Raw genomic sequence first — 72,089 nt, 5'->3', positions numbered from 1 at the left:
CCTACACTGCTTTTGGAATAATGGATATAATGGAAATGTACACGTCTTGCATTTTTAGCTTTTGAAGAGAAGCAGGATTTCTCAAAAAACAGAATTTTTTACCGTCTGGTCTGTTTGAATTTTAATAGACCTTAGCAAAGGGTAATTTTCACATTTCTATAAAATTCAGCAAACAATTCTTCCGATACCTTGTGGCTGGCATATGATAGCCTTAGTTGCTTATGGGCCTTAAAACAACAACCGCAATTTAATTTCATGCTCGAAATTGGAAAAGCAAAGGAAAAAGTGATTTTTTTTCCATTTTTTAATCATTGCATCCTTTCTCACCCAGCACTGCTCTTAGGTGTTAATGCAATTGTAGATATGTCTTGTGTCTTGGTTTTCTTTAAAAAATGTAAATCGTGACCCAGTGTTCTGTCTGAAAGACCTCAGCCATTTCTCATTCCCGAGAAAAATGCTGAGGTTTTTATATGGTTGGTTGGGAGCCTCGAGATCCTTGCCCGGGCAAGGATGGCCGCTGATGTTACCAGAGACATTTAAAAGCTTTTAATAATTACGTACCCATTTATAAATTCTTTTCGTTTATCAAGAGGTAGTTACTTTTTAAGCACTCTGCACCAGAGACGATTTTTCACCACATTTCTATAAAATTATTCAGAACATTTCTCCTGTACCACGAGCTTGGCACATGATGGCCTTAGTTGCCGATGCGCCATAAAAGCAGACACAATGCACAACCCATCCTGCTTTTTCTGTCCCGCTCCTGTCTGCGAGGCGGATACAAAACATTCGCCTTAGACCTGCCCCTCTTTGCATGCTATCCGGCAGAAACAGCGTCCACCAGATGTCTTAGAAGAATGGGTTTTTGGGCCGCACCACCAGATGTTACTGGACTTTCTTTGAAAGTCCAGTGTGTACCTATATTTGTAAATAATACTGTATGCCAGCAGGCACACTGCCGCAATAAAAAAAAGAAAAGCATGCCATGGAAAGCTTATGGAATGCGACTTTGGTGAAGGAACTTTATTTACAGGCTGGACGCATTGGTTTATATTTAATGATTCACTGTGCAAATAGCCCACTTAACATCAGGCCGCATTCAAGACAGCATGCAAAAGCGAGCGTCAAGTCGTTTTTGTAGCGATAGCTAAATTACGGTAGCATTTTGAGCCTTCAGTGTGGCACCGACACCCCATGGCGCCTATGCTGTCACGTGGTGCGGAGCAGCTGCCGGTGGCACGGTGCCGTGGCTGATCACGTGGTTGGTCACGTGACGAGCCATGTGGTGCGCAGCAGCTGCTGCTGCCAGTGGTGCGGGGCGCCGGTGAAACCGAGCTGCCACAGCTGTGTGCATGCACCGTGTCAAGTGGGACGAAGATGAAGAAGGAATGCCCAGCGAAACGGAGCGGCGAAAGACTGACTTTGCAATTCAACTGCGCAAGGTCCACTCGGCCAGGTGTAGCTATCGTGTCACTCTGGGCTTAACCAGAGCTAAACCGCCACCATTTTTTTTGTGGCGCTGTCGGAGCTCTGCTTGTCTATGAGGCTGTTTCATCTAGTGAAAATCAACATTTCTTTCTTGGCGCAACCGAAGCATTCTTTGGGATATGCAAAAATATACATTGGCTTTAGACTGGAGTGGAAGGGCAGTGAAGGTGCCGATGAAATTCTGTGCATGTAGCTCTCAGCTTTCGTCCCAGGCATTCTGTCGTCACCCTTAGCGCAGGCGGACGAATGACCTCAATTGATTGTGGCTTTAGTTTTCCGTCATGCTGAGTACGGAGGTTGTGCAATGTACGAGGCACACACTGCCATACAAACAACTTTGATCATTCAGGCAGGAAGAAAGCATCCGTCACTTACCTTGATAAGTCCATACGTGAGCATAGGCTATCCTGTAAACCCTAACGTGAAGAAAGGAATACAGACTGCAGCAAAACTGAAAACATGATCAATCCACGTTTTCTTTTTCGTGTTTAAGGGCCATCAATAATGTTTCGTCTCTACTGCTGTGGGTTATACGAAGAAAAAGCTGTACGAAGAGCTCATACAGTGGAAGTTGAGTCAGGTCATGGCAGTCAGATTCATGTTATGCTGATCAAAGAGCATGTGCTTTTCTTTATTTGTTCACTTCTTATTGATACTGTTAGTTACAAGGTTGGTTGAAAATGCAAGCGCAATATATACAGCAGGAAGTGCTCATAACCACAACCATAAACAGTAGTAAAAACTAGAATAAATAGCTCAAATGCCGAACTTGTTGCAACTGAGTTGCGTTGTGAAATGTCTTTAGCAAGAGCACAGTGTGAACACAATGATCACCGAATGCAAAACAACAGCGGGCAATCCGATGAAAACAATGCGATAACAGCATCGTGAGGCACGCTTTCTAAACAAGTGCGAAATAACAGTACAGTGAACATTGAAAATGGTGGAAAATGAATTTTTCTGCCAATCCCCGTCTGTCTCCTATTTTTGGCGCATGCAGAACTACACCTTTTAATAAAACAATGAAAACAGTATCAAGCACCACTTCTTAATGGGAACAAACCAACAACAGGACAAGGGCGAACACATTGTGAATATATTTATATGTTGACACGAAGCAAAATAACTACTGCATGGACAGTTTTAAACGAGGACCATGATGGAAAAATAGACACCAAACGTACTGTTACACAGCTCTAGTGAAAGACGAGGTGGATGCAACGAATATTAACACGGCGAAATAAGGCGGCAAGAAATCTACACATGCTCTTAATGGCGTGCATCGTTATGCGTAGAACTGTTCTTTCTGCAAAATGAGCCAAAGTAACGGTCAAGCGTGTTTTCATCGTCACCTGCAGGACTTTTAACGACAGGGTCCGAGTAACAAGCGCAACATTGCCGAAGCGGTCAGTCGATCCACTCCCTGCTGCAACTGAATACCCTCTCAGCGCTGCGTCTGCTGTTATTAGCATTGAATCCATAAACTTCGTAGTGACGCCTCTGTTGCATTTAGCTCAACGCAGTAAATGACACTGCGGAAAACTACTGCGACCGGGTATAATGCAATCAAGATGCCAAGAAAGTGGGCTTCCGTGCAGACAGCGCCACGAAGGACTGCAACCAAGATGACTCTTGGCTTCTTCCCGTAAACAGGCATATGCGCAGTAGCCTTTGTGAAATCGGTCTATTCTTCGCTAACTACTGCTTAGGATGACTGCCTTGGCTTTCCTTTTCTTGTTTGTTTTACACTACTTTCACGTCAGCTCTACGACTGGCATACTCTCTTCCTCGCTTTTACACGGCTTCAACTGCACTGAGTCCCTCACTCATCGCTGGACTGTGGTTGGTCATTCCCAGCAAAGCCGTTGCATGCGCGCACGTGTCTTCTCATATGGGCCATGTCCCAGCACACTCTCCTGCAGTGCGGGCAGTGCAGCTGGTACTGGCAGCCGTGCACCACCCTCTCATGTCTCACTTCACCACCGAGTCGCCTGAACCTCTTGCCGCACTGTGAGCAGGCGTGGGGCCTCTCCTACGTGTGAGTCACAAGGTGCCTGTTGAGGTCTCCCCTCTGAGTGAACCCCTTTCCGCAACGGGGACACAGGTGGCCTCTCCCCATAGTGCATCAGCTGGTGGCGGGTGAGACTTGCTTGCTGAGTGAAGCACTTTTGGCAGACGTGACACATGAAGGGATGCTCGCCCGTGTGGGTCCTCTCGTGTGTGACGTCATTAGCTCTGGATGGAAGCGAACAAAACAAGGAGGGAAGAGCATGTCAGCCTTATTATTTCACGACGCAGAGGTGATAAACTAAGAAGCCCAATGCATGCTACCACACGTGGCCGCGGATCCACCTCCTAGTGTCACTAGTTCGTCCAGGAGGAGAGCCGAAAGAAAAAGCGTATTTTTTCAATGATTCAACTGCATCCTGTTGAAACACTTTCCCCTTGTAGCACCGAGCTATTGCCCCCACCTCTTCCTGCCCTTCTTGAATATGGATATTGGAACAGCATTGTTTTTGTCGCAGGTGTATCTACATATTAACAAAAAAAACAAGGTGTCTTACTTTTCATTGCTCGAAAAGGGGCAGTGGGCGCAGCGGTACCTTCCCTCTGGCCTCTGCGGGTGCTTGCGCCGCCTGTGCTTCTCCAAGCCGTCTTGCACAGAAAACAGCTCGCCGCATGCGTCGCAGGAGAAAACCGGTTTCGGTTTTGCTTCATGATTTCCATTTCCTGAGGGTATAAAAACGGACAATTTGTGGAGAGCTCGGGAACGAATTAGCAGAAGGTTCAGAATTAATCTTCAGTCATCACAAATTCACATCTATACACACGTGTTCAGAAGAGTTACTACCGCTTTGTTATCGTCACCTTGTGCAGTTGCTTGTGCAAAGTACCACGGGCGCAGCTCTGTACTGGCAAGGACAACTGCATGCACGCTGGCCGTTCTTCCGAAGGTGACAAAAGATCGGGGGAAATAGACGTTTATTTATTTATTTATTTATTACAAATACTGCTAATCCCAATTTGGATTGTGGCAGGAGGGCTTAGTAAGGTTAACAGAACGCGGTCAAGCATAATCGGAACATTCAACTGGTCAGCATGTTAAGAAAAACAACAGACGGTAAAACGAAAATACAACTGAGCTGTGACGAAAACAATCAAATAAACATAAAATAAGGCTAATGTCGGTAGTATTATACAAAGAATAACAAAATGTTGAAACATTGCTAGTTGTTATAATACGCAGACAATGAGTAAACAGTAAATATTATAAGTGTACACTGCAAAGGCATTAACATAGTATAGGTGTTTAGTTTATGTAACGCTGCATAGTTTGACAAAAAAAAAGCTTACACATAAAAAAAAAATACATAACCATGGGTATAATAATAACAGAACGCAAGCAACCAGGAATGAATAACTAATAACATGACATACTCTCAACTGCAATATTAAATTTTGTCAATGATGAACAGTTACTAATGGAGGGATCAAGGCTGTTCCATTCTCGAACTGCTAGTGGGAAAAAGGAATTTTTAAAGCAGTTAGTATGGAAATGATACTCACTTAATGTATGTGAATGTTTATGACTCGTTGATCTTGCTTCGGAAAAGGAAATATATTTAGTAGTGTTGAGTTTTAGATGTTGATTTATTAGTTGAAACATGAGTTTTAATCGTGCGACTTTTTCACGGGTCTGCAATGATTTTATTCCTTCAGTTTTCATTAATTCAGTAGGCGAATCGGTTATTTTGTATTTGTTAAATATAAATCTGACTGCTTTTCTTTGAACGGCTTCAAGTTTGGTTATATATTGATTAGTATAAGGAAACCTAACGACTTTAGCATATTCGAGAACAGATCTAACCAAAACATTGTAGGCTAAAAGCTTAGTTTGAAAAGGGGCTAATGTGAGGCGTCGTCTAAGAAAAAAGAGTCGTTTCAAAGCTGTTGAGGTGATTTTGTCCACGTGAGCGTTCCACCTGAGGTCATGGGTTATTAGTACGCCAAGATACTTATGATTAGTCACTACAGTAAGTGGTGTGCCATTTATAGTATACCGAAAGTCGGATTTATGTTTCTTTCTAGAAACTGTCATAACAGCAGATTTAGTAGCGTTGAGTGTCATCTGCCACTCAGTGCGCCATTTTGCTATACAATGTAATGCGTTGTTAAGAGCTTCATGATCCTCTATAGTATTAATTTCACGATAAATTACACAGTCATCGGCGAACAGTCGTATATTAACGTTGAGATTAGTCGTCAGATCATGTATAAAAATCAAGAAAAGAACAGGTGCCAAGACACAACCCTGAGGTACACCAGACACAACATTTACTATGTGGGAGGCTTGATGATTAATTTCTACAAATTGTTTTCTGCCTGATAAGTAGTTGCTAATCCAATTAACTATACAGCCATGACCTAGAGTTGATTCTAGTTTATTAATTAACTTAATGTGTGTAACCCGATCAAATGCCTTTGAAAAATCTAGTAGTATTAGATTGGTTTGCTTTTGTCTGTCTATGCTGTGGGATAAGTTGTGGACTAATTCTAATAACTGTGTTACTGTCGAAAGGCCTTGGCGGAAGCCATGCTGAAGTGGGGAGAGTATGGTTTCATTTTCAAGGAAAACGGTTATGTGTTTTAGTATGATGTGTTCGAGTACTTTAGACACTGAACAGGTGATAGAGATGGGTCTGTAATTAGAAACATCTGTCCTGTTTCCTGATTTGTGTATCGGAATAATTTTGGCTAATTTCCATTCCTTTGGAAGGGTACATAATGAGAGGGATTTATTGAAAAGTAAGCACAAATACTTAGCCATCCATTCGGCATATCTTTTTAGAAAGGAATTTGGGATGTTGTCTGGTCCTGGTCCCTTTTTTGTGTCTAGATTTAACAACAGGTTAAGTACCCCAGTCTCAGTTACAGTTAATGATTCAATGTGTCGTTGTTCGTGAGGTCTGATGAGGGACTATACCATTATCGTTAGAAAAAACTGACGCGAAGTAATCATTCAGTTCGTTTGCTATCTCAAGGCTATCTTCTTTTGAGGCTGGGTTTTCAGTTTGTCTTTTAGGATTAAGGTAGCTCCAAAATTTTGATGGGGACGTTCTTATAAAGTTATTGAGGGTGTTATTAAAGTAATATAATTTAGAAGCCTTTATTCGATGTTTCATGCTTTGTATTGCAAGGTTAAGATTGGTCCTTGTTTTCGTGCAAGGGTTCACCTTGAGGGCTTTTTTACGGCGATTAACTTTGCGCTTAGCGTGTATGACTTCGCGGGTGATCCAGGGGTTACGTCTTTTTATTTGCTTCCTTCTACGTGGGACGAACTTATGGATACAATATGAGACAGTCGTTTTAAAGCTGTGCCATAAGAATTCAATGTCAGAAGAAGCATCGCTTGCAAGTTCTTTGTATGTGTCGAATTCGAAGAAAAGATGATCTAGAATACTATTATCGTCAGCTTTAGTGAAATCATGAACAAAAGTTTGCGGTCGTGGCTGGCGAAGAAAGCGTGATACTGATAGGGACACTGCATAAGATTAGTTTGTGATCGGAGATTCCGTCTAGTATTTCAGCTTTAGTTTTATGGAGTGGAAAGTGGTGACTTAGAAATACTAGATCAAGCGTGTTACTCGAAGAACCTTGTGAAGAACCTTGTAGACGTGTTGGTTGATTTACAATCTGAGTGAGATTAAACTGTAGCATAATATCTAAAAGATAGTCTGAAGAAGCGGAGTGATGTTGCATTGTGAGCCAGTCAATATCCGGGAGGTTAAAGTCGCCAAGCAGGATTAGTCTGGTACCTAGAAGATGACATTGCATATAGCGATGTAATGCAAGCATGAAGTCATGATCACTTGATGGGCTGCGATAAACGCAACCCACCATTATCGAGTAGGAACCAAATGTCAGTTTGGAAAAGACTGCCTCTACGCGTACAGTGACTTGTATTTTTTTGTTCACAAAAATGGCTACGCCGCCACAGCGAGTTTTTCTAACCTTGCGAATTAACGCGTAATTTGGGGGCGTAACCTTGGTGTCCATGATATCGGACGTGAGCCACGTTTCAGTAACGGCCATAAAGTCGGGTTTTATGCCAATAAGTAAGCTTTCCAAAGAATCAAGTTTGTTTAGAATGCTGCGAGCATTTATGTTAGCAAAAGTTATTTCTGTTTCTGCTGGTTGCGGCGTGGCTGTAATGTTTTTGCATCGCTTTGACTGTTTTTTGGGGGACTAGTAGGACTGACTTTGGTTTCCATTGGCATTACACGGTTCTGCTCATCATCCCAATAGAAAAACTCACTGTTAATACGCAGCTTATCAAAGACAAGAGCAACTTTGTCTCCGTTGTCTTTGTGCTCCTTCACAGTCTCCCATAACTTCTTTCGTATGCTACGTACACGGGCCGAGTAATCCTCACTGACTGAGTACTCCGATCCCTTCAGCTTTGTGCAGTTCTTTAGTATTCTAGATTTGTCCCGTGAGTCAAGCAGTTTAAGAATAACAGGTCTGGCCTTTTTCGAATTCGTAGGCCGGCCCAGTCTATGAATTCTTTCGATGGTAACGGGCTCTATTTTTAAGATGTCCTGAACAATTTTGTCGTTGACTGTATTTTCCAGTGTGTCGCTGTCCTCACTTTCATCCTCAGAAATACCATATATTATTAGGTTAGACCTTCGTGAGCGATTCTCCAGATCGTCTATGCTCATTTCAAGGGTCATCACTGTTTTCTTTAGGCTGTCAATCTCATGCAGACACGTTGATATTTTATTGTCCAGTACGGCCAAGTTGTCTAATTTTGTATCGATGGAGACAAGCCTTTCTTCCTTTATTTCTTTTAGGTCATCTGTTATACTTTGTAGCTGTTTCATTAGCTGCGCCATATCAGGCCCGGGGTTGGTCTCTATATCACCGGCGAGCAGTAGAAGCTTTATGGCATACAGTAAATCACAGAACACCGGACAGAGCAGCCCTGGGCACGGCAGCACTACAAGGTAAGGGTCGCTTGAGCGATAGCACTTGCCGTAGCATTTGCTCACCTGTACGAAAAAGAACAGCGGGTTGGTGAACCGCATGCCTGAAGTGCCGCCGTGCCCAAGAAGCCGTCCGGGGTCATCTGTTGCCTTTATGTAGGGTCGTGATCGATCCGCCGCCAGGGAGGCGCTGTCCTCGTCACTGTTCGTTATCGAACCTAGTGTCATCCGGTAGCGTCGGTCGATGCTGACGTCCGCGAGATGAAGCGTATCAGCCTCGTGTCGACCGTGATCGCACACAAGCTGCGTCCCTTCGGGCGTTGACCATCGCGGTTGATCGTGTCGAGCTACTGGCGTCGACAGCACCGTGACGATCACCTGTACGAAAAAGACCAGCGGGTTGGTGAACCGCATGCCTGAAGTGCCGCCGTGCCCAAGAAGTCTATGCATATCAACCTCTAACACATGATTTGAAGGAAGAAAGCACGCAAGCAAAAATTTGGTGTTTATACTCCTTTAATACATGCTAAATACAAAGCTGGTGAACTAAACAGATTAGTTAACTGTTTAATTGTTACTGTTAGGCTTCTGATTTATTGAGAGCCGTGTAGCCCAACATAGGTGATATCCATAATAGTCCTTAGATTTTCGAAAATCTCTTGTCAACGTTAATCAGCTCACCCAACCCATTTGCGGTTGTTCATCGTTGGCGTGAAATGACGAGACCTTCACCTTCCGCGGGCGGCCGCGACCTGAGCGAACGCTGTGCCGTACCAAACAAGGAGCTCCTCTCCGGCGCACACGGCCTTGGGCGTCCAGTAGTATACGTTGCCGGAACGTTTGATGGCCACCAGGCACACCTCCCGCGGACTGGCCGTGCAGTTCACGTAGCGCATCCAGTTGGATCTGTCCCCCCCGGAATATCTCGCCGTCTTTGCGGATCGCCTTGGTGTTCAGTCCTCAGCTTCAGCCTAGGGACACCGTGAAACAATCTCAGTGAAGCTTTTTTTTTTGCCTCTCCATCACAAGCCTGCTGAAAGTTACGATGAAGTAAAGGGCCGTATATTTACATTTTATTTCGGCAATTTCTTTTAGTCCTTTGTCATGGCTTCCCACTGACCGGTGGACGACCCCAAAGACAGAGAACCAAAAGAAATCAGAACGAAACAAAGATCACGAAATGTGGCTCGAGTCGCTTGTATCCTCCAGCCGATGATGGTATTACCTGCTTTGCAGGGGGGTTCCTTTCTGAAAGGTCATGCTCCTGAGCACCACGTTCCATTTCTCGAGTGGCAAGAAATTGACCAGTCTTGCGAACATATTTCTATGAAGTACGCATTGAGAGTCATTGTGCGCCAACAAAAGCTATGAATAATGCTGAAAGATTGAAGAATCCCAGGAACTTTCCGAAAGAATGTATTAAGGGTGGTTTTGGTCAATCTTAGCCTAACGCCAAAGCATAGGAGATAGCAACAATGTCTACACGGATGACTTGTGAAGCTGAATTCAACCAAGGCATGGCACATACCACGCCTTTAAACACAACTGTTTGCTGTGCTTTTTCAGTAAGCCAGATATTTCGCTAAGACAAAGACTTTGAACCTACTACCTTCCGTAATTGAAAGATCTTGCCAAGAGAGCTTCGGGTCGAGCATTTCGATCATACATCTGGCGATATGTACGTTTATCCTGGAAGGTATAGAGTTAGCCTACTCACTGAAAGTTCCTTCACATCATATGTGATGGCAGTATAGCCATTGAGTAAAAATATATTCTTTGATAACCATCAAACAGCTGTCGCAAGGTGCAAAGACAAGTTCTCTAACCACTGCCTCAATAGTTCTAAAGAAGACCTGTGTCTGAAGCGCCTGCCAGTTGTAGCTGTTGCCCTCTCCGTTGTTCTCCACCTTGACGCCCTCATGTGGACCAAAGTAGACCTTCCTGGGCAGTGGTTTCAGCGTGAACACGCCGTGCTGGGCCCCTTTAATGGTAGAGCGGCTGATGGACAGGGCCCACGGGGAGGGTTTTGTTGGCATGAAGCGGGTCGCCGGCCTCCACCTGCGAACAGCGTGCCAGTTTGAGGCCCACTGGCTAACGTTTTTTATGCACTGGAAATGCACAGATTACACTTTTCATATTCTCTGGAGCTGAAGTTCCAGACTCGACAATTGTCTTCATTTACGTTCGCTTGAATGTGGTAGTCTTTGAAATGGGCTGAAAGAATGAAAAGGCGTGCATGTGGTGTATACCAGTGAGGTCAAAAGGAAAGGCGCAGTTAACAGGCTTGCTCAAGTTTGGTGGGAAAGGAACCGCGCCAGTCAGGGCAAAAATGAAACAGGCAGTAAAAGGAGGGAGAGGGAATTTCCATAGTCGAGAGGTCCATTAAGGTGAAGGCGCGCATTTAAGCACCACTGTCTCCGCCGGGCATGTTCGCTGTGGTAGTGTTCATCAGCTCCCTTTACGCCGGCCGCAAACAGGTAGACGTGAACGCGGTTTGAAGACAGCGTTTTATGATTGCCTTCAAAAGTTTACGTGCTTGGCACTCACCTCCACATCCTTGACGTGGGTCAATGGTCCGTGTTCGGGGCAGTCACCAGGGTAGTCGATTCCGCAGTCATCGCAAACTACAAAGTATCCAGGTCGTGGTTTCAGAAAATGATGCGAGGATGCTGACATTTTGTATGCAATGCTCGCTGACTGAAGGGCGCTCAAACTGTGCCTGAAATATGTACGCCTGGGTGACCATGGCTCATTATTCCATGATAAAAATGAAACCTTCAAGGATGCCTTCTCTGCGCTAGACCATTGTAAGAAGTTGTCCAAATGGCCGGTCTTTAGTGTGGAGCATGTAAGTAGCCAAGAGTGCCAGAGATTCTAGACAATCTGCACTGCATTTCCTATGTTCATCACTTACTAGTTCTGCTTAAAGACCCATTTACAACGAAGTCCGCATTTCCCGTCATTGTTTTGCAAGCCAGGAACAGGTTTTCAGACTCGCACAGGTATTCCTCGTCTGAGTTTTCCTCGCATTCCATGTACTTGATCTCTTTTCGCTGCCGTCTCAGGCAGCAGTACCCGCTGGAAGACGTCTCGGACGAGGCTGCATTTGATCACAAGATAGGTGCTCTAAGCATGGCTCGTGGCATAGAATCGAATAGAGCAGCTTTAACGGAACATTACGATTCCGTGCTAAAGAAACAAACAATTAAGCTGCAGCATAATCAAGTGTCTTCTATAACATTCTATGAAAGAAAAAACAGCAATCCTCATCATCGTAAAACATCGCACCGTTTGTTATCCCTAGCTATTAACGTCCGAGAACTTAAGCCCATTCAATTGCCCAAAACTCTGCCGATTCTTAGCTGGATTAGCAAGCCATCTTTATTACTTTTGTTTTATTAGCATATGTCTGCTAACGGGGCTCTGTTCCAGCAAAACTCTGCAGAAGATTAGCTGAAAACTGTGGTATTGCTTCTGTCAGAAACAAGCACTCTCATGTAAAGCCCCTCATGTGAAAAATCCTCACCCAAGGGCCATTGGAGTATCTGTAATAAAAAAGTAAATAAATAAATAAATGAACGTCAAATCATGCCTTTCCAGCTGGAAATGCCCAGTTACAACTAGAACTACAAATCGTGTCCAGCTGGAACATTTCTTGCTCTCAGTCTCCAGCTGTAAAATTTTCAGCCCCAGTAGCTACAGCTCGAGTCTCGTCCATGTACGGCGAGAAAATGTCACCCCAGCTGGAAATTCGGCTAGAAAATTTCTTTTCCAGCGTGAATACCCCTGAGCAAAGTTTACTTAGTCTTCATTTCCTTTTCGGACTGCCTTACTGTGCACATGTCATTATAGGCTCACTTTTAGCAAAGAGCGCAGGCATACATGGTCATGCACCTCAACACTTAATACACCTTTAGTTCCAAAAGAACCCTCAATAATTCGTCGTGTATGCTCCCTGTTTAGACCTAGCTTTTAATGTACTGCCGCCCAGCTCTTTATGGCAATGAATTCCTCACATGCTTTCTGGTCTCACTGAATACCCCTCTCTTGATATCGCTTTCACGAACATGCGAGATGCACAGAGAATAACTAAATAACGGGGCTTCCCCCAGGAACCTCTGCACTCACAGGAGGGCTGGCCGGATGACCCCTGGTCTTCGGCGTCCTCCGCGTAGCTGACTTCCTTGACGGCACGCTTTGGGTAGCGTCTGTGATCAGCTTCAACTGCACCGAGTCAAATAATGTGGGATACGTTAGGTCCCACACGGCATGCGTGTATACGTGTTCTTCGCAAAGGCTGGGAATGAATCGCGCTTTATTTATTTTTTTGTTCGTGTAAAGCAAAGTTACTCCAAAAGCATTCCTTATGACCTCTTCAGTTGAGCGTTGAGAAAAGCTGCACATATGTAAGCTTGTGTAATCATTCATTCACCACAGTACATAGGCTTTAAATTACCACACTGTGCCAACCAAAGGCATTTAACCCAGACAATAGAATGATAACGGAAACCAAAAAAAGGACAGTGTGATTCAGAAGGCGGCAGAGGTAGGCAAAGTAACCTTGTGAAATCCACTAACCTTCTGAGCGAGCTAATGAAAAGACAGTCATTAAATCTTAGGTCGTGAGCAAGCTAATCTGCAGGATTTCTTAGTGAACTTACATCCACCACGGCTGAGAGTATTTTCCTGAAAAGACTTCCAATTTCGAACGTACTGTTTTTAGGAAGTTTTGAAAGTGGTCGCTGAAACACCCGCCATTGTAGCAAATAAACAGATGAAATGCACATATATATATTCTCTAGCAATCCTACCTTGCAAGGGTGAGGAAATTGGTAACTTACGTGTCTTTAAACGTCGATTATCCCCAGAAGGTCCTCTCTTCTCTCTTTCGGCACGATGTCCTTTGACGGGAGGAGCCCCCAGCTGACGGCGCCACGCAGCGGGCTTATGTATCTGGCTTGAGCTCGCGTTCTTTGTCCGATGAGCCTGATAATGACGTGCACAAATGAATCGCAATAAGAAACAGCAAGAAATACTTTTTCTGCGGTGCAATATGTGAAGCGGGAGACAAAGATGACGCTTAAAAAGTAAACAAACACTTTGTCTAAATTATAGGAATAGTATATCCGGTGGATTCGTCTGAGAGGGTGGGTTGAGCTCAGAAAGCATCAGAATGTGCAGCTGGCGGCCTAAGACCTTGCACTAATTAAAAAAAATAGGATTTCTGAGTTAGAACAGCGCTTTTTTCGGCATAGCATGGTCAGCGGTGGAGTATATCAGAATATAAGCTAAGGTGTGATAACTAGCAGACTGGTTAACTAATACTGAATAGCTTGTTTCTAAACATTACTGTTAGGCTCCTTAATTATTTAGAGCACCAGTCAATACTGTACTGCAACGTTTATACAGTCCTGTACAGCACCCCTACAGTACTGCACATTATTACAGTATATCCGTGCTTTCAACACACATCGCTTCTTCTCCTCTGGTCTCAAATCTTACTCACCTTAAAGAGTCCACATAATGTTGGAGGTGAATAAAAAATAACTATTGGCACAAAAGTATTGGCTTAATATGATCGGTCTTGCTCTATATATGGTGGTAAAACGACCAAAAAATTGGCAAAGGCTCTATATATGGTGGTAAAACGACCAAAAAATGGGCAAATTGATCAGTAATTGACAACTGAAATTGACAGAGAAAGTGAGGCTAAACTCGATAGGGGCGACATACATGCTGTGCTCAGACGTCGTCCCCTTGCTGGCAGGTGGCCTACTATTGCCTGCAGTGACGACACTAGATTTCATGAAGACTGAGTGCAATTCAAACATTTTTATTGGGAGGAACTTCAAGCGCACTGAATTTTTTTCATGCCATTAGGGAATAGTACTGTGCTAAAAGGCTTTTACTGTGTCAGTACTGTGGGGTTAACATAATTTTAACGTCCCGTAATTTGCTTAAGAATACTTCCCGCCAGAGGAGTATTCGAGGCTAAACTCACTTCAGCTTCCCAAAACAAAGACAGAAGGATGAGGTGTTACCAGCGTGTATTGGGCCAGTGTTGGCCCAATATAGGTTACAAGCAGAGCGTCGAATAAGGGACCGCCTGCGCAGAACTGAACCCGTGTCCTTGATTCTCTTGCCATAGTTGCCGGTCTGCATTGGTGAAACGAATCAGTGGGGGTGAGTATCATTAAAAACATGGATGCATATATTTTCTTCTCTTTTTTCTGGAAGAATGGGGACTGCGGGGGGAATTTCAGGCGAAGGTTCAAGTTCAAATATACCGATGATGTTTCAGTAAGTATGCAATGAAAACCATAAAAAGGAAAGTGTAACAAGCTCTAAAAAGTATGCATGTGAAAATACCTAAAACCAACAACAACGCGGTCGTGAAACATGCTCCGAGAAAAGTTCTTGAGCTTTGATTGCTCCTTAATAAATTGCTCTCGCTAGACATGCAAGAGAAAAAAGAACGCTGCATTATCCCTTTATAAGGCAATGGGACATATACATCCCACTTTTTACGCCGCCGAAAAGGGCTCTTCAAAGGCATTGGGAAGCATGCATCCCATTTTTTACTGTGCTGCCATCTATCTGCGAATACTGTAATTACTTTTGAAAGTAGTTTTGCTGCTTTCCGACAGGTGGTACTAGGCGTCCGTTGTTTGGAAAATTGTGTCTCCGTTCGGGAAGGCGAAGGAATTTTTTTCTTGTTGTGTCTCCAAACAAGAATAATTCGAGATGTCAGGTGAGCATTTCCGTTTCTCTGCTTCAAAACAAAGCCCACTAGCTTGTATGAATCGCGTTTTTTGAGGAATACAAGCAATATTTAGCCTGAAAATCTTGTATAAATAGGACCACCCTTAGAAAACAGCATGAGTTATGCTAGGACTAACTTCCCGATTTTCGGGGCAATGTGTTGAGGAATACGTTACTCAAACTTTTATATTTTGTTTGTTCTTGAAATGCAGATAATCGATTTCTGACGGCAGCAGAAGCGCTTGAGCTATATTTTAGCCTTCCGGACGACCCCACGTCGAGTGACTCGGATGGGGATACAGACTTCGACTTCGTACCAGAGCTCGCTCCGCCAGACTCTGATGACGAAAGCGGCGACGATGGAGCAGCAGCTTCAACAAGCAGACCTAAAAAGCGCAAGGCTACTTACACGAGAAAGACAAGGAAACGACCGAAAGCGCCTGCAGTTTCTGCTGAAGAAGAAGTCGAAGAGGAGCCTGGAGTCTGGGGTAGCAGCGAACCGGAGCACGCCGTCCGCGACCCGAAAATGAGCTACCTGTGGTTCCGGCTTGTCCTCGGTCGCCAGCTGATAAACGGCCAAACCTTCAAAGGCTCTAACAATCGGCCTTATAAAGCCAACAAAAAAGGCACCAAAAATGGCCAAAAAATGGTAGGAGTTCAGGACGAAGTCCGATTTCTGGGAGATGGACACCACCCTCAGAAAGTCGCGAAAAGGAGGCGATGTCGCTGGTGCTCCAGTGCCAAGAAAGAAGCTCGCACCAATTTTTTGTGCTCTGCATGCAATGTGCCACTTTGCGCAACATGTTTTGGGCTTTTTCATGCTGGTCGAAAGTGAACTGAAAGCCCTTGAGAGGCGATGGGACAAATACGTCCCACTTTCTGAAATTTCATTGAGTGTCAGTGGGACACATCTGTCCCACTTTTTCTGAATAAACTACTTGTTCTTATGGCTTGAAATTTCGTGCAAACTATTTCTGTTGGCTTCATTTAGTCAGATAACACAACATTTTTCTTAGTTCTTGAAAAAAATATACCTTGCCTTACAAAGGGTTATGATTCAGTTCTCAAAAAGTATGGATATCCGTAGCATGCCTCTCATTTAATATTTTACCGCAGAGGTGAACAAAAGTTGTAAACTTTTTCTGTCACACGCTGTACCGCAAATGACCCGTCTTTAAGCAGTCGTAAATGCAGTTTCGTTTTGTGCCGAAGTTTTGCGGAAATTTTCGAGTACAGTAAACTGAAAAATGGTTTATGGTGGTTTAACATCCCACGGAGACTCAGGCTATAAGGAGCGCCGTAGTGGAGGGCTCTGGAAATTTCAACCGCCTGGGGTTCTTCAGCGTGCATCGGCACCGTACATTACACGGGCCTTTAGAATTTAGCCTCCATCGAAATCCAACCACCGTAGCCGGGATCGAACCCGCTTCTTTTGGGGTCAGCAGCCGAGCGCCATAACCACTGAGCCACCACGGCAGTATAACCCGAAAAAATTTATGGGCACACTGTAACGACAGTGATACAATAAGCACCATCGGAAATCGAAGCAACGTTTCCACGGGTTTCCATTAATTATCAATTTTGCCAATAATTTACGCATGACGTATTTAAGACAAGTACAGGTCTGGCGTCTAACCGCGCCGGCAGTCTCCGAATTCAGTTTCTTTTATAGTGACTTGTACTGACGCCAAAAGGGACCGTATAGTTTGCATGTATATATTCACAAAACTTTTGTAACAGTGGCAGCATTTTTTTACTGGAACAGTTTTCTTGGAGGATCGGCAATTTTCACAGACAAAAAGGCCGATCTAAAAAACGTGAACATTCAGTCAAGAGGGCAATGAACGAAGGCATGGTTTTACTCTGTCCAATGGCCGTCTATTTGTATTATTTGTCTGTACTTGTGTGTGTGTGTGTGTGTGTGTCTGTATGCACACATGCACGTGTGTGTGTGCCAATTATTAATGCGAATTTAGGTAGCGTTTTGCAGAAACCACCGAGTGTCTCCATAATGGAATTCTAAGGTTGATAGAGAGGGCCGTGCCGTCATCAGCATCACCAAATTTGAGTCTAAACAATGTCTGAGTAGCTTCAATTGGATTATCATATATGGAACTGCACTGACTACCCAATCATCCACCTTAATCCACCCACTAATCCCAACTAATTCACAAATACGAATTTTTCACTCAATAACCTCCACTACACTGCACTTCAATCCACCCACAAATACACCTTCGAACATTTTCTGGGGTGGGCCTGTAATTGGGGGGGGGGGGCTCGTTTGGAATACTTGGAGGTGACGTCTATATGCTATTGCATTGCAAATGCTATTGCAAGGTTTTTTTAGTCTGCAATTAATAGAGCTGAATTATGAATTAGAGCTGAACTATGTGCGGCATATGTAGCAGCATACCATGGGTTCGGATCCATAAATTTTCTTACTAAAACTTAGGGGGAAAGCTGGCGCCCCATTCCTGGGAGTTAGCATGCAGCTTCATCGAGACCACCTCAGCCACCGTGGACGTTCTAAGGTTCATGGAACGTAGAGCTACCGACTGCAGAACCACAACTTTTGGCCAAAAAATAATGCAAACATAAACGTTGTTCGATATTCAAGAATGCCCTAATATTCAATATCCTGCATATAAATTGCAACAATTGAGCAGGAAGGCATGTAAATGTAAAGTTTGTCCAAAATAAGATACGGCTTGCTCTCAAGTAATCGCACACCCCAGAAACAAAATATTGTGTGCATAACAGGCAGACTTTCATGAATTAATGTTTTTATACTGCTTGAACAACTTAAGAACATTTAATGGGATTTTGGAAAACAGAATTTTTTTATTGGTGTCGTGTGCCATTACGTTCACGCTACTACGGCTTTTCCATACTACGTTCGCGACAGTCGTCTGTGCGCGGGGCGCACAATGGGACATCTTAATAATGCCACTCCCCAGGTATCATAAACTGAGACATAAGACGTATGGAGAGCAATAGGAAACTGTGTTATGTCGTGAAACATTCATTAGATTGTGGGCAGACCAGAAAAAAAATATAAAAATACCTCTGACTGCTTTGTCCATGGCACAGCGACCTAAACCAGTTTAAATTAAATAATGCGGCACAAGCAGATCGTGAACTTTCGCGCCTCCTTGCACAGACTGCGCGGCATATATTGATTGTTCGCTCATCCCACAATAGTTTCTATAAGCAGCAAAGTTATTGACCAATATGCAGCAATTCAAAGAGAGACCAGTTAAGCGAAACGCGTGCAAGGAAATGCGTCGACATTGTTTTGACTCAAATGTTAAATGCATCTTCTGCTTTGCATGCACATATGGCAGCTTCGACTCTGAGAAAAAGTAATGGTGCTTCTGGTACAGCTACAGTGCAGTGTAAATAAATAATATGTTCAAAAATTATTTTCCTCTCTGGATTTGATTCACCGTGCTTGTGTAGTCTCCTCACCTTCGAAGGCGAGAGTACATGAGCACGGTGAATCAATTAGCAAAAGCGAAAGCAGATTCTGTGTACTAACTTGATAAAGTGAATCAAGCCACACCAATGCATGCGAACAAGATAAGAGGAGTACTGTGACAATATTGAGGCAGAAAGACTTACAGTTCTGCTATCATCGAAAACAAGCATAGCTAGGAACTCGAGCTTGGAGAGTGGGATTGTGGAGGGATTACGTGTGTATAAAGACAGAGAGGCAGAGGGGCACGTGGAGCGAGTAGGAGGGAATGTGGTTCCTGAGTTCTAATCCAGGACACATTGGAAAAATGGGCTGAATGTACAGCCGGTACAGGACAGCCCAGCTGGTACAGGTCAATATATGACAGTGGGCGGTGGGACGTCCTGTAGCAGGTAAGTCAATATGACACCCGCAAAAGCAGAGGGGCCTCGAGGCCCACTTCCGGTGGTGTATGCGGTAGTTGGCTGGCCACCTCATCTGCTGCAGTGACCGCAGCTCTCGAAGATATCATAGAATCGCTGCAGCCAATCCAGGAAGCACAATCCACCACTCACTGCCACCAACTTGGCCCAGGTAGCTGCAGAGAAGGAGATGTGAGTGACGAAACGCATGTAGAGGTGGTCACAGCTTCCTGGGGTCGGATGGAAGCACTGGTGAATGGTACACACTCAGAGGCGCGCAGACGAAACACGGTGGAAAGAGAAGAAAAAGACCACCGAAGAACCACTACACAGCGAAGAGGTCTGCACGCTCGATGGTGGCCAGCACCACGCCGGGAGAGATCGAACAGCGACAAAGAGCTGAAAGGATGAGAGCACGTGATATCCACCGTGCAGCGAGGAAACTGCACGAAGGAACCATTGCAACCTTGCTTTAGTATATGTAGGCAGCGACGCGGATAGGGCTGCAGGCACGCAAAGGTCCGCGCGAAGACTGCTGCAGAACGAGTACAGAGCGACGATGGGAGGTCCACAAGGTATTCACGCGTAGCGGTAGCACGGAGAGCAGGGCGAGCCCACGAGGGCACAAGCAATGGCCGCCGCGCAGCGGAGAAACAGGATGAGGGATCTGCTGCTGGGGAAACGTGGCAGAGTTGTGGTAAGGGTTACGTGCGAATACAGGTTCCCCCAAAGTTAGCACGATGATGAGGAACCTTCACATCATATAAATCAGGCTGAACTACGAAGAGAGCGTGTGACGTTCCAGGCATGCACCGTGGAGGCCGCAAAGATGGCGGGGCCGCCGCCACCTGCCAGCTTCGAGACAGGCAACTGCGTGTACTCTTGAGAAAAACACCGAGCCCAAACAGCCCGTCAGAATTAGATGGGCCTTTCTGCTGAAATGCGTGTCGTCTACTATCTATATTAAATAGGGCAGCAATATAACCCGTCTTCAATCCCGTGCACCACAAGCCCGAAAAGCCCGCCAAAATGGAATGTTTTGCCGCCAAAACTTTTGTGGTCTATAAGGCGCCTTAAATAGGGCTGACATAGAACCAGCCGTCTGCCTGGTATCCAAACCGAGGCCAAAATCCCACCAAAATAAGATTCCTTTCTCGCCAAAACTTCTATCGCCTTTAAGATACCTTTGAGAGGGCAGAGATAGGACCCGCCTTCTAAGGGCCTCTTTTAAGCGTATTGTTAGGACAGACTGAATCCTGACGGTAAAAGATCTTTTGAAAGCGTTTACTTTGGTCGAAAATCTCTTTTATCCGTTTTATCTCTAAAATAAACGTCTCGAAGATCTTGAGTGCTCCTGGGTCGTTGTTCGACAAAAAGTCCGGCTTTCCGCACCAGGTGGCAGGGACACTTTATTTTTCGTTCTTTTTATGGCCCCACAAAATTTTTTGTCTTCACCAGGTAGCTCACTGGCCCATGATGCTTTGAGCGTCCATGATGGCTAAAGTGCGGTGCCGCCAGCTTTCCCTCCAGTTGACAGTAAGAAACTCCATGTTCGGATGGTTGTCGTTTTCCTTTATATTTTACCTGCTGCGGAGCCTCAGTGGCTATGTGGCACTCGGCTGCTGAGCCCAATTAAGGATCGACGTGGGATCGAATCCCGACCGAAGCAGCCTCAATTTGAAGGAGGCAAAATGTAATTTTCCCATGTTCTGTACGTGATATGTCACCGTACATAAAAAAAACTGTGGCTAGGCAGTTAGTCTAAATTTATCCCGAGCCCTCCACTACGGCGCCTCTTTAGCCAACATATGTAGCAACATCTGACATACGTATAAAATAACATTTGCATAAGGAACGAAATAGCTCGCAGCACTCGGATCACATCAGCTCGACTCTGCTCAATCTGGAAAGCTACCTGTTTTCTCAGCTGAACAAAATCTTGCTTCAATATGGTTTCCAATTTCTACGCTAAGTCATTGATAACTCTATCTCCGATATCGCTGTGAGGTGAAACTGACTCAGAGGCGTGCACACTGGCCATAAACAACTGAAGAAGGAAAGAAGCCGAAGTAGTAAAATTATAAGAATTAGCTCAGCACTTCATACTTTACACAGTGTGACAGTTCTTTGCTTATACTTACGGGAGCTGGACTTTGTTGGACGTTTAGCAGAAGCCAGTTTTGGTTTCGTAAATTAAGGAAGCAGTGGCCTCAGTAGTGTAAATATGCAGGTAAGAGTGATAACTTTTTTCCTCAATTCTTTTTCTGTTTGTATCTCCTTCTATTTTAGCAATCTGTTTTGGTGGACGACTGAGCCGTTGATTCTGGGCCCGCAATTTTTATAATACCCACAGTTGCTGCATTTTTGTTGAAAACAGCATCATTCTGGTAGCCATATAAAATACATTATTCACAGAAAAATTTTAAAGCAAGACTCATTTTCAAAGAAGGTGCTCCGAAGGAAGGCAGTCAAAAAGAGTTCACTCACCCAGCTTCAGCATCAGCTCGTACTTCTCGCTGATGTTCGTCCGAGAAATAGTGACGAATTTCTGGAAAGTCATCTTCGCTCGCTGTCTCAATCATCGCATGAAAGTCTCAGCAAAGATCTCTCTCAACTTCTGCGCTTTAACTGCCACTTGGAAAGGCTATCTGTGCTTGAGTGCTTAGCGGTTTACGTAATAAGAATACAGTTAGGAACGAAAAAAATCAGTTTATGGTTACATACTATCACGCAACTGGTAATACCTTTCTAAAGGTTTTGCGATGAATATTACTTTACACTCGTCCAGTAATTATATACAAACAAGTGATTAGTGCAAGGGGGGTTTGTGCACAAATAGGTCAGAGGAAAGAGTTCAGGGCGGGCGACACAAAACGGCGAGCATGACGGCGGGCAGCGCCGACGGCCTATCCAAACAAGCGATCTCGTGCAGCGCGGCGGCACTTCATCTTTCATCGGCGCCTCGTCTTCATCAGCGCTTGGTCAATGATCTGCCTATGCGGCATCAGGCGCAGCCGTCATGGTTCGCTACAACTGCCCCGGGAACGAAGAAGAGCCACCCTGGCGACCTACGGCGAGGACAAGAGGAGCAGGTCGTAGTAGGTCTGCAGGCGGCTGACGTGGACGGTTTCTCGGCCGCGATGGCGCAAGTCCAAAGAGGGGTTGAGCGGCTCCACGATGTAATTCACAGGCGACATTTGCTGGACGACGTGATAAGGGCCGTGGTATTCTGTACGGAATTTTGACGACAATCCTGGTGGTGTGCCTGGAACCCAGAGCCAAACTAGGGATCCTATCGGAAAAACGTGTTGCCTGTTATTGTTATCGTGACGATGCTTTTGGCGGCCTTGGAATGCCAAGGTAAAAGAGCGCGCCAACTGGCGGCACTCCTCCGCATGCTTTGCGACTTCGGAGAGGGGCGTCCAATCGGAGGCGTCGGGAGTATATGGCAAGATGGTATCCATCGTGGACGACGGCTCACGCCCATACAGCAGAAAGGGGTGAAACCGGTGGTTCACTGCATGGCGGTGTTGTACCCATACGTCACGAAAGGAAGGATAGCGTCCCAGTTGGTCTGATCCACTGCGGCGTACATCGTGAGCATTTCTCCGAGAGTGCGATCGAAGCGCTCGGTTAGCCCGTTAGTTTGGGGATGGTAGGCAGTGGTGGTCCGATGTACGATGCGACATTCGGTAAGCAGAGGTTCAATGACGTGGGAAAGGAAGACGTGGCCTCCGTCACTTAGGGTCTTGCGGGGCGCGCCGTGGCAAAGAACAAAATCATGCAGCAGGAACATCGCAACTTCACGGGAAGTAGCAGCAGGAAGGGTGGCTGTCTCGGCATACCGGGTGAGGTGGTCAATGCCGACAATAATCCAGCAGTTCTCAGAGACCATACAGGGAAGCGGGCCGTAAAGATCGACGACAACTCGATAGAAAGGATGTGCCGCGCAAGGGAGTGGTTGCAATGGGCCGGTCACACGAGGAGCAGAGGTCTTCAGCCGCTGCAGGCGATGCAAGATCGGAAATATTTCCGAACATAGGCGTACATGCCACGTGAATAGTAACGCCGAGAAAGTCTTTTGAATGTTTTCAGCATGCCAGTGTGTGCACACTGAGGGTCGGTGTGGTAAGAGGCGCAAATATGAGATTGTAACTGGCGGGGAATTGCGAGAAGCCATCGCCTACCATCAGGCATGTAGTTGTGGCGGTATAGACGGCCGTCCCGGAGGGCAAAGTGCGGAGCTCGACGCCATAATATTCTTGAAGGCGCAACGTTTTGTGACGAAGACACGGTGTCTATTAGGTAAGGAAGCCACGGGTCTTTCCGCTGCTCCGCAGGCATATCAACGATGGTAAGAGATGAAAGCACGGGATCTGTCGCCAAGGAGCAGGCAGCGTCGCTGGGAATGTGAGACCGAGACAAAGCATCGGTGCCCATGTGCTTACGGTCGGAACGGTATATGACGCGGTATATGGTATATGTCAGTATTGAAGGCGAAGAGCTCACCGAGCGAGGCGACCAGATGGATCTTTCTTTAATAGACGATAACGATAACCGGCGACCGTACAGATAGGACCGGAATTTCGTTAGTGCCCATACAATAGCTAAAAATTTCTTCTCCGTGACGGAATAGTTGGATTCAGCTTTGGTGAGCGCACGACTCGCATAGGCAACTACGTATTCTTCAAACCCATCTTTTCGCTGAGCCAAGGCAGCTCAGAGGCCAACGCCACTCGCACCCGTATGGACCTCGGTAGGTGCTGTTGGATCATATCATAGTGTCGGAGTATTGGCGGGGAAGTCAAAAGATAGCGCAGCGTAGTGAACGCTTCGTCGCACTCGTCGCACTCCGCCAAGTAGCTTCGTCAGTGGCGCAATGATCGACGCAAAATTGCGTACGAAGCGCCGGAAATAGGAGCACAAACCCATGAAGCTTCGAAGTTGCTTGAGCGACATACGTTTAGGAAATTGTGCCACAGCATGGAGCTTGGTTGGGTCAGGGAGAACGCTCTCCTTGGAGACGATGTGCCCCAATTTGATCAACTTCCGAGCTGCGAAGTGGCACTTTTTGAGATTCAGCTGCAGGCCGGCATCAGTCAGGCAAGTCAAAACCTGTCGTAAGCGTGCGAGGTGCGTGGTGAAATCGGCAGAAAAGACAACAATGTCGTCCAAGTAGCAGAGGCATATCTGCCACTTGAACTTCCGCAAGATGTTGTCCATGATCTTTTCGAATGTGGCGGGCGCGTTGCATAGATCGAGCGGCATCACAATGAACTCGTAGAGGCCATCGGGTGTAACAAATGCTGTCTTTTCTCTGCCAGGTGCGGCCGTCGGTACTTGCCGGTAGCCGGAACGTAGATGAAGGGAAGAAAAGTAGTCAGCGCCTTGGAGGTAATCAAGAGCATCTTCAATGCGGGGAAGAGGGTAATTGTCCTTGTGGGCAATTTTGTTGAAGCGGTGGTAGTCGACAAAAAATCGGATTCGGCCATCCTTCTTCTATACAAGTACCACCGGCGAAGACCAAGGACTGTGAGACGGACGGATGACATCACTGTGTAGCATGTCCTCAACTTGTTCACTAATCACGCGGCACTCTGCTGCTGACACACGATATGGCCGCTGTCGAAAAGGCGGGTGAGAACCGGTCTCTATGCGATGAGCGACGGTGGAAGTCTGGCCTAAAGGAGTGTGGGCGACGTCGAAAGCGGAGCGAAACGTGTGCAGAAGGGCTGAGAGCTGCGTCCGGTGGGCAGAAGGAAGAGCGTCGTCGATCGCGGCTTGGAAAGCGGCGTCGGGCAATAGATCAGGTGCCGAATCGGAATGCAGAGCATTGATGGAGGAACGGCGGGAGGTCACAGGGGCATCCAGGTCAGAGAGAAGGTGGGCACGTTGAATTGAACCAGGAGATTCGCCACGTAGCAGGGTAAGTGGGCAATGAGATGGATTGTTGATAAGCATCTTCGTGAGACCGCCGTGAACATCAAGAACAGCAGACGGCAGTGGCAGGTTATTGCGGCGGGCAAAGGAAGAAGATGGCGTAAATAAAACCGTGATGGCCGGCATGGCAGGACACGAGAGGGATACAAGCGCTGAAGCTTCCAGAGCAATATGGACGTCTTCAGTGACGGTGAGCTTCTGCGGACACACAAAATGGAGGTCGTCGGCCAGTTCGTCTCACAATGCAGAAAATTCTACCTCAGCGCGATCGGAATGCAGAGCATTGATGGAGGAACGGCGGGAGGTCACAGGGGCATCCAGGTCAGAGAGAAGGTGGGCACATTGAATTGAACCAGGAGATTCGCCACGTAGCAGGGTAAGCGGGCAAGGAGATGGATTGTTGATAAGCATCTTCGTGAGACCGCCGTGAACATCAAGAACAGCAGACGGCAGTGGCAGGTTATTGCGGCGGGCAAAGGAAGAAGATGGCGTAAATAAAACCGTGATGGCCGGCATGGCAGGACACGAGAGGGATACAAGCGCTGAAGCTTCCAGAGCGATATGGACGTCTTCAGTGACGGTGAGCTTCTGCGGACACACAAAATGGAGGTCGTCGGCCAGTTCGTCTCACAATGCAGAAAATTCTACCTCAGCGCGATCGGAATGCAGAGCATTGATGGAGGAACGGCGGGAGGTCACAGGGGCATCCAGGTCAGAGAGAAGGTGGGCACATTGAACTGAACCAGGAGATTTGCCACGTAGCAGGGTAAGCGGGCAAGGAGATGGATTGTTGATAAGCATCTTCGTGAGACCGCCGTGAACATCAAGAACAGCTGACGGCAGTGGCAGGTTATTGCGGCGGGCAAAGGAAGAAGATGGCGTAAATAAAACCGTGATGGCCGGCATGGCAGGACACGAGAGGGATACAAGCGCTGAAGCTTCCAGAGCGATATGGACGTCTTCAGTGACGGTGAGCTTCTGCGGACACACAAAATGGAGGTCGTCAGCCAGTTCGTCCCACAATGCAGAAAATTCTACCTCAGCGCGGGCACAGTAGATCATGGCGTTAATTTTTGACAGGAAGTCCCACCCGAGAATCACGTTGTGGGAACAAGACGGCAAGACCAAGATTTAGACACTGTACAAAATGCCATCGATGACAACCCGCGCTGTGCATGTGGCCAAAGGTGCAATCCTCTCTTCGGTTGCAGTGCGAAGCCACAAACCAAAAATGACGCCACTTTCCGACGGCCAGTCCAAACACCAAGTGATCTCGTGCAGTGTTGCGATGCCTCGTCTTCATTGGCGCTTGGTCAGTGATCTGCCTATGCGGCATCACACGCGGCCGTCATGGTTCACTACATTACAAATGATCACACAGCCAGTGCAGAAGTTGGCGAGGTCCGAATGCTCATCTGGCCACATTGATCTATCTATTTTAGTTTATTTTGGTTGATATTGCGGAGCATGGAGGCTGCAGAGGCACGTCGGAGCATGCGTCAGAGGCTCATTTGTCTTCTGCGCTATATTCATGTTGCGTGTATGGAGTCGCGCGAATATGGTGCCAAGACTTGACAGGTCTCGATCATACTTACACAGCATGAAGCATAGCGCGAGTTTCATATATAATTCACCGCGCCGAAGCCATGGCCGAATGAAACAGTTCCTGCGATGAGCCGCCCCATAGCCGCTTGTTCTAACAGCGCGCTCATTTTTATTGCATGCACTTATGTTCCAGTGCTGAGGCGGGCCTTCAAAATATGGGAACATGATTTTGGTAACGTGAAACTTCCTCTTCTGACTCCGCGATTGACCTATTCACCTGATGGACTGTAGCACTGAGGGCAACTACTAAAGGTAGAACTGTAGTTTTCATCCGTGCAAGTTCGTTTATTTCTCGTGCATTTTGATGTCTAGGAAAGTATCGCGAATCATTTCTTTTCATTTATCTTGTAAGGCACATGCTTTAAAAAAAAACATACAAATTCGAGTTGTACTTCCGAGTTTATTGCACAACGGTTGCCTGAATTCGCAACAATTATCTGAGGCGACTGGTTTGAGGGGCAGCTTCTGATGAATCCTCACGAGACCACAAATTAAATTGTGTAGCCGTTTTTCTTTTTACTTTATTTTTGGTCTCAGAACATCACTGAAGTATCCTTTCCTTGGTTTTGAACTTTTTATTCCATGCTAAAAAGCGCCTAATATGAAGAGAGTGATGAAATTTACTGAGCACAGGAGCAGTGTGAACTTTTGTTGTTCAAATATGAGATTATGTCTGTTGGTTGCACTGTCACTAGCCAGGATAAATGCTTGAAAGGCCTTTACCACTTGTTCAAATGCTCACGAACCCGTTTCCCTTTTTCGACTGCTGCTGTAAAATGTTCTCACACCCATTTTACGAACAGCCCGAAGATACAACACAGGATAAGAGATGAGCACATGATAAGGCTGAACTAACTGAAATTTTATTGAAAGAAAGCGGCGAAAGGAGACTTGCAAGGAAATGTGCGTGCAGAAGACCCCAAAGCAGTAAAAGGGTGAAAAATCAATCGACAGTTACTGGCATACTAGTCAATGATGTAAAAAAAAAAATTCCTTCACGGAAGGTTCACACCACACACGTATCCTTAGCCTTGCCAATGCAGTAAGCCTCAACTCTCTCGCAACAGATTTGTTCATCACTTCCATAAACCACTGATGTGTCGCAGAAATCAGGCGCACAAAGAGACGGGTCATTCTCCGATTTGCATTCACATATAACGTCGGATTAGAATTCGTATTCCCACCTATAGACTTAAAGTGGTCAGTCAGGCACCCGTAGCAGTTTCAGCCACGAAGCAGCGGAAGGCAAAAACAGCATCATTTTTGCGTCGCTGCAGTGCCGCAATGGTTATGGCGCTCAGCTGCTGTCCCGAAAGACGCGGGTTCGATCCCAACCGCAGCGGTCGAATTTCGATGGAGGCGAAATTCTAGAGGCCCATGTACTGTGCGATGTCAGTGAACGTTAAAGAACCCCAGGAGGTCGAAATTTCCGCAGCCCTTCACTACGGTGTTTCTCATTGCCCGAGTCGCTTTGGGACGTTAAACTTTCATAAACCAAACCAAAATACAGTGCAGCCTTGCGGGAACTGCAGAGAAATTTAGACCTCCTTCATCGCTACAACCCAACCTTGACTCTCCCACTTTGCTCAACATGCGGGGCAGCCAAGGCCATCATCATGCTCTGCTGTGGGTATGCACCCAACCCATGGCGGTTTCCCTCATAACCAACCCATTTCATTCCTCAAAGGAGGCCGCTCTGCGAGCTGCTCTACCAGCTGGCCAAGCATGTCTAGTGGACAGAGCTCTCTGTAAAGCTCTCCGCCCGTGTACTTACAGGAGCAAATACGGGACGGAGCGACGGAGCCACAGCCGGCGCCGTCTGTGATCTCCTGTTCGCGCCGCGAGTGCAGGAGAACCGCGAGTCAGTCGTTGCGCTGTCCTCCGCTTGCTGCGGAGCACTCTGGAAGTTAGTGCTCAATACAGTTCATTTTGTAGATTTTGCGTGTACATTACGTTTTCTTGTATTTACATAATTATTTCGCGTGAACACGAAGCCCGCTTGGTCTACAAAAGTTTGTTAACCACGGTCATTTGAACCTTGGCAACCATCGGCTAACTGAGGCATAAATAGAATCCACTGGCTACTCCTGGCAAGCCACATACGACTCCGGAGCATCCCAAGCGGTTTCCTGTCTCGATTTGCTTGCCGAAATTCTGGCCTGCTGACCCCGCCCTCTGGCTGGCGCAAAGCAACAGACATTTTGCGAGAGCCCGGATCGCATCGCAGACTTTCAAGTTTCACCAAGTTGTGTCTGTGCTTCCTCCAGAGATTACCGGAGAAATCCGAGACCTCATTCTTTCTCCACGCCAGACAAACCCTTACAACATTTTGACCGCCGCGCTATGTCTGCAGACTCCTTCATAAGTAGCAGTCCACCCTTGAGGACTTTTTGTTCTTTTCTGAAAATAAAGTTGTTCGGCCTCCTCCTCTAGTTTCCTTATCCAACAGGGGAGGGCGTCTCAGTGGCACTAGCGATAGAGGTGGCGTGATTGTTGCGGTCGCAGAGAACCCTCCCACCTCCTCCCTCTTCGCCCTCGGGAACTCTTCGCGACGGTAGGTTTTGGTGCGGCACTCCGCTGTTCGCCAGCGGGGCGAAGATTCGCGGTAACATTCTCAGCGAGCTCGTCCCGTCCGGCAAATTTTGTAGCAAGCAAGGTGTGTTCCTTCTTTGGTGTAAGTGAATTCACAGTTTTGGATATAGCCAGTAATACACTATCAACCAGTTTAAATGGGGAGTACAGCCCAGGGACACAGATGAGAAAGGATTGACACGGACTCGCGTTGCTTCATTCATAGCATTTAGATGGTTGGTGGGCTTTAAAAACAAAAGAGGAGGAAACACACATCTCCATGCCAGTCCCTTTGTCTTGTTTTTCCTTGCGTTGTACTCCACCTGTTTAAAGGCACCAACTAGCCCAACAATCAGCCTTAATACAGTACCAACCATTCTCTGCTGTTTTTTAGCAGTGTTCTATAATGCTGAATATGTCCTTTCATTCTGCATAGACGCTGTTCGCACAGTCTTCTCGACAATGCAAGATGAAATTGAGGGTGTAGTGAAGAAGTGGCTCAGCACGCGCCTTGCGGTCTGAAACAGCTACAAGAAAGGGCTGCTAAGAAAGCCCAGGCAAGCTGATTCCTTTTTTTTGCAAGCATGGAAATGTTTTTCATATAGGGTAATGGCCAAAAGGGTGCATGTATACCCATGACATGGCATTCGCAAAAGTTAGATTGCATGCATTCTGCTATCCACTTTATATTAAGGTGCAAGACACTTTTAGATTTTTTTAACAGTGTGCACAGTACTACAGGTTGTGATGTTGCTCCCTATAGTTTTTACTTTTCTTGCTTTTGGTTCATAATTATAATTTTTTCACCTCCTGAGCTAATCTTCTCAAGCACAAACTGCTTTAACAGACACATTTTTCTGTACAAAGTGCATTATTCAGTTACATTACTATTTTATATTGTGCCCTATTATATTCACAGGGTGCTCGAAACGAAGATGAGCCCTCGTCAGAGTAGTGCTGGACCGACGCGAATAAATGACTTCTGGAAAAATAGCACAAAACACGAGAACAAAGAAAGGAAACAACAGTACCAGTGCTGGTCCTGTTGTGGGCGTTATGTGGACATCCACTATGATCAAAATGAACATCATATGGACATCCAGTGGACATAAAAGTAACTAGAAATTAGGGAGGACCCATCACAGAGCCAAACCAAAGAGGACGAATCCCTTCAGTTAATATGCGGGTACACCTGCGACTTGCGACGAACAATTAATGTGTTGCAGAATTATTTCGTCGCAAGAAAACCAACTAGGACGCCGCTGCGGCAGTTCCAGGAAGAGGCAAGGGAAATAGCTGCGTATTACAGCAGGAATAAGTTAACACTATGGTGTTGCAATATTGGAAAAAAACTTTCTTTCCTCTCTCCTTCCGGACGAAGTAGTGTCGGTGAGAGGTGGATCCGCGGCCCCGTGTGGTAGCATATATACATGCAGCTGTGGGCTTCTAGTTTTCCACCTCTGCGCCATCAGTGAGGCTGACATGCTCACGGTGTCTACGCTTTCCTCCTCCTTTCATTTAATTCCAAACAGAGCGGATGTGACGAGACATGAGTAGACTCAAATGGGCAAGCATCCTATCGTGTACCCCATTGCTAGAAGGGCTTCACTCAGCAAGCACATTTCACCTGCCATCAGCTGGTCCACTCGGGGGAGAGGTTGCACGAGTGCCCCGAGTGAGGACAGCGCTTCAGACTAGCCCATCACATGGCGCTTTGCAGCAGGGTACAACACTGGACGGTGGGGCTGCATCCCACCTGTGTCCCCCGCTGCGGAAAGGGGTTCTCCCAGAGGGGAGACCTCAACAGGCACCTAGTGATGCACACGGGGGAGAGGCCCCACGCCTGCTCAAAGTGCTGCAAGAGGTTCACGCAACCAGGTGACGACGTGAGACATGAGGGGGCAGTGCACCGCCGCCAGTACCAGCTGCACTGCCCACACTGCGAGAGGGTGCTTGGACATGGCATATCTGAGACGGCACGTGCGCGCATGCCACAGCTCTGCTGGAGATGACGTGAAAGAAGTGTAAAACAAACAAGGAAAGTTGAAGCCAAGGCAGTCATCCTTAGCGAGAGCTCTGCGTGCTTTTTCGTGCAATTTTAACATCTGTGAAGAATTAGACAAACTAGAATTTGTTTATGTAGCGGAAAGACACCACACGAAGAAACGAACTTGACAGTACAGAGAGCTAACTAACAACTCGGTTTTCATTGACAGATCGCTTCCTTTAATACAGCAGCTGCTCGTATCAACCAAGTGAAAGAAAAGAACACGCTCCAGTCCTTGACATATGACGGGATCTCATTTGATCTATGTCTATATGTGAATTCTTGCCATCGTGTTGAATAAATGACTCATCACTGTAGCCCTCCGTGTTTCGTTATATTTGCCACTATATGGCATTAAATCTAGCACAGAGCCTGCTGCGTGCCCCCCACGCACCTCAGAACAGATTAGATGAATCTCTAATGAACATCCTCTCAATGTTTCAGAAATGTCACGTGTGGTCATGATGTGGGTGTTATGTGGACATCCACTATGATCAAACTGAACATAATATGGACGTCCAGCGGACAAAAAAGTAACTAGAAATTAGAGAAGACCCATCATGGGAGCCATACCAAAGAGGACGAATCCCTTCAGTTAATATGTGGGTGCACCTGCGACTTGCGACAAACAATTAAAGTGTTCCGATATTATTTGCAAGAAAAGCAACTAGGACGCCGCTGCGGCAGTTCCAGGAAGAGACGAGGGAAATAGCTGGGTGTTACAGCAGGAATATGTTACAACAGGATGGCGTTGCATTATTGGGGAAAAAAACACCCTTTTTCTCTCCTTCCGGACGAAGTAGAGTCACAGAGGTGGATCCGCGGCACCGTGTGGTGGCATATCTGCATGCAGCTGTAGGTTTCTAGTTTTCCACCTCTGTGCCGTCAGTGAGGCTGAGATGCTCACGGTGTCTACTCTTTCTGCCTCCTTTCATTCGCTTCCAAACAGAGCGGATGTGACCACACGAGTGGACCCAAATGGTCGAGCATCCTATCATGTGCCACATCTGCCACAAGGGCTTCACACAGCAAGCACATCTCACCTGCCATCAGCTGGTCCACTCGGGGGAGAGGTTGCACGAGTGCCCCGAGTGAGGACAGCGCTTCAGACTAGCTTATCACCTGGCGCTTTGCAGCAGGGTACAACACTGTGGACGGTGGGGCTGCATCCCACCTGTGTCCCCCCCTGAGGAAAGGGGTTCTCCCAGAGGGGAGACCTCAACAGGCACCAAATGACACACACGGAGGAGAGGCCCCACACCTGCTCTCATTGCAGCAAGAGGTTCACGCGACTGGGTGATGTCGTCAGAGATGAGAGGGCAGTGCATGGCTGCCAGTACCAGCTGCACTGCCCGCACTGCGAGAGAGTGCTTGGACATGGCATATTTGAGACGGCACCTGCGTGCATGCCACGGCTCCGCTGGAGATGACATGAAAGAAGTGTAAAACAAACAAGGAAAGTTGAAGCCAAGGCAGTCACCCTTAGCGATAGCTCTGCGTGTTTTTTCATGCAATTTTAACATCTGTGAAGAATTAGACAAACTAGAATTTGTTTATGCAGCGGAAAGACACCCCATGAAGAAACGAACTTGACAGTACAGAGCGCTAACTAACAACGCGGTTTTCATTGCCAGATCGCTTCCTTTTATACAGCAGCTGCTCGTATCAACCAAGTGAAAGAAAAGAACACACTCCAGTCCTTGAGGTATGACGGGATCTCATTTGATCTGATATGTCCATGTGTGAATTCTTGCCATCGTGTTGAATAAATGACTCATCACTGTAGCCCTCTGTGTTTCGTTGTATTTGCCACTATATGGCATTACATCTAGCACAGAGCCTGCTGCGTGCCCCCCGCACACCTCAGAACAGATTAGATGAATCTCTAATGAACATCCTCTCAATGTTTGAGAAATGTCACGTGTGGTCATGATGTGGGCGTTATGTGGACATCCACTATGATCAAACTGAACATAATATGGACGTCCAGCGTACACAAAAGTAACTAGAAATTAGGGAGGACCCATCATGGGAGCCAAACCAAAGAGGACGAATCCCTTCAGTTAATATGTGGGTGCACCTGCGACTTGCGACAAACAATTAATGTGTTCCGATATTATTTGCAAGAAAAGCAACTAGGACGCCGCTGCGGCAGTTCCAGGAAGAGACGAGGGAAATAGCTGGGTGTTACAGCAGGAATAAGTTACAACACGATGGTGTTGCATTATTGGAAAAAAAAACCTTTCTTTCCTCTCTCCTTCCGGATGAAGTAGTGTCGGTGAGAGGTGGATCCGTGGCCCCATGTGGTAGCATATATACATGCAGCTGTGGGCTTCTAGTTTTCCACCTCTGCGCCATCAGTGAGGCTGACATGCTTACGGTGTCTACTCTTTCCTCCTCCTTTCATTCAATTCCAAACAGAGCGGATGTGACCAGACATGAGTGGACTCAAATGGGCAAGCGTCCTATCGTGTACCCCATTGCTAGAAGGGCTTCACTCAGCAAGCACATTTCACCTGCCATCAGCTGGTCCACTCGGGGGAGAGGTTGCACGAGCGCCCCGAGTGAGGACAGCGCTTCAGACTAGCCCATCACCTGGCGCTTTGCAGCACGGTACAACACTGGACGGTGGGGCTGCATCCAACCTGTGTCCCCCGCTGCGGAAAGTGGTTCTCCCAGAGGGGAGACCTCAACAGGCACCTAGTGATGCACACGGGGGAGAGGCCCCACGCCTGCTCAAAGTGCTGCAAGAGGTTCACGCAACCAGGTGACGACGTGAGACATGAGGGGGCAGTGCACCGCCGCCAGTACCAGCTGCACTGCCCACACTGCGAGAGGGTGCTTGGACATGGCATATCTGAGACGGCACGTGCGCGCATGCCACAGCTCTGCTGGGGATAACGTGAAAGAAGTGTAAAACATACCAGGAAAAAGGGAAGCCAAGGCAGTCATCCTTGCAGTCACAGCTTAGAAGCAAACCCCTTGCAATGTATAAAAGTACAAGGGCTGTACAATGTTATCACTGTTGTGCTAAGCACCTCGTAACACTTGCAAGTTTAAATGAGTTACTTGCTCTTACTAAAGAAGACAGGGAATATTGTCATGTGTGAATGCGGGAGACCACTGATCACAAGAGACTGGAGGTGCTTGCAGGTTGCGTTGAGTTCCAAATGCTTGTGCTTGAGCGGCGTCCCATGTGAAAGGCGTCTGTCCTTGTCAAACGCGTCAGGGGCTCAGCGATTGGAGCGAAATCTTTCACAATGCGACGGTAGTAGGCACATAATCCTAGAAAGCGGCGGACTACCTTTTGGTCCTGCAGTGGAGGAAAATTGGCAATAGCTCTGGTTTTGTCTGGGCCCAGCCGAAATCCCTCGTAACTGACGACGTGACCCAAGAACTTTAGCTCAGTGTAAGCAAAGTGGCATTTCTGATTTTTTAACGTTAGCCCAGAAGAGTTTGTGGCTTGCAGCACAACTTCGAGGCACCGAAGGTCCTCCTCGAACGTTGGTGCGAACACGTCATCAACGTAGACGAGGCATGTCTGCCACTTCAGGTCTGCCAGAAGTGTGCCCATCAGCCACTGGAATGGTGCGGGTGCAGGGCACAAACCAAATGGCATTGCCTTAAACTCATAGGGCCCGTCCGTAGTAATAAATGCGTTTTTTTTTTCTCGATCCCGTTCAACTACCTCGATTTGCCAATATCCTGATTTGAGGCCCATGGATGAAAAATATTTTGCATAGCAGAGGCGATCGAGAGCATCGTCGATTCGAGGAAGGGGATAAACATCTTTTTTAGTTACCTTGTTTAGGCAACAGTAGTCAACACAAAACCGTAGTGTACGATCTTTTTTTTTTGACGAGGATGACAGGTGCTGCCAAGGAACTACGGAAGGCTGAATGACGTCGTCTCGAAGCATCTCCTTAGTTTGACGGCTGATTGCGGCACGTTCAGTGGAAGACACACGGTAAGATGACTGTCAAAGAGGGCGCACGGCGTGATCTGTAATTATCCGATGCTTGGCCAAGTGTGTTCTTCCGATGCGGGAGGAAGTCGAGAAGGTATCGCCGTAGCGCTGGAGATTTTCTACTTCGCCTCGCTGCTGCGGCAAAGGCGTGGGTTTAATGTCGTACTGGAAGTCGGGAACAGCGGTGAGAACTTTTGCTGACGACACCATGGCAAGGCTGGGCGCTCGTTGATTGTCGGCGATACCATGAATGTGGGCCACAGTGGTCCCAAGGCTGAGATGTTGGTGCTCACCTCCAAAATTCGTAAGCAGTACTTCAGTTTCTCCGTTTTCGAGGCAAACGACCCCTCTGGTGACAGCAAGACAGCGGCCGAAAAACACATAATTTGTTTGCTTTCAATGACATCTTCAAACTTCCGCAGCGTCTTCGCGCCGACAGATACCACAACACTTGAATGGGGTGGAATGGTGACGTCACCCAAGGATGTAAAGAGCCACGGGACGTTCGGAAGAACTGTGGACTGCGTTCTCGGTGGAGAACATCACTGAATTTGATTTAAGGTCAATGACCACGCCATTTTGTCAAAATATCCATTCCGAGGATTACGTCCCGGGAACACTGGTCGAGTACTACGAAGGCGGCCAGGTACGTGTCCTCTTTGATGGTCACTCGTGACGTGAACTTGCCAGCTGCCGTGATCAAATGGCCCTCGGCAGTACGAAGCTGTGGGCCCGTCCAAAGTGTGGTCACCTTTTTCAGAGTCGCGGCAAAAGGTCAACTGATTACCCAGTAATCGGAGCCGGAGTCCACAATGCGGTGACGTCGGTACCGTCGACTGAAATGTTCAGATCAGCAGCTGCAGCCGTAGGTGTACGGGAACGTCGCGGAGTCCGCTCATGGCTGCGGTGTGGCGGCGTCACGTGGTTTCGCTGCGGCGGAGATGATGCAGCGAAGTGTGTTATCGGGCTGGTGATCGTCGGTACGTCGTAGAAGCGGCACGTCATGTCTGCAGTGGTGGAGGATCTTGGACGTGTTGCCGGTGAGCAACCTTCCCCCCAAAAGTTGCGGCTTCTAGTTTTCCTGACAGGGAATAGGAGACCTTCCGCGCGAAATGTCGGCACAAGAATGTCGCGGAGACGAGAAATGATGTCGAGACGGCGACCGAGCATAGTAGTGTGGTGCTTCGGGTGCCGCGGCCAGGTAATCGCTTATTTCTCGAGGCTATTCACCATGCTGCGGTCGGGGCGCATCGACACTATATCCCTGCCGACCCATACATCGGTAACGACAGTTGCGGTAGACGTGACCGGGTGCGCCGCAGTGATAGCACAGAGGGCGCTGATCGGCAGTACGCGAGACGTCGCTCTTCTGAGGGGGGACCTGAGAAGGGTGAGGAAGGAGTGGTTGGCGGCGAATGTGGACAGGTGTATCGGGGCGACTTGGAGGCAGCGGTGGACGGTGAATGGCTGCGGCGTATGTCGTCATCTGGGGTGTGTTGTGTTCAGTTGAAGAGGGTCTGGCGGCGTGAGCGCCTGTTGGACCTCTTCATGAATAGTGTCCGAAATAGAAGAAACCTGAGGCGACTGCTGGATTGGAAAGAGCTTTTGAAGCTCTTCACGTACGACACTCCGGATGGTCTCCCAAAGGACGTCGTGGCTAGAAGCATCGACACCACTGGTAGCCATCAACGACGGCGGACGCTCGTACTGTCTGGATCGTAAGTTGAGCATGTTCTCCATCATAGTGGCTTCGCAAACAAATTCGGCGACTGTTCTGGGCAGGCTTCGAACTAATCCAGCGAAGATCTACTCGTTGATGCCCCTCATAAGAAAGCACAGCTTCTTCTCTTCGGACACGTTGGGATCAGCCCGGCAGAAGAGCTTTGCCATGTCCTCTGGGTAAACGAGGGCGCTCTCGTTTGGTAATTGGACGCGTGTCTGGAGGAGCAGCTTGGAACGTTCTTTCCGGACGACGATGGTAAAAGCCTGCAAAAACTGAGTCGAAGGAACCCCACGTTGTTATTGCGGCCTCTGTTCTCAAACTAAGAACGAGCTGCACCCTCCAGCGAAAAAACACGTATTGCAGCTTCAAGTCGTCAGCCCACCTGTTGTATTGGGCTATGCGCTCGAGCTTCTGGAGCCAGTCCTCCGGGTCTTCACCTGCAAAACCTTGAAAGGTGGGTGGCTCACGTGGCTGTTGCAACCCGACGGACGGCAAAGGGATGGCATCCGGCATGCTAACAGGGGTTTGTGTGGACACTGATGGTCGCGCTGAATCGGAGGTAAGTTTTCTCACGGTCGGACGAGACTGCAGAGGCCCGAACTCTGGTTGCAGTCCTTGCAGCCGCCGGCTACCTTGGTGGGTGGGCGTAACTTCGGCTTTCAAGGATTCAGGCGGGCTGGAGTCCTGGTTTCTTGGAGGGGTCCTGGGCATGGGGTGTGCTACCCAGCACCTCCACCAAGATGTCACGCGTGAATGCGGGAGATCACTGATCACAAGAGACAGCGGTGGGCTTCGACGAAGGTCTTGACCACAGCTCCAGATCGCTTCTTCTTCTTTTAAAGCAGCGCGTGCTAGCGGAATGCACCGTGTCAATATATTGTTAATGCTCATCGCTTGAAGACATCGTGTGACGTAAGACAATGAAAAGCAAAAATGAGCAAAAGGTAAGCAGGGTAACGAATTTACAAAATGGAGTTTTTTGTGTTAGAAGTTCCCGAGAAAGAAAAGTGCCACATCCCGATTAATGCTCGTGGTAAACCTGTGAAGATAAAGTGTATTCAGAGGCACTATATCTGCATTGAGCAATAGACAATCTGCGCCATTGAAGGCAATATAAGGAAAACTCCTCAGCACCAATCAGTTCGTAATTTAGGCCATATAGAAAGTGCCAACGATTATCCCTACGATTGAGGCATCTCGGCACAACCGTAAGTTGCCTACTATAAGTCTACCTTTTTTTTTTTTCAAAAAATTACCCTCTGAAGTTTGGGGGTCGACTCATATTCGGAGTCGACCTATATGCGGAGTCGTAATTTCGTTGTATATGTGGGGTCAAAAGTAGAGTTTTGGGCGCTTTTCTACTGATCCAGGGTATCAGGGTTCGAACCCCACAGCGGCGGCCACATTTAAATGGAGGCAAAACGCTAAAAGCGCCCGTGTGCTATGCAATGTGAGTGCATGTTAAGGATCCCCAGGTGATCGAAAGTATTCCGGAGCTCTCCACAATGGCACCTTTCTTCCTTCCTTCTCTCACTCCCTCCTTCATCCCTTCCTTATTGGCATGCTTCCTGTGTCCACGGAGATATGAGAGACTACTATGTCATTCCCTTTCATAAAAAATCAATTTTCAATTTTTTTTCAAGTGGCAGGTAATATCATGGGCATTCAAGCACAATTCCGTAATAGCTGTCGGACATGATACGAAAGCAGGCTGCTTAAAAAACAGGAATTTATCTTAAGATATGCCCCAAATTTGCCCCAATATACCCTATACGGGCCACAATCGAAGTTCCCTTCCTAAAGACGAACACCTTCACCCAGACCCTTCCAATGCTAACACACTGACAGTAGTAAGTTTGGGACAAGATTTCTGTCGAGTCATTATGATACAATCATGCTCTTTTTCAAGCCCCATAGACAGCGAGCTTCCTCCAAGCAACCCTATACAAGCCACAATCGGTGTTCCCCTGCCTCAAAGCGCACACTTCTGCCCAGACCGGTGTAATGCTGTCGCATTCATAGCAGTGAGTTTGCGGACGAGATTTTTGTGGATTCATTCTGACACACACGCTACTTTTCAGGCCCCCATAGAGAGCGAAGTTTCTCCATGCAACCCTATACTTGCCACAATCGGTGTTCCCCTTCCTCAAGGCGGGCACCTCCACCCAGACCCTTCCTTCTAACGCTAACGCATTGATAGTAGTAAGTTTAGGGACGAGATTTCTGTTGGGTCATTCTGGTGCACTCATGCTTTTTCAAACCCCCCTTAAAAGAGAGCTTCCTCCGCGCAACTCTATACGGACCACAATCAGTGTTCCCCTTCCTCAAGGTGCGCACCTCCGCCCAGAACTTCCTAATGCTAATGTATTTATAGTAGCGAAATTAGGGACAAGATTTCTGTCGTCAGTCATTCTGACACATGCATGCTCTTCTTCCGGCCCCCGTAGAGAGCGAGCTCCCTCCACACAACCCAACATGGGCCACAATTGGCGTTACCCTTAAGGCACGCATCTCCACCCAGACAGTTCTAATGCTAACACATTCACAGTAGTAAGTTTGGGGACAACGAGATTTCTGCACACAAATGCACACCACAAAGCTGCAACACGTGGCTCCCATAGGGGCGGACGCGGAAGCATCCACCTCTTCTGGCCTGAAGGGCCCCCCTGAGAAGCCACCAAAGCCACAGTGATAAAAAAAGCGCGCCTCTCTCGGACAAGCCCCCGAATGTAATTCAGCAGTGCAGCGCTAATAACAGTCACAATTTGAATTAGGAGGACGCAGGGACGGCGGTCCGTGATCCAACCACGCCAAGAGGCTGACGGACCGCTGCCCGCACCCCCTCGACACGGGAGCCTGTCCACAATGCCACACGTAAGCTCACAGAAACCCCGTTCCCACAAGGACACTCGGCTGACGGCGCCAGCCCAAACCACTGCATGTAAGCAGGGAAGCACCCATGGCCTGTTAGGAGCGTAACGAGCGAGCGCGGCAGTGCAAAGATGTTGGGTATGGTAAGACCACCCAGAACCAGGAATACATTTCGGTGCCCGCATTGTTGTCGCGCCACCAGATTGCCCACCTGGTGCAAACCACCTCGTGGAAGGTGGTTCAGACCATGGCCCTCAAGCCCACCGCAGTCCTGACTCGCAGCGAATGGCTAGCTCGGGATGCCACCACGTCGACAAGCTCATTTCTGAGAACCCCCGGCGTGGCCTGGCATGTGGAAAAGGTGCAAAGGAAACATAAAGACGCATAAAAACCGGAAAGTACAGAAAGGAAAAAACAATAGAAAGAAAGGAGGCTTGAAAAAGTGAATGAAAACAAGCAATATGTTGGTGCACCAATAGGCAAAGTGCATCGGCAAAATTATTTTAAGAAATGGAACCAACAGCGGCTGGGCGACAAACCAAAACAAGTAATGCCGTGGCGCAAAAGAGAGGTGCGCAGAAACCGCCGAGGCGAACGGGTGGGGAAACCACGCTTTAAAAATATGGGGAAAAGCGACAGCGAAAACAAAAAGAAAAAAACATGCAAAAAATTAAAGACGAAGATAAAAAACGAGTGCTCTGAAGGCCAGCATCGCGAGAGGCGAAAATGGAATATAAATAACAAGCGAAAAAACTCACGCAGGAAAGAAGTAGGAGCCCTTTAAAGCAAAGGCGTCGTCGCGATGCCAGCCATGGTGCGAAACAAAAGAAAGAAGAGCAGTTCCCTGTCTGCCCCGCAGCAAAGGTCGTGGTTCAAGGTGTGCCACAGAAGACGTGCACCTCTTCGTGCTAATAATCCCAGGTGAAAAAATCCCAACTGCTCCTAGCTGGTTTCAATTGGAATCAGCTGGTTCCAGTTAGAACCAGCTGGTAGCCAGCTGGTCCTAACAGGAACCAGTCCAGTCTGGAAATGGAGCCAGCTGGTTTATAAACAAAACCAGCTGGCCTGAACCAGCTGATTGGAATCCTTGTAGTCTGGAAATGGAACAAGACTGTCAAGCAGAGGACACTGGGACTCGAGCGTGGGATTTATGTGTGGTTCAGATGAGTTGATACCCATATGAGGTGCTGGCACTTCATAGAAATGAGCTCTGTCCAGGTAGTTTCCAACTGAGTGTGCAGGCCTGTAGATCATACAAATTGACGCTTAATGTGAAAGCCCTAGAGAGCTTTGGCAGAAAAAAGTAAAGGCTCGCAGTGATAGCTCACATTTCTTTCCCCAAAAGTCCGTATGGTTAACAATTGTAATCAGTCTCGTTACTTACTTCAGCTCTGCTATCAGACACAGGCTGAACTGCATGCTTTGACACCTGTACAGCGGGCCAAACCTTTAGTTAGCGTGTGCGACGGTCACTTTTCCAGCACGCCTGCACTTTACGACTAAGAAAACTTGCTGAACGCTCAATATTGAGCGTGGGCTTTGTGAGCCTGTGCTTAGATTTGATATTTTCACAAGTTTGCTCCATCATAAGCTGCAGGAACACGCAAAACCTGGCCGTCGTACAGGCCAGCTAAAGATCTGGCCAGCTGTACAACTGACACATTCACAATGTGCTTGTGAAAAGATTTGACTTATGAACTCGAACTGTCCTATGTCTTCAGTACTAGTTTCAACACAGATCCATACATTTTTGCTGATTGCGCAGTGTGGAAAATAAAGTGATTAACATTTACATGTGTAAAAAGATGCAGAACAGCCCTGGAATGAATATTCTTTTTTCATGGAGGAAATTAACTATGTGAAATTATAAAACCAGTAATATTAAATTTATTTCAAGGTAAAGAATGGAGATGAAATACTGACATGAAAATATTTTTTTGAATGAATGCACATGAGTCACATGTAACCATAAACGAGCACTGGTTAGAGGCACTGAAAACAACTTCATCAAATTTTTGTTTTTGAAGAGATCAATTCTACAGTTACTTGTATCGCTGAGAAAATTTAAAAAATTTTCCTGCCACATCTATCAAAATCATGATGTGAAAGCTGAAAAAGGCTTCATGATTGCTTGGAAGTGGATTGACCTGAACTCTAGCCTATAGGATTTACAGCCTGAAAACTGTTTTGGCGCATCACACTTTGCCTGCGAATTAGCCAGTGATTGAGAGACGAGTATTTCATTTATTCACCCTTTTTATTCTTAAGAAAGCTTTGTTTTCACTGAAAACAGCGCCTTTGTCACTGGAATGCACTAATCGATAAAGGCTGGCTTGAATATGTTCCTCCAAAGAGATATGTGTGTGGATACCACCCAAAAAACTTCACTGACATCAATGAGCAATCACTGCAACTATTGATATGTGTAAGGAGCACTGTGTTCAAAGGAAGTTTGCAAGCTAACCCATTTGTCTGAAAAAAAAAATAAGCATTTCAAATCCTGAAGCTACACACAGCAGCCAATGGGAGAAACAACAGATGGCTTCAGATGAATTTAAATGAAAAGGGTTGTGCAACTTGTGTGTGCACCAGAAAGCATGCAAAGCTCCCACAAATACTAGAAAGCATGTGTTCAGTAGAAATTAACTTCAGACACTCTGTCAGTTGCTGTATGGTGGTGCAACAAAAGTGAATTTCTTGTGCACTTGCATATTATTGTAGTCAATACTACTTTACAACACTGTACATCACCAATCACTGGCTTATACAGTGCTTTAAATTTAAGTGGTATAAAAAAACATGATGCACTTCCTTCTATGAAAACACATGGTATGACACCAGACTTTACCTCTGCAATGTGTTCATGTTACGCCAGTTCAGCAGTGAGTATATGCATAGTCCTGTAGGCTGCAGTGGTAAAGACCTGGTGTGCTATCACAAACGTTCTGTAATCTCCAGCCACATCACTGAACGCAGTTGTATGCATGACTTTGATACTGGCTCCCAATTCCAGCATTGCAGCAGTGGAGTCAGTCATGTACGGTCTTTTGCACTGCTCATTGTGGAACACATACTGAGGTACTGCAACCTGGTCATGTTCCACAGCAGGACCGGATATAATATGACCAATCTGGACTTCAACCCACCTCAAAACTTCTTGAGAAACCTGTGACCTAGCATGAGTAGTGCTGGTGGCTGCCTGAACACAGTGGAAAACATAATTGGCCAAGTGTAAAAGGGCTATGAACCTGTTGGGAGGATAGGCATGTATTATTGTGATACACCTCAGACCATTTATAACGTAACCGCTTATAATGCAAGAGCGCATTCTATGCGAATTTTTGTGACAACCACATTGCTTCCCACTGAGTTCAATGTATTGGCTTACTGTTTAATACGCGGAAGTGCACAACCGAAGACAGCATTTAGTGAGGTTTCTGGAAAGCCTGTGGGCCGCATACCGGTGCAGGCCCATTAGTACCAGCAGACGCAAGGAGCATGCTTCCCAGATTGCACAAGAAGGGGGCAACAGGCAGGGCGAGAGAGCGCTGTCAATGTGGTTCAAGGCAAGGCTGAAGGCAGGAGAGGATAGAAAAAAAATTTAAGTCACAAAGCAGGCCTTTTTCCTCCGATGCTCCTCCGTTAGGCACCCTGATTGGACAAAGCTTGAAAGCATGTGATGGCACGGCCAGACGAGCATGCTGGAGCTGCAGCAGCGGCGGCGAGCGCATGGCACGCATAGCACGACGCGCTGCTTGTACCAAGTGCACGTGCGGCAGCGTCTTGTCATGCCTGAGCCCATGAGCGAGATATGCCGTCGCGAGTAGTGGTAAGTTTATAACGTGAGCAAGTCTACCAGCCCAGGTTGTCTTCAGTGCCAACGGTGTCTGCTCCTCCGAAAGCCAGGAAACAGCAAGCTCTTGAAACCAAGCAGAGCACTGCGAGGGGCATCGAAGGCGGTTTGGAAAAGGCTACGGTGGCAAAAAAGTAGGCTGTCACTGACGCTACTGTGTTCGTCATTTGGAAGAACAGAGGCAATTTGCAACAACAGCTGCAGGAAGACTCCGCGTCGCTTGCAAGGAAGAGGATTCGTGCGTCAAAGTACGATGTCGCCACTTTGAACGGTTTCCCGAGATGCGAGCCGAGAGCGTTCCTGTGAGTGGCTCGATATTGCAAGCCAAGGCCAGGTGCCTTGTAAACATTTTGGGGCATGATGGTTTTAGCCCACTGAGCGTTTGTGCTCAGCGTTTCAAAGACCAGCACAAGATAAGCTCTTAGTCGTTGCCGACTCCAACAGAGTTGTGTGTGAAATGCCTGCCACAAATGGAGACATCGTGGCAGCGGTGTGTGCTCACAATGAGTTTCTATCTCAGGATGAGCCTGATGAAATGAGCGAAAGTGGAGAAGTTTCCTGCAAAGATGCGCTCAACTGTTGCAACAAACTGCGCCTCTCCTGCACTCAGAGAAACCTCAGCAAGCAAGTGCTTCACTGTTTTTGAAGATGAAGCCACTAGCAATGCAGTTCAGTCACAGAGCCAGACTAAAATAACATTCTTTCATTCATTATGACGCTTCGACAAAAAGGTCAAATAAACACCTTTGTTGCCTGTGATTGCAGTGTTGTGAGTCTGATGCATTGTCAGGTGAATTCGAAAGGTAGGCTGGCCATTATGAAAATGCGAATGCACGGAAAAACTGTTTTCGTTACAGTGCAGTACCGCTTATAATGCGATTTTCCCAACTACCACGGTATGCGTTATAAGTAGGGGTGTGCGAATATTCGAATACGAATCAAATATATTTCATATTCAGTTCATATTCGTATTCAAGAAATGGTATTCGTGAATTTCCGAATATTCGAAAAATCACGAATACTCGGCAGCGATCGTATACCACGCCGACTTTCGTAAATTTGGTAGTGGCAAAAGCTCAATATCTGGGCGGATTATCTGAATATAGAGTTTAACGTTTCAGAAAAACAATATAAAGGCCCTGTTCTCTTTCTTCTCCATCGTTTATCGTGTGGACCAATCGCATTCCGATGCCGCTAGGCTTCACCTTGTGCGAAATTCTGCAAGTGGGCTTTCCCACATACCACACGTGCTGCGAGCAAGATGGGGGACGACCCGCTTCTAACAATTGCAGCACGAAAGCGCGTTTATTTTTTTTATCCTTCCGTAATGTGTTATATAATTAATGTCCACACCCATGGCATTTGTTCTGTCACCTTAACTAGGGTCCCTATAAATACTTGCTAGTCTGTCGTTTGTGCGGAGCCCCCTACGGAACTGGTAGGCTTCGCCTCGGATGAATGCGCAGGGGGCGCTGCACACATTCGGAACGTCGTGCCGTGCCTGCCGTGGCTGCGGAAGTGTTGCGCGCTGCTATTTGGTCGCAAGCCCAGAATACTGCTGTTTTTTTCCAAATAGGTGAACGCTAACCTGCGTGTGTGTTGGTGTGCGTGTGCTCATGGGTGTGTGATCTCGTCAAGTCTAGACAATGTGACAAGCGCGACACAGCACGTGTTTCGTGCCGGGATGCAAGAGCGGCTACCGTTCCTGCAAGGTTAAATGCTCTCTCTTCAGGACACCAAAGGATGCAGAGAAGAGGTGACAGTGGGAGTGCAACATCAAGCGCGGCGACAGAGTGCTGACGAAGCTAGTGCCGTTTGCGAGCGTCACTTCGAACCGTGCTTTATTGAGCGAAGATTTAAGACTGTGATTCAGGGCAAGGTAATGGAAATTCCCCAGGATGTGCCGCAACTTGTGAAGTATGCTGTTCCTACGCTGTTTCCTGACGCCCCAAAGTATATCTCAAAACCTCTGCCTCGGAAGAGGAAGGATAGAAACTTGTGCGAGCAGAAGCAATCGCCGGGACTCAGAGCACCACCAGAGAAAAAAAAGCGCATTGATCTTGAAGCGCCAGTGGAGGTAATTGAAGAATCTAGCGGCGGTGATCATGTGACGCGATTCTGCTCAGGGAATGCAGAGAGCTGCAGCCACTGCCACCTTGGACAAATGTCGATCTTTCGGATGCTCAGCAAGTAACATTCGCTCAGTGCCACACAAGTGAGGACGGCTCTCCGGACGCCTTATACGTAAGTCGACGAGTTCTGCTCCGTCGCAGTGATTCGGATGACGCTGCCATGAAGGCTACTGTGTATATTCGAGGAAAAAAAGTGAAGGAGTTGGACGTCAAATCCACAGAAGAGACAATAAATCTTCTTCAGGACATTGCAAAACTCAATTTGTGGCCTGGCTTCGGATTGAAGCCTATCAGCAAATCCTTTACGCTTTCAAATGGGCATTACTTTGCTCTAAACTGTTCCATTCTTTCGGATACAGCATGCATAGCTTGCAAATACTTACAAAAGCTAACTTAAAACACCCTGTCAAGGAGGAAGAAATCAAGAGTGCCGTGCCTAAAGAAGACGCCGACTTCAAAATCGTGGGCAGTGCGACATATGAAAGACAAGATGGCAAAGCTGCAAAAGGCTCTAGATGAAATGAAAAATGAAAATGAACAGCTTTCAGCAACAGTTTGAAAGAAGGGTTAGTGGCCTTCCTCCTAAGCAGCAGCTTGCTGTCAGAACTTGTTTTGAGGCTGCCAAACACAAGTCAACGAAAGGGATGGCATATTCCAATGAGTGGCTACTTGAATGCATTCTGATGCGAATGAAAAGCCCTAAGTTGTATGAACATATACGAAGATACAACATCCTGGCTCTTCCAGGTAGAACATGCTTACAAAAGCGCATCCACAGCTTCAAGACTGAATTTGGTTTTAACCCAAATATATTTAATGCTTTATCCGAGAAGTCGCAACATATGGATGAGTTCTCACGCACAGGAGGTATCGTCTTTGATGAAATGAAAATCTCCGAGCACCTTGATGTGAAATCAACTAGTGAGTGGTTTTTAAACCTTACTTACACCCGTAAGTAAGCTTTAAATGAAACATGTGGCAACTGAGTTTCTGTGTACACTACTTGTATTTTTTCAGGTGAGCTGGAAGGATTCGTCGATATTGCTCAGTTCATGCCCGATTCCCAAAAAGGCCAACTCTCTGACCATGGCATGGTAGTTCTGTTCCAGCCTTTCCAGGGTAATTTATTTTTCTAACATATGTCAGATTTGTCACATTACTGTTAAAACGCTGTGTTTGTGGGAAAAATAAATTTGCTGTTTTATCTTTCCAGGCAAGTGGACACAAGCCCTTGGGATTTTCGCATCACGTGGCGATGTCAAGGCAGACATCTTAGCCAAGATCATCATTGCAGCGACAATTCTCTGTGCGAGGGCTGGATTCTTCGTTGACTATGTCACGTGCGAAGGAGCAAGCTGGAATAGATCAATGTGGAAGCGTTTTGGCATTCGAGGTAACTGCTGAACTGGATTCAATTGCAAAGTGTTGTTGTCTTAAGATCATTTGGGTGGTTACGGCGTTACGGTTGTTCAAAGTATTTGCTTACAGCGCCGCCTCATATCTTTGTAGGTGCGAGCACAGGCACACGGTGCAAGGCGCCACATCCTGTCAGCTCAACGCGCCATCTGCAGTTTATCTCGGACTTCCCCCATATAATTAAAAATGTGCGAAATGCATTTGTAGGAAAAGGGTTTAACACACCTGAGTGTCGGGTGCATGTTCAACCGATTTGATACGCTTGGAAAATGGACAGCCAGAGTGTTTCCCTTAAAGCCATGCCAAAGATCACCAGCATACACCTGAATCCCAATTCTTTCAAGAAAATGAGGGTTGCTCCAGCATTTAAACTAATTAGAGGTACTTTTATTTATTGCATCCAGTTAAGACGCTATTATGACTTTGTGGAAGCAACAGAATCTTTCGTAAAAAGGATGAATAAGCTCATAAGGATAATGACTGCGCGTGTGCCAAAAGCAGCATTATACCCGCAGTCACCAAACTTTGAATTTTTAAAGGAGTTCCTTGCCTTGAACACCTCACAGAGTGGGAAAACCATGCAAAGGCCACAATAGGTGGTTTTCTGAGCAACAGCACAGCAGAGGGACTCCGTGTTTCAATTCAGAGCACACTCAGTTTAGTGGCCCATCTAGGCACCCTTGGCTTTAAGTATATGATGACTGCAAACTTGAGCCAAGACAGGCTTGAAAGCGTATTCAGCATCGTTCGGCAATCATCAGGAAATAATGACCATCTGAATGCGCTCAGTTTTTGGTTAGTGTTAATGCACTCGCATTTTACAATCTTGTGCAACGACCACCATCGGGAAACTGTGCACCAGAAGTTGTCACTTCCTTAGTTTCAATGCCTCAGAAACAGCCAAGCAGCGAGAATATGCTGCCTGTTCTCAACAGCCTTATTGATAAAGGAGAGCTCAATGATGCAGAAACTGCATCGGTCTCTTGTTCTCCACGTACAAGTACCACGTCTGACCATAGTGCCTCTGTGACAGGGGAATGCCATGAGATGTTAATTTATTATATCTTAAGCTACATAGCTCGAAAAGCACTGAAAAAAAAACCAGTGCACAGTCTGTGCGTCAGCATTGACGAGTGAAAAAGCAGTGGCTACAGAAAATGATTGGGCTGCAGCTTTCACTGCAAACTTTGATAATGGTGGCTTACTCCGTCTGGCCCCTTGAAGAAAATTATCACCGTCCTTGAAGGCAGCTTCACCACTTATTTTAGTCTGAATAAGTTGCACGAGAAAAGCATTGTTGACTTTGCTGATTTCTCAAAACATGTAAATTTTTTGTCTGGCCTGTGTGAAATATGGACATGAAATTGTTAATGGCATAATCAAACTCTATATTCTCCTTCGCCTGCGCTTCTACACGAAGTCTATCAATGTTGAGAGGGCAGCCAAGAAAGAGCAGCTGAAGCTGTTAATGATGACAAGATGCCAGTAGGTGGTGCAAACGAAAGTGTGGGCAGCTTGAGTGCAAAGTGACAAAAATTAATGTGTCCAACAACGATTTTTATTTTGTGCTATAAATTAGTGATCCTTGGGTGTCTTTTGCCTGACATTACGTGTGACCTACATTGCATGGGCTAATAATGCAATTTTACCAAGCATGGGATTCGAAGGAACTGCTTAGAATGCATGCTTATGTTCATTACTTCTGTAACTTGGTTGCCTAGGCACTTAGGAATGCGTGCCTGCAGTTTGCCTAAAGCGCGTGATTTACAGGGCTCAGGTTCTCCTCTTGCATGTTTTAATTGTGCATGCATCTAGAAGTTTCCAGTATTCAGTCTGCCTTCTAACTTCATTTATTTAGAGTCCATAGGAGTTCAGATCGGATTGATAGCATGAATTAAAACGCCGCTGTCAATAGCGCTCTGTTGCGTGCACACACGGCCGTGGGGTTTAGAATCCTGGGTAATAATTTTGATACAAAGAATTTTTATTTAGATTCCTCGGAAGGTGGTATTATAATAAGTGGCACGGTGTAAAAATTGGGTGTAAAAAATAAGCGGGTTCGTTTCACCTTCGATTATGGAGTTCGCGCACAAAATGTTTTCGCAATAAAAAAATCGTTTGCACCGCTACACTAATAACTGAAGTGCACATTGAAAAACCATGACTAAGCTAAAATCAAAGAAAAATAATCAGTGCAATCGCATGTGCAAGGCAGATGAAAACGCACAGAGAATTTGTTTCGCGGGGCGAAACGCGCGTCTACCGCAGACGCCGTGGCTGGCATGGCAGGCCAGTTGCTAGTAGTGCCACCGCGGCGATCATTCATCAGCAGCCCCCGCCGCGGCCGGCGGACGGCAGACTAGCAAGTATTTCTAGAGACCCTACCTTAACTCTGAGTGTGACTACCGCCATCTTGTTTTGGTCATATACGCTATGCGGGAAAGCCTACTTGCGGAATTTTGCGTGAGGCTCCCAAAGTGGCGAGTCGAGTTGTCACAACAGGGCAAATGATCCTGTAAAAATCCCGCCTTTTGTGTGGTGCACTGTAACCCATGCACCTTTTAAAAGGCCATAACGGCACACGTCTAAACGTTCGGAGGGCCCCAAAAATAACCTGGCCGCGTAGTTTTGGTTTCTGAGCTTCGCCACTCGCCCGTGGCAATGGCAACTGTCTGCCCGCGCATTCGCCAGTAGTGCAATCTTAGCACCGTGCTGCTTTCACATGCTGACTGACTCGTCGATGGTAATTTTTTTCCTTTTTCGAAGCAGTCTAGCCATTCCAACGTCAACGTGCGTCCCATCTCGCTCACGTTCGTCATTACTTCCAGCGTGCCAAAACTTGTGCTCGTCACGAGTTTACAGGTGTTTGCACGATAGAGCTGCCTCATACGACTACCGCATTTTTGGTAGTTTTTTGGGGGGCCGCAGGGCATTTTATAAATCGACCTTCAAATAACCCGGCCATTTCTGTCGGTTTTTGAACTCCGAAATAATGAGGTTTTACTAGCCATCATGTTGTTCTTGTTTCCAGTCTTGTCATGTTATGGATTTCATTTTGCCTGACCGCATTACAGGTTGGATACTGTTATGCTGTTCAATTAAGTAGTATACATTTCTGCGCATATTGTTTTTTTACTTGGTGCTCAGGCAGCCTAGTTTTGTTTATTTCATTTGCAAAGGACATACACTATTTTGAAAAAAAAAAATATAGGAGCAACAGTGTTTGCTTGTTTCTTTTTTGAATTTATTTTTTGTGCTGACCAGATATTCAATTCGATATTCAAAGCCATTTTTCTTCATATTGATATTTGATTCATATTAGAAAATTTCAATATTTCCATAGTCCTAGTTATAAGCAGTCTATGCTGTATAAACTTTAATTCTGTGGTTTGTTTGCAGTTCCAGGTCGATTTCACGCACCTCGCAGATGGATCTGTGAGCAGCTCCGACCACAGTCTCTTTCCTGTAATAAGTCTTGTAGCAGAAGTACAGTAAAAACTTGTTAATTAGAACTTCAAGGGACTGGGAAAAAAGTTTGAATTATCCGATGTTAGAATTATCGACTGACCTCTAAAGAACCATTTGCATTACAGTGTATGTACTGTATTTACTCTCGTAACAAACCCACTCGCATAATGAACCCACCCACCATGGACTTTTGCCGAAGAATTCGAAAAAAAAAACTGTCAGTCGTTAACGCTTCCCTCCATTGCGCACAGTGACACGGTCAAGAAAGCATTTCTTGGCAGTGCACCAACATGCAGCGCAGCGGTACCATCATAGTGTGTTTACCTTTTGACGTTAGCTCCAGCAAGGGGGAGAAGTGAACTTTGCAGAGTCACAGCACTTGTCTGGTTGTGCAAGCCTCGTGTTCAGTACGTTCGCCTTAGGGCGACCCACATGGAGCGAACTAGCGCTGCTGATTTTGAGCAATGCGGCGAAACGTTGACGCACCGCCGCAATGCTGCACAAGCAGTGGAAAACGGGCGGCTGCCACCAGACCACTGCTGCCAGGAGTTAGAAACAGCGTGTTTCCATATGCTTAGTAAAATGCTGAAAAGAATAGGTCCACATTTACAGTTAACCTATTATTTATTCAATGACGACAAAGATGACGAATTATCCTTAGTGACCACTTACTGAACCAGAACAGTAAACCTGTTTGAACCTCCCGCGTTTCCTGACGTCAACCGACGCGTAGTGGCTAAGCCTAGGAGCTTTGAAAATCTAGAAGCATTCTGAAAATCTCTCGCATTTCATCGCTAAACTTTTGTGCTGCAGGCATCTTGAGACAAAGCGAAAGCTTCGTGCGACTTTCGTTTTCCGTGCACGTGAGGCACAGTGTAGCGGCAATGACGAGTTCGTGGTGAAGCGAGAGGCCGCTTCGGCAGGCGCAGCCATGTTGTAGAAACGAGCGGAAGTCAGACGCGGTCGTGCCCTGATTGATCCGCGCTAATTGCCCACGCTGGCCGCTTCCGGCCAACGGCTGACAAAATGTTGGCTGACCGCCGGGCGATGCTAAAAGCTGGCAACATGATCGTGGCTGAACGTGAGCTTCCTTTGGCGACTGATGGGTTGGAAGGATGGACGACACTCGCAAAAAGAAAAAAAAAAAGTTTTTCACGCGTGATTTGTAGCGCCTGTCCGAAGTCAGCCTTTCGTGTGCATTGGCTGGGACCGCGCCGACAGCACTTATCCGTATTTCCTAATTAGCAGGGCTTGAATTAACGAGTATTTAGTTGCGAGTTTCGGAGGCTGTGCGGAAATGAGGGTAGGCAGCAGCCTCCGCAGCTGCCAACGCCTACCCTCCGGCGCCGCCGGCCGCCACGCTGGTGATGGTGTCATTTAGGCTTTACCCACTCTTCCAAGGTTTTACTGGTTCCCTCTTCTGTCCCCGTTTATAGGTCGTGCGCAGCCTCTATCTATGTGGAGGTGCTTTTTTTGGCCACGTGCTGTGTGCCAAGCCGCCCAGACGCAGCGGCACGTAGTTCGAATTATCCGTAGCGGAACCGACTTGCTTTCGAATTAACAGGCTTTTTTATATGCAGATCTTTATGGAGCTTGGCCGGACCAAGTAGTGTAGTTCGAATTATCGGAAAAATCGAATTATCGAGGTTCGAATTAATGAGCTTTCACTGTATCGTGTTCCCATTTGCATGTCATACATGGCTGGCACAGACATGTTTGGTTTGTTAGCTAAAAGTCACATTAATATAACTGTGAAGATATGAGTTTCATTTGGAGGATATATTATGTTAAACAGAAACCTGCTGTTTTGTTCTCTCGAAACAGCACCCTAAAGTCATTTAGAGCATATCTGTCACAACCTCAGTACATAAAACTTGCCAAAATAGCATAGGGCTGAACAATTTGTTTCACCTGTTAACCTTTTGCTCAGCATTTATGAGCCTATATTACACGACATGAAATTTCTATTCCTTGCAGGTCCACCTTGCAGAAGGAGTGGTAACAAGTGCAGCAAGTCCACTAAAAGTAATGACAGCCAGAAAGCCAACCATTGCGTGCAAAGACACTGCACAGGTTTTATGGACAAGTGAAGTCCTGGCAGCACGTAGCCACAGTCGCAACGTTGCCCCTACAAAAAGGGGCTTGCGAGCCACCTAGCCAGGCACTTCTGAGAAAGTGGACATGGTTGCAGGTAAGGAAGAGTGCTTATCTACTGGTTTTGTTGTGTTGAAGTGTATGGGGCTGCTTACCGTGACATGTGGCAGATAATGCTGGACAGATGCTTTGGCACTTCTATCTGCATGTTACATACTGCCTGTGATATATTATCACCAGTGCATCCAGTATCTTTGCTACAGTTATGATGTATAGTTTCTCTTCATGCTATAGCTTGCAGCAGATGTGCAATTTGTATTGCTAAAGTGCAGCTGTCAAGTTTAATTGGACATGCAAGTAACAACTAATGTTTTTTTTTTGCATATGCAGAGACAGCACACTATATTGGGGGCGCAAGAAGGGAGTTGATGTGGAGCAAACTTTGGCTGCAGTGCAGAAGCTCCTTTCAGACAAGATGCAGGATTTGTGGAAAGCAATGAACATGCAGCTGAAATAAACAGTTTCAGCCACGAATGCCGTAGTGACCTATATTTCCTTAAGGGGGGACATGGGTTTTCAGGGCAGAAATTTTGCGAAAATATCAATTGTTCAATTTTGTCATATTCGGATTCGCGAGGTTCTTTTCCATCGACAAGTGAAGATTGGAGCCCAAGACTTGCGTAGCTTTTGAGAAATTGACCGATGAATGTGCCACCGCGGCACAGAAACTAGAGAGGGTGCACCAAAATACACCCGTTTTCTATGCATGTGCAAATCAAAACCATCTGCCATAATGCTCTCTCTCCAGCCTCGTTTGATAGTGGAGCTCGCCGGCTTTCTTTCGCAGCCTCGCGACTGGCTGCCTTGTACCACATGGCGCAATCGGCACTCTTTATTGGCTAGTTTGAATTTCCCGCCATTATTAGTTGCATTGGGGTGCCGCCAGATTGCAAAACCTATCAGCGTGAGCAATCGCAAAGTCGAAGAGGGGAACTTGCAAGGTCGATTAATTGCATAAAAAGTAGGCAGGAGGGTGGAAAACTGATCTGTGGTCGTCGGTGCTGATGACAACAGGAAATACCGTAGCGTATGTGGCGACAGACCGCGAACCGCATCGGCGGCGTGCAATAGGGTGAAGTTGGTAATCGCTAGCGTCGACCATGGTTCCTTGCAGATTTCATCGGCAGAGCTTAACGTGAGTGACTCAAGAGAAAAAGCTGACAGTATGACCGCCAGTTTCTCTGTACATGGCATCTGCGCGCGAGCGAGTGGCACAAACAGGAAGTTTTCTACCGCATGCAACGACGCGGGTTGGGTGACATCGCGCTGGCTGTCAGCCGGAAAGGCTGCTGATAACATCAGCTGATGTTATCTTAGATACGCAAAACCTTTGAAGGACCGCATGGCGGACCTCGAGTAGAGATGCCTGTGATTGGAATAGCGGTGTAGCGGTTAAATTAGGCGGCCTTTTTTTTTCCAATGTGGCTCCAAGAAATAGACTGGTTTTTAATGATCTCATGAATTTGTTCATTTATCAGAAAACTAATAGCATATTTGAAATCACCTCGAAAAACTTGAGTGGACTGTGCAGTTTCATCAAGATTCAACCCAAAACAAGAAATTTAAAGTTAATGCAGTCAAGGAAAGGACTTGCGCTGAAGAAAAGTGTCAGCACACAAATGCGCATCTGAAAACAGGCAGCAGGCGTGGAGAAAGGGCCTTACGGGTGAAAAATATCACTCAGATTACACGCCTGAGGCTTGTTAGCCATTTCCATGGCCAAACATGCCATTATTTTTTATCATCTCACATGTAATGGAGTATACTTAGTTTTTGTTATTTTCTCAGAATGTGAATTTCGGACTCCTGACAAGTTAGGAAATCCAGTCTGAAGATGTCAGTTAGCATACTACAAAAATATTATTCATTATTAGTTAAATGAAGGAAAGCTATTTCGGAAACATGTGAGGGTGAGCAGAAATATGAAAACTGGGGCAGTGCGCCTGCGAACTAGCTGGTCCACTACCAGTCTCCTGCTCACAGTTGAGTTCGCTCTTTAATAAAGTGGGCCCTGCAGGACAGAGGAAGATACAAAGAGTATACCCCTTAATGTACCAGGATTCTTTACAGTCTGTGAGCACTCGTCTCACATCAGCCATAGCAGAGGCCCGAGAAACCACAAGTGAATGCTCTGGCATTACTGAAGCCCTGAAAACGGGACGAATTTTGAATCCGTACCCCTTCGTAGGTGCAGCTCATCATACATCTGCGAAAGACTGCGTAAAGAAGGGATCACCACATATTTCTTAATCAGTGCACTGAAACATCGCTACTATGAGGAGTACATGTCGATGTTTTAGTTTCAATACAATAAACTTTTTTTTTGACCAGCCAGGGGTACGAGTTGCGGGGTCAAAGAACATGCAGCCACATGCCATATATATTGCCATTTATGACTTTGCTTAGAATTCTTTAGGAGTCATTCATGATATCTACGTGAAATTTCCACACCCACTTTTCCGTTTTTGAAGCTCTCATTTTAGGAAAGATAAATGGTGCAAATTACGTGAGTAAATATGGTAACTAAAAAGAAATCTGTGGTCTCCAGAACTTAATGAGTCTCCTGCAAAATGAATTGACTTATCACAGAGCTCAAGATGCAGATGGATGCCATGCCTTCAAAGACGACATCTCTAAGGAGTGGGCTGGACTGACCAAACTGGCAAAACTAGCTAGGCACCAGCCATGCATCAACAAGAATTCTGAAGGAAAACAATAAATGGAAACTGAAGCAATTTGACCTAAAAAAACACAAACGTCGCATGATGTTGAATGGCAGTGCCTAACATACCACTGGTATCGTGCCAAGCAAGGCTGATGCCGCCATGTGAGCGCTTGAACTCTTCCTGTTCATGCTGCGGAATGTCGAGCCTTTCCCAGAGGAGGCCTGCCTGTGCACCAAGAATCCAGCATGTTCTTGGAGACCTTCGACTTCCAAGCTTTTGAGCTGCACATAGGTTAGTAAAGATTAGAGAAACAGGCCACAAGAAACAAAAGCAGGCGCAATGCACATGAGCAAGAGTGTCCATACAAGGAAAAAGATGCTGCAGAGATGCTTCCCAAATCTTCAAATTCATCTATCTCCACGAAGTATTTAAAAACAAACATCAGAAAAGGGTAACCAAAAAACATATCGTTCCACATGGTTCCATAACCTCACCAACAAAATTGTAAACCTACATACAGAGTTGAAACAAAGCTTCCTACTAGTAAAAATTTCTTAGGAGGTTAACTAGCCCTGAAAACAATCACCAGGCCCACTCTGCACTACCACCTTGCAATGCTGGCCAGCAGCCGCAGCCCTTTGCTGTACCCAAGTGAAAGTTTTGCTGCAATCACGAGTAATCTTTTTTTTAAGTGGTTCCTATATCCTATGCTAGAATGTGTGGTTTTACCTATTGATCAGGCACTACCAACCATTACAATCCAAGCACTGGCCACTTATGATGACCAACATCTCTGCCACGTCAGCTATTCCCCAAAGGGTGAAATGAAATCTCAAAGGGTGCTGGGGAGATCGCAAAAACACCTCGCATGAAACTATTCACGTAGGATGACCGGAATCACGCCGATGAGAGCGGCCTCTTCTACAAAATGCTGCCCAAAAGAAAGCTCAGTCTGAAGGGGCAAGGGTGCCACAGTGGTAAACACAGCAAGCAGAGGCTGATCCTTTTGCTGTGCATCAACATGGACGGCAATGACAAACGACACCCACTAGTCATTGGTGAGAGCGCGAGGCTGCGATGTTTTAAAGGCACAAAAAGCTTCCTGTGATGTATGTTGCGAACTCAAAAGCTTGGATGTCACGTGTCATTTTTTGCGACATGGCTCCAGGAATTTGACAGCGAAATGCACCGTCAGAAAAGAAAAGTGTGCCTGTTGCTGGACAATTGCATGGCCGACTACGTGCCAGAAGTCGAGCTGACCAGCATGGAGCTTCGCTACTTCCCCCCAAATGCAACGTGCATAGTTCAGGCTCTGGATCAAGGAATTAATAATATAGCGTCAAGTGCGCATACAGGCGTCAAGCCGTTAACAGACTTCTGAACCTGGAGCTCAAGCGCGAGATGAAGGTCGACGTTTTCATGGCAGTTGAGATGGTGGTGGCAGCTTGGAGAGCAATGAAGCAATCAGTAATTGTCAACTGCTTCAGGGCTACTGGCTTCGACATGCTAGGTTCTGATACTGCCAAAGCTGCACCGGACTGCGCGAGCGCCGTGCACCAGCTCGAAAATGCCTGGGAGTGTCAACGACCAGTGAATGAAGTGTCCATAGAAATAAGTTTCAACGACTACGTGAGTGCCGACGCAAACGCAGTCACGATGGAAGTTTTGGATGACGCATGTAGCTTGCGGCTTGTAGGCAGTGTGGAGGGAGAGGTGGCCAAAGAAGCTGATGACGACACTATAACAAAGCCCTTGTGCCAATACCAGGCCAAGTGATGGATGCCCTTGACCTGCTGCGGCAGTTGGCCAGAACACACGAGAAGACACGCTGGACACATTTCACTTATGAGATATCCGTGTGGACATTGCTTACGAAGCACACGCAAGCAAAGATTATCGACTGCTTTCCTGGGAGATAAATTTGTAGTCCCTTGGGGCCCTTGTGTTTGTGGTAACAATTTGTTTCTTTTCATGCGTGCTAGCGATGTCGGTCGTTTCTGTGGGGCCACAGGTTCATTTTCAGCGTATTTACACTTCGCAATAAGATACCGCGGTAGCTTTCTCGATGCTGCTGCACCATATAATTGATTGTATCAAATTAAGTGACCGAAAAATGCATCAGTCGACTTGACAAAGTTTCGGTTTCATGAAATAAAAGTTGGAAGTAGCGCTCATCCCTGTCTGTACCTTCTTTGACCGTGTTGCTTTAGTGCTTTCAAAAAATGTCAAATGTGCACCAGCTAGCCCAATCCGCCACTCATCTATTTGAATGTAACAACAATAACATGCAAGCAATAAAAACAGTGCATACTAAAGCCAGTGCCACCAACCAGTTCTGAAGAGCTGCATAGTGGGTATACTGTCACCTACCAGTACTTACAGGGAAGTTTTCACAGCTTTGTGGAAGAAATAAACCAGTCACAGCATATTTTTTGCTTCCAAATCTGATAGACAAGGACTAAGTCCACCACTAGTGGCTGTTGAAGCGAAGTGTACCTATTTACTGCACTCAATGTTCCCGGTTCCACCCCCCCCCCCCCCCCATTTATTTACCGTTTTGCTTCAGGCACTTGCCACCAAGTAATATACAGTAAAAATCTCAATAATTGCAACTTGGATAATTAGAAATCATAGATGATTCAAAGAATTTTTACGGTCGTATAATTAATAATGTAAATTTGGCCAGATCATTAGAACTTCCGCCGTGCACAAACTCTGTAAAGTCGAAGATCTCAGTTGCTATGCGAGGATGCACGGTCCCATTTTCAGCGCATTCAATCAAGCGGAGGTTTGTTGGAGCTGCAAGGCTGTTGACGCCAGAAAAAATCGTCGCATGATTAGTTTTCCAAGCATACTTTTTCATGCCCACTTGTTGTTAAAAAAAAAGTCACATCTCAGCTTTGCAGTTGCTAAATTCCATAACATTATGCAGACATGCTATAAGAAGTATATCCAGTTACCAGTGTGAAGATGCCAAACTACAAGTGAACACTTTTGCAGTGGTGAAGCCGTGGAAACGGAACTAATATTGAGGTGCAGCTCCGCATACATATGTTTAAGAATAAGAAAGAAATCACCACATATTACTAAACCAGCACACAGAAACGCCGCTATGCAGAGTATGCATCGATTTTTTTTAGTTGGAATAAGAATTTTTTTTACCACACAGGGGTGCGAGTTGTGGGGTCAACTAATATGCAGCCACATGCCACATACAATGCCACTTATGGCCTTTGCTTTGTACAGTTTTCTTAGGAGGTGTTCGTGAAATCTCCGTGAAATCTAAGCATAATTTGCACAGCCCCTTTTTCATTTTTAAACCCTTAAATTTAGGAAAAAAATTTGAGCAAGTTACACTAGTAGATACAGTAATTCAAACAAAACTCTCCCGTCTCCAAAGCTTTAAATTAATGAGTCTGCTGCATAATTAATTCACTTAACGCGGAGCTACGATGCAGATAGATCCAGTACCTTCAAAGATGACATTTCTGAGTGGGCTTGACTGTTCAACGTGGCAGAGTTAGCTGGGTGCAAGCATGTAGAGACAAAAATTTTGAAGGAAAACAATCAATGGAAACTAGAGCAATTAAACCTAAAAAACAAATTTCTCATGATGTGGAATGGCAGTGCATACCATATACCGCTCACATGGTGCCAAGGGTGATGCCCATCATGTGAGCGCTTCACTCCTGTGCATGTTGTGGAATATCAAGCCACTCCCAGAACAGCACTGCCTCTACGTGAGAATTCAGCTGCTGATGTTCTGGGTGACGTTTGGCTTCCAGGCTTTTGAGCTGCATGTAGGTTAGTAAACATTAGAGAAACAGGCCTCAACAAACAGAAACCAGAGCAATGCACACGACAGTCCCCAATCCCAATCTGTACCAGCCACCTTGCAATGTTGGCCAGCAGCCCTTAGCTGTACCAAAGTGAATGTACAGAAAGCGCATTCTATACGGCCCTCAGTGATTTGCTCTTTCCAATCACAAGCAGTCCAAGCTTGGTTGACCCATTGACAATGGTGGGGAGCAACAGTGACATTCAAGCCTTACTGTCTTTCCTACCCTGGGACTTGTCATCATGACCGGTGAGCATTTTGTTTGTAAGCACTTGCCAGAACAAAGCAGTCTCATCAGCGTTGAGTGTATCACAGGGTTGGTACCTTGTCATAATGTTGCTTCATTTTTCTTCAGTCCACTTGTGCACACCAGCAACGTATATCACAAGGCTTTCATCGGTGACAGCCCAGCTGGTAATGCTGTGACACCCTTTGAAATGCTGCAGCCAACCTGAGCCATCCTTAAAGCCTGGTCGGTTGAGCATGCAAGCGAAATCCTTCACTTTCTGCTTAATCACTGCGCCAGAAACAAGTATGTTTTGTGAGCTAACATCAATTAACCACTTGTACAATGCTGCCTCCACGTCTTTATAAGCAGCTGCTCATATTCGGTGGGCGCTGGTACTAGGAGGCCTCTTGTCCGCCTTAGCCGAAATGTCAGCCTTAGATTTAAACATCGTACTGGGCGTGTTTCTAAGGACCCTGTACACTGCGGCGACATCTGACCTTTTCACTGCATTGAACTCTTCTGATATTCTCTAGCCCCGAGGAAATTGGCAGCTTCGGCCCATTCGTGGCAGCCATCTCTCCCGGAGAGGATGAGCACTTCTTCCCACAACGCTACAAGGCACACTATCTTGCAACCGAATAGTGGTGGTGGTTGATATTTTGGGATATTCTGAGGAGGGGATACTGGACGCGGCTTACGTTGGCCAATTCATGGGATCACTCATGGCATCCAAGGGGAAGGGAATGGGGGCATTCTGCCGCCGTTGTCAATGAGCTTCACGTATTCCGGGAATCGTGGGATCGAGCTGCTGGTTCTCCGCAATCACCAGGCAGCACATCCGCCACAGCAGCAGCATCTGCACCGGGGAGGTGGGAGATGAGAGAGAGAGGCGATATTCATGATGATGAGAAAAAAGGGGCAGCGCAGCAGCAATCTCTCTTTGGCGAGGAAATGGTCACTGCGCCGTGTTGGCGAATGGGAGTGAAATAGAGGTGATAAGAGTAGATGAGATGGTGACAGAGTGGCTGCTGTGCACACAGTGATTGAATGAACCGAGAAGAGGTGAGCAATTCCGCCGACACGAACGTAAGGGCTCCCTTCGCGTTGAGATTCCGCCGAAGCGAATAGCATGCAATAAATTGTGCACGGAGCAGTAGGTCGAATAAAAAAAAACTAGTTTGGAGAGAGCCACAGAGCGGCTGAGGGTGTGAGCACACAAAAGTGTAGTCGGTCCCATGCAGAAAAGCACACAACTAGTTTGGAGAGAGCCGCAGAGCGGCTGAAGGTGTGAGCACACAAAAGTGAGGTCGGTCCCATGCAGAAAAGCACGTGAGCAAAAGCGCACGACGGCGAAAATAGCGGGGGGGGGGGGGGGGGCACAGACAGCAAGGCGCCCGATGGAGTGAAGCTGTGGCGTCAGAAGCGGAGGAGTCCGGGGCGGCCCCGTCGTGAACCTAACATCACAGACTACCGCCCTTAGATAGCGAAGCGCGAGTCCACCAACCCCGTGTACGCCGACGACTGCAGCCAACCCCATGGAACGCGCTACATGAGAACAACCCGCAGAATGCTCCGACGGGCGTATTGCTCAAGCATAGAAGCCTTCAGGAGGCGGACGTAAGTCAAATTTTAAGTGGCAAATTGGATAAAAGAGCCACGAAAGGGATATGCAAAGAAATAGGCATAAAATGGGAATAGCGGGCACGAAGTGCACGCAAACAAAGAAACTGCACGCAGTGAATTTAGGTGGCGAGGTAAGCCAACTAAGAAGGTGCCGCAAGGCAGCTGATGGCGCATAGTGTGATAGAAGTTGGGTCGGCCCTGAGCAAAAGGGAGCACGAATAGCAGCGCTACACGGCGAAAGGCACGGGAGGGCAAGCCCAGCACGGCAACAAAAGGAGTGAAGCAGTGGCGGCAGAAGCAGAGGAGTCCGGGGCTGCCCATGCATGAACGCGTAAATGCAGACTACCGCCCTTAGATAGCGAAGCGCGCGTCCACCAGCCTTGTGTGCGCCAATGACAGTGGCCAAACCCACAGCGGACACGCCAAGACGGGAATTCCCTGAGAATGCGCCGAAAAGCACACCGCACGTGCACAAAACGCCCTAGAGGAGCGGACGATAGTAGAAGAGATGGCAGACTTGAATAAAAGGTAGCTGCTAGCCAAAGTGCAATGCATGCAAAAGCTGCGAGAAGGGATGAGCGGGCACGAATGGTGCACCAGAATGGTGGGCCGGTGGCGCGCGAAGAGAAGGGCATTAAGAAGCTTGGGAGGAGAGAATTGCCAACAACGCAGGAAGAAGAACAAGGCACACGAGATGCGTGCGAAAAAGTTATTGTTCGTCCAGAGTCCAGAGCGAGAGATCCGAGCAGCAGACATACGCAAACACTGCACAATGGCAATCCGTTCGAAGGTGGTGATGAAAGTCTGCTGGGTAAACCGCTGCTATGCAGGGGCGCAGGAGAGTAGCTGCTGTAAGAGCGCAGAATATGAGATGCAGCGAAAGTTATTCTTGGATGACAGTTGAGTAATCCTAAAAAGTAGCGGACCAGGGTTCGGCGCGCATAGAAGCAAGGGCCTTTATGGATGCCCGCAGGGTGCGACAAAGGGCCTAGTTGAGAGACACCGGCCGCCAACCTGTGCACCCGTCGGCGGCCCTACGAAACTGGTGGGGGATGAATGGCAGCGTGCTGAGATCGGCGCGCGCGCATCAGGGGCTTGCTGGAGGCAAGCAGCAAAGACTGCAGGGCAGCGGGGGCTGTCAGCAGGCGGCCGGCACGTTGGTTGGTCCATGTGGCAGCAGGTGAAGACCGCAGGAAACAACTACAGGTAGCAGCGCGGCGAGGGACGCTGAAAACCGCAGTTTCCAGCGGCACGTAGGGCGTTGTAAGCACAGCAGTGGCGTCAGGCGGCTGGTGCCACGAGGTACAGCGGCCGGTAACAGGAGCACCAAATACACCAAATGCTTGCTTGCTGGCTTCGTTGGATGATTGGTGTTACGTCACAGATGCGGTATTTGGCTCCTCTAGGTGAACACTGCACAGCACCTGGGATGAGGAATTGGGAATAAGGGTGGTTAGGAAGGGTTGGGACTTCGCTAGAAGCACTCGGGGCAAGAGTGAAGGCCTGATGTAGACTAAAGCACTGTGGACAGGCTCGTGATGTGAAGGAAATTTACCAAGGCATTGCAGGGCCTGAAGTCGCTGTTTGCTGGGGTACAGCATTTGTGTTTCTGTGTCGGTAGAAAGATCCAATTTGCGGTATCTATCAAAGAGCACGATTCTCTCTGTGTCATAAGTGGGGCAGGCGATAAGGAGGTGATCAATTGTTTCTATGTCAACACAGAATGAGCAGCTGGGCGATGGGACGAGACCTCTGGAGTACCTTCCTGATGCCGTCCAGTAGCAGCCGATCCTTAGTCTCAAAAGAAGTGAACATTCCCGCCTGGTGAGACCATGTTTCGGGAAGGGCTTATGGGTTACCAGCAGAAATTTTGGTGTCTGGATGATGTCTGGTGAAAGCTCTTCGTATGATGTGGTGGGAGTAGTCATAGGGAGAAACGTAGCGTGAAATGGGAGGGTCATCATTATGGGCTGCCTTTGCCAAGGTGTCCAATTCTTCATTCCCCGGGATGCCCAGGTGTGATGGGATCCAGTGAAGGGAGAGTTCGAGACCTCAGTTCTCTAAAGACAAAAGTCTGCGTTCAAGGACTGCGGCTGTAAATGGGGTCGTCTTGGGTCTATTCAGGCTTAATAGTGCTGCTTTCGAGTCACAAATTATAGCGGCAGGAATTGTAGGGAACAGGGACTCATCTGTGTCACCTGCAAGGTGCCGTGCTGCCATTTCTACTTTGGTGGAGCTGGCTGGGAAGTCCAGGCGACAAGTACGTGAAAAGGCGAGTGAGGGGATGAGGCAGGCCGCAGTGGCTTGCCCGGTTATGGAAGAGCACAGCCATCTGTGAAAATAAGGAGTTTGTTCTAAGCTTTTCCTAAAGTAGGGCATAGGTTGCCTGCTTGATGGTGGGGAGTGCGAGAGAGTCTTTTTCTGACCCCGTCAAGTTGTGCCGAAATGGTCAAGGTAGGCCGAGTAGGTGGTGGAGGGAGAACTGGTCTGGGGCAGCAGGGACTAGCAATGATCTCCTCGTATGCGCGGTGCGTAGCTTCCCAGCTCTTGAGGACTGATTGGATTTGATTCTTGTGAGGAGGGCCCTTCCATCGGGGGCATGGTTGAGGCAATCAATTACGTGTAGGGCTCGTTGGAGGAGAAGGAAGGACAGTGGCCATAATCCAGCCTCTGCAAGTGTGGCAGGGATTTGAAAAATTTTTAGCAGTCCTAAGTACTGTCTAACGAAGTTTCTGCGGAGGGTTTCAATGTGTTGTAGTCTGGAGGGTCAGAGGTTCCCAAGTGGCAGGGCATAAAGAACTGAGGTTGCTGCTGCCTCGGAGATTTTCAAGACAACGCTTGGGCTGCACCCATTTCCTTGTGCAAGGAGTTTGTATATGGCTTTGCCTGCACATGTCCCTTTGGGGAGGAGTGCCTTTTCAGCAGGAATCCAGCTGAATTTATAGTCGATGACTAGGCCAAGGTATTTAACGTCTCCCATTGCAGAGGCGTACCAGAAAGTTTTAAGGTGGTGGCCTTGTGTCATAGGCCTCAAGGATGTATAAGGAGGGCTTCTGACTTTGAAGAGGAGAGGTCGAGTCCGCCTAATGCGATGTAAGTCTCAACGGCAGAGAGGGCCCTCTGTGGGGCTTTGCGGATGGAAACTAGTCTGGAAGGGCCACGAATCCATTAGACAAGGTCAACTGCATATATTGTACAATGAACTGGGAAAGGAGCGTCGCTTGGGATTGCTTTTACGAGCCCGGCCAGAGTGAGATTAATAAGGAGGGGGCTTAGGACAGAGCCCTGGTGTACTCCATTCCTGACTGGTTTTGGTGTGCTGAGGGTTATACCAACTCTGATATAACGTTCTTCTCAGAATGACTCAACAAAGCCGAAGGCTTCCTTCTATTCTATGTTGGACAAGGGCTAATATGAAACTGTGAGGAAGATTATCGAGGGCTGATTTAATGTCAAGTAGTGCCAGAATGGCAACGTGACCAGCTGGTTTAGCCTCTTCTAGTGATGAAACATCTGATATGGAGTCAGTGGTACTGCAGTAACGTCGGAATCCAGTCTGCTGTTCGGGAGAAAACGATGTGTTAGAGGCTACCCAGCTGAGCCTTTCCAGTGCTATATCTTCTAAGGTCTTGCAGGCTACAGAACTAAGGGATACAGGCCTGTATGATGAGGCTTGCTGAGGGAATTTATTTCCCTTTTAAATGGGTACGACAATTGCAGTACGCCAGGCCTCAGGCATGTCACCAGATCTCCATATTTCATTCAGTCTTTCGAGTAGAGCAAGTTTTTGAGGGTGATCAAGGTTGCAGAGCATCTGGTGTGTAATGCCATGAGCTCCTGGGGCAGTTTTCTTTTTTTCTTGATTGAGAATTCAGAGGCGTTCATGGAGTGACAGGTGGCGTGAATTGCTTTAGTTACAGTGTCTGCACTGGTGCATTGTGAGTTATCGCTGAAGGAAGCGAAGGGGGTGTTGTCTCCTAAGCTAGAGGGACTGCTGGCAGGTCCATGTGGTGTTCAGGGTGAGACAAAGTGGTTTGCAGGTGCTGTGTGAGGCCCTCAATGGTTAGAATTTTTGCTATGGCAATTCCAAGAACAGAGTTGCAGGGGATAGTGGGCTGCAGAAAGGATTTGAGAAGTCTCCAGGCTGAAGCTGAGCTTCGGGCACTGTCCAGGCTCCTGCAGATTCCAGCCCATGACTCCTTCATCTTGCATGTCTGTGACATGCACCACTGATTTTCTTGTAAGGAATCCAGTCAGCTGGGTTTTTTGTTTTTATTGCCTTCCGCTCTGCTCTTCGTCCTGCTTCTCTCAATGAGAGAAGGCAAATGTCAGGGACAAGTAGCATTCCTGGAAAACTGCAGTGGGTGGTGGCTATGGATGCACATTCCCTTATGTGCTCCAAGAGGTTGCCCCTGGGAGACTGCATAGCGCTCCGAAAGTTGCCCAGTTGATGAATTTGTACGCTTTGTTTGGAGGACACCGTTTTGAGTCTGGGGTGATGAAGATGGGGAAATGATCTGATTCTCATTTGTCTGCAGGTTTTTCTAGTTTCTAGCAGCATGTGTCAGAAGTGAAGGCGAGGCCAATGGTTGAAGAGGTATTGCCCCTTATGTAGGTTTGAGGAATGGTAGTAGATTGAGGCAGGTGGTAGCAGTTGTCTCATAGAGCAGGCGGCCTCTTCTGTCCGTGTACGAGCAGCCCCAAGTTCTTTGGTGGGCATTAAGATATCCAAAGATGAGTGCCTTTCCCTAGTCTTCTTGAATGGTGGCTATGACAGAGGGATCCCAAGGGGTGCAAGGTACTACATAAGTAGAGATGACTATGGTGTCTACTGAGCCTGTGCGGACCCTGACCACTGAGCACTCATGGGGGCTATTGAAAAAATTGTCAAGGTCTATTTCTATATGAGGGAGGTTACTGCGGACGAAAATGGTGCTACGTGGTCCAGCCTGGACATGGTTGGGAGATCTGCAAGGAGTTAGAGAGCAGGAGTATTCTTTGCATTCTGTGCGGCTTCCATAGCCCACATAGTCTGGAATTCTGGTATCCTGCATGGGTATGTGAACTTCTCGTACCACGAGGACATTAAATTGTTGCATGCTGGTTTTTAGGAGTCCTAAAAATTCGGAAAGTCTAGGACACAGGTAGTTGGTGTTCCACCGGAGGATGCACAGGCCTGCAGTGGTGCCTGCTCGTCTAGCCATAGTGGTGAGTGGTGGGGCTCTGTGACTGCAGTGCAGCTTAGCAAATTAAGCGTTCAGGAGAGTTGGTTGGAAGCTGTGCCATGAGAGCTCATACTGCCAGGCCAGCATGAGTGCAGAAGTTACATAATCTTTCAGTGAAGGGCTCACTGTCTCAACCTGTGAGGGGCTTCTTTGTGGCTTCCCAATAACCTGAAGGACTCTGCACTCCTTAGCCAGTTCCAGGCATGAGCGCTTTGCAAGAGGATCATTGGGTCTTGTTGCTGGGAGAGCAGGAGCTGAGCGGGGAGGAAACTGGTTTGCAATGTGCCGCTAGGATGGAACTAAGTTCATTTGTATTGGCAGTACTTCAGAGATCTGCAGTAACCTGGCTCTCTTTTGCCAAATTGGGTAGGAAGAATGGTTGGCTGGGTGTGGTCCACTACAATGCACACACTTGGCAGTGCTGGCTTCACAATGCTTTAACATATGCTTCCCTCCCACTTGCTACAACGAGGATGGTTTCTGCAGGAAACTGCTACATGATTGTAGCCTACACACTTATAGTATTGGAGGGGCTTGTTCCTGAAATGTTTGACATTGAATCGCATGCCCCGGATGAATACGACTTCTAACGATGAGGCGGTCGCAAATCGGGCAGTTACGGTGCGCCCATTACACTTTATGCTAGTGACATCAGCATCAGCCTCAATTGACTCTGCCTCAGCACGGAGATCAATCTGGGAATCAAGGCCGTATATTATGCCCACTGAGCCTTCACTGTTTGTGGCCTCAAAAGAGTGCACATGTAAGCCACAAAGAGATGTCAGAGTCAGGAGGTACTAGAGAGACTCATCATCAGTAACGTCCGCGGAAATGAGGTTCCAACCACGGTTGATTCTTACCTCTGAGATACCTTGTTGGGAATAGAGGTAGGCACTTACGTGTTCTTTAGCAGCCTCTTTCAGGGAATGCAAGCCCTTCACTGGTTTGAAAAGGACTGTAGCATATTTTGCTTTCAGAGGGCGGGGGCATTTTTCTTTTTCATTTTGACCCAGCCACTCTCAGTGTGGCACGAAGAAGGAACATCTGTGGTTGCATGGGAGGTGGAAGTCTTAGTTCTAAGTATCTGAAAATGAGCTTCCGAAGAGTTTTCCTTGCCTGTGTAGTCAGATATGGCCAAACAATCCGGTGTATTTCCCTCAGCGGTGTAAAAGGGAATATCCTCTGAGACTGGATCGTGAGAATGAGCATCATTGCGTGCTTCTTCAGAAGCGGGTGACGGGGCACGACTGTGTTTGGTGGTAGACATAGCACTCGGTAAGTCATTGATGTCCATAGTGGGAAGAGCTGGAGCCTGCACAGACTGAGATGACTGGCTACAACTGGGATTGGTGGCAAAAGTATACTAATAGCACTGGGACAGTCATTGGCATCCTCAGTGGGAACTCGGGCCTGCCCAAAGTGAGAGGACTGGCTACAAGAGTCTTTGTTTGCATTGCAACTTTTCTTTCCCTTGTGTAGTAGTTTGGGAGGAATAGCGGGAGGATTCTTCTCCTAGAGCTCTCGAGCGAGTTAGAACAGGAATGTAAGGGACTTAGTTCCATGGTGCACCTCGTGCTTAAGCAAGATGCTTCTCTGATAAATTTAGGCCTTTTGAGGTGCAGAGGAATGGGAAGCTGAGGAATGGGGTGGGGACAAGGCAGCGTGGGTGGGTGCACTCTCTTGGCATTCCTGACCATGTGAAAATTCAAAGTGGGCCCACTTCAAAGTGGTTTTGCAACAGGTACTATTTGCAAGTGGGACCACTTGAGAAAAGGGGCCATTTGGAACTACTGGCCAGGTTCAAAAAAAATCATTGGAAATTCCAATTAGAACCAGTTGGATATTTCAGTTGGTGCCAACTGCGTTTTGAAGTTGGTTTCAAATCATGTTTAAGGTGCAAAACAAAAACTGATATGTGAGGACTGCAGGGCAATGCTTAGCCTTGGTACCCACGTTTTCACAGAACTGTGTATGCCATCATGAAAATCGACACACACACATACAAGCACACCTCACACACAAGAAACACACATACTATGGTTGAGCATAGTAAAATTGGCTCGTGTGTACATCCACAGAACACACTACGGTTGCTCCAATATATATACTCCACTTATAACACTCTCATACTAGGGACAGTGGCACTTGCCCATTGAGCGCAGTTATTAAAGTGAAAGCTTTACTGGCCACGAACTTTCGATTTCGCCGTGGCGGTGCTCCGAGGAGGCACATGACGTCACAAAGCGCGCCTCGCCGTGGATGTTTCTCTCCCCCGCTGTGCAGCGCCGCGCCTTCCCTCAAAATCCAACTTTCAATTTTCTCTTTCTTTCCCTCCCTCCGTTATACCTTCCCTTACGGAGTGGTTCGGGTGTCCACCGAGATATGTGAGGCGGTTACTGTGCCATTTCCTTTCCGCAAAAAACAAACAAAACAAGTGAGCCGGCGGCGTTCATACAGTTCATTGGCGTTGGCAACTTTTCAAGGGCCGTTCATTTGCACGAAAGGAAACGCGTACAACCGGCTCAGTCGGTCAGTGGAGGCCTTATTCTCGCTTTCATGTACGTGGCCTTGGTGTCCAACTGCAAAAGCCTGTTTTGATTGCGTTCCGCACAGGGAGGACAGTGCGCCCTCCCTGCCACCCTGGGAGGTGGCATGGTCGATCGCGAGAGATCGATCACCAAATGAACGCTGCGGTTTAGCCATTCCTGCAGTGCCGCATGTCAGCCACCACGCTGTCAGCGCTAATGCATTCAGGCCACATCTTTCTCTCAACACCACCACGTGTTTCAAGCACGAATGAGGCGTCCGCATATACAGGGAGCCAGGTATGCGCCCTTCCTCTGCTCAAAGGCATCGCCGTCTAGAACATCGTCAACGCTAACGAACAGTGAACGCCGACATATTTCGCTTTGTATATCCTGCATTAGAGCTAATCCACATATTTTTTTGGTATCATTTCGACCGCAGTGACAAAGCATTTTTTAATTTTTTCACATCATTTCGACCGCAGTGACTAAGCAAACGATGGATGCAATTCAGTACGTTAAGATGCTGATAGTTCTTATAGTAAGAATCGTTTTAGTCTTGCCTTGTTTGCCGAATATGCAAATGTTCATATATCGATTGTGGCCCAGCTGTGGCCTCTTGCAGTCTAGTGGCACCCCTTGAAAGCAAGTGGGACCGCTTGTAATACCACTCGCTTTGGAGTGGTACCACTTGTAAAACCACTTGATATCGTCACCTGGTTTAGGAGCTTTGCTACTTTGTGGGCTATGATATTTCAGAGATGATGCTTGGGCGAGAACCCTCTGTCCTTCGTACTCGTTAAGGTACTGTACTCTGAGACGCAGGTGGCGCAGGGAGAAATGGGGGTCAATGCCCACACTCACGCTACGACGTCTGTCAGGGTTCTGAAGTCCTCGGCCACGGGTGGTGGGACCGGTGGCATCCACGCTGCGAGCCATGGTAGGACAAGCACGAATCCGGCACTCAGGCGCGGCATCGGAGGTGCAACGGCTTGATCACAGAAGGAAGCACTGGGGCACACTGAGCACTGTCAGGACACGGCGAAACTCGAGGAACGAGGAGTGTTCACGGGCGCATGCCCGCGAGCGAGCGCGGACACAGGAGGAGGCGACCTTGGCAAAGCGTGCTCGCAATCCAGGGAGCGGCGCACGCGTCTGTGCGGACGGGAGGCTGGGAGGCGACTGACGCAGAGAGGGAAGACGGTTCAGCGGGCGCACGGAGCAACGCGACCGCTCTCATCTTCTTCTTGTGGCTACGTGGGGGGACAATGTGCTCGATATCTGCCACCCATATCGCGGGGGCACAGCTTGGAGCGGGGATGGGGGAAAGGGGATGTGGGGAGGGGGAATTTCGAGAAGGAAGGTATCGCACCAATGAGTCAGTTGCGATCGCATGCAGACGCACATGGATGAGAGAGAAAGAAGAGTAAAACCACTTTTGCTAAGGGGTGGCCGGGTGGCTCTCTTCGGGAGCGAGAGCAGCGTCGCATGAGCGCAGCTGGGCTAAGCCACTTTGTCAGGAGGGGGTGGAGGGATTGGAGCAGCTGGGCGGCCGCCGTGCGGGAAAACCAACTCATTATGCAGAAGCCACCACTAATTTTGTTCTTTCAAAAAAAAAAAATGCCGCTCTTCACCTTTCAAACAGGGCAGTGTTTTATGCCTACTAAAGAACGCAGCAAAAATATTTCACAAAACAATAAGCTTGTTAGCATGTTCTCTGTCATTTGCTTGCTGACAAATTTTCCTACCGGTACTATAATAGATCTTGTTTTTTTTCTGGATTTCCTGCATCATCTGCATCTTCAAACTGCTAAATGATTGTACAGTCCGTGTGGTGTTCATTTCAAAAATTCTTGTGTGTTAATAATAGTTTTGAACTATTTTGACACGTGAGGAATTTGTTATGTGCGTGTATAAAGTTAACCTACATGCTGTTTGTTCAAAATTCAATGAATTCATTTTTTTGAGGCTTGGGCAAGCTATTCAGGGCGAGAGATATTTGTTTTTAATCGAAAGTGCATGAAGTTTGAAAAGGTTATGCTCCCCAAGCCCAATTTTTAGTCTGTTTACGAAGTACTTTCATGAAAATATGCTGGTGCCGAAGCTGCAGCCTGAGCAAGTGGTCCAGACCTCGGCTCCCTGAAACACAGAATCCCACGAAGAGTGAACAATGTCCCTGAATTCAAAAGAAATAGCAAGCAGTGCAATTATCAGCAATTATAGTTAATGGTAGCGGTAGAAATTACTACGCCGCAAGCTTTCAGACAGAGCATGCCAAAAAAAACAAACAAACAAGCTCCTACAGGCATTTCTCATATAACTCAAAGCCTTCAATGACAGTGGTTGTGGATCAAGTGACCAAAGTGGCAATCATACCCTCGACGCAGCGAAGGGTGCTAAGAATCTCTGGCTGTGGACAGGGCACTATTTGAAATTGAACATAGCCATGTTTAACACTAAATCCGCATCCAGTGAGGCTAGCCTATCAGCGTTGATCAAGAAACTAGCGGGCATTAAATGGGACGTCACAGGGCTTAGTGAGGTTAGAACAGATGTTCTCAAAATGGGTTCCACGGGGACCCCCTGGGAATACAAGGGTTCCGCGGACTACTTTTGTGGCTTCCGCGAGCGCGCACATTGGCCATACCTCTTTTCCCATGCACTTTTGACGGGCATGTGCGAAGGAGGCACAACACAGTACTCAATTCGTTGAACGTATTTCAAAGTGTGGGCTTTTCTTGGCTCATTCCTCAATTTCCTGCCACCCCCAGCGCAGACCTTGGGAGCAGGCCAAGATACATGCAAATAACGACCACACGTTAATGTTCTGACGAGAACGCTGGCCACGGTGTATCGTCCGGTGAACTTGGCAGCGCGTTAAACACTGCTGAGCGCAGCTGCGTCAGGGCAGGTGCAAGGCCGCGCTTCATCAACGCGCACATTTTTTTTTATTATTCCCTTAGCTTGCGGTCACTGCGGGCCTCGGGTCTACGCTCCCCCCCCCCCCTCTACCCCGCAAGCAATCGCAAAGGCGCAGGAGGTACTGGCTGCTTGACCGCTGTGACGGCCGAAGACACCTGGCTTTGTTAAGCGCACCAGGAAAGCATGCGAGGTGCACACA

General features: G+C 47.2%; 1 pseudogene; it reads left to right on the top strand.

Annotated features, from left to right (window-relative positions):
* Positions 1-23,466: 23,466 nt before the first annotated feature.
* LOC144134269 (uncharacterized) lies at positions 23,467-50,679 on the top strand (annotated as a pseudogene).
* Positions 50,680-72,089: the final 21,410 nt, after the last annotated feature.

Source organism: Amblyomma americanum, chromosome 5 (genome assembly GCF_052857255.1).
Source record: "Amblyomma americanum isolate KBUSLIRL-KWMA chromosome 5, ASM5285725v1, whole genome shotgun sequence".
In the NCBI taxonomy this organism is placed as follows: domain Eukaryota; kingdom Metazoa; phylum Arthropoda; class Arachnida; order Ixodida; family Ixodidae; genus Amblyomma; species Amblyomma americanum.
This window is presented reverse-complemented; position numbering and strand designations above follow the sequence as displayed.